This window comes from Uloborus diversus, chromosome 1, assembly GCF_026930045.1.
Source record: "Uloborus diversus isolate 005 chromosome 1, Udiv.v.3.1, whole genome shotgun sequence".
NCBI lineage: Eukaryota > Metazoa > Arthropoda > Arachnida > Araneae > Uloboridae > Uloborus > Uloborus diversus.
The window spans coordinates 249,190,080-249,262,168 of record NC_072731.1 but is presented as its reverse complement, the minus strand read 5'-3'; the positions used below and the strand labels follow the sequence as shown (position 1 = coordinate 249,262,168).

Below are 72,089 nucleotides of genomic sequence, written 5' to 3'. Positions count from 1 at the left end.
GGACATAGTAACTATCCATTTGTTACACAAATGTATTGTTTTTATGTTATGTGTTTTTTTTTTTTAATTTTATTTTATGCTTTAAAATTTTTGTAAAATATTTAATGATATTGATCCATGTGTATAAAATTTTGAAAATAAATGCTTTTATTAAATATAAGTCCATATGAATCAGTTCCACACATTTTTCCTTCAGGAAGTTGATTCATCAAGAGCTTGGGATTTAACATATTTTGTTAAGATTTTTTTATTTGTTAATTATTGTTATTATTATTGTTTGAATTCTATATTGTCTTACAATCATTCTGAAAAAATATATATCTTATTAATTGTGAACTATATTCTTACCCTTTTAAAGTATTTTTGTTTAGTTTTAATACAGTAAAAGTAAAAGCTTTAAAGTATTTAATTAGCTGAAATTTGTTCTTAAGGTTAGATATGATGAATTTTATTTTCTGTAAAAAAAATAATAATTTCAAATTGAAAAATTTTTTCTTAGGAAATTATACGTGGACAGTGCAAAATTATTCGGTTACCTCAAGAAGCAACGAATTGGGGAAAAGATATTGTATGTATGTTTGCAATGAGTGTCCCTATTCCATAGTTGATAAATCTAAAATGGAAAGACATATGAGAAAGCACACTGGAGAACGTCCCTTTGTTTGTCAAGCATGTGGAAAAGCTTTCTTTCGTAAAGAAAGATTAAAGTATCATACAATTACTGCTCATTCAGAAATTGTCTAAAAATGTTTTGGTTTTTGTTTTCAACATAGTATAAAATGGATTATGTTGGATGGTTGAAAACTGCTGGGTAATTTCTGAACCTGTTTGATAAATAGTCTAAAATCATAAACGTTATGCAGTAAAATCCTGTTACAGCAAACTTCAAGGAACTGAAAATTCAGTTTATTGTAACGGGAATTTTGTTGGATTAGAAATCAAATGAAGACTGAAAATTTATTTTGTTTTATTGGATATTTCTTTATATTTGTATTCATTTTAATGAAATTCCATTGCATGTCTGTCGCGTATTATAGTGCTAGTAATTAAGAATTTGTTTTAAAATGTCCTTTCCAGTATTCAAGAATGTTATAATGCAAAGATGAGTTTTTGTAATGTAAAAAAATGTATACAAAAGGAAAATGATCTTGAAATGTTTAATTCTAAAATGAACCAGAAATTTTTATGTTTATGTTATGTTATTTATATTGAATAGTAATCAATCTTATTAAATATTCTGATCTAACAATTTTGACCATAGCATATGAATGTGCTATCTTGCAGTGCTTACTTATATATATATATATATATATATATATATATATATATATATATATAATAAAGTGAAAAATATTGAAAAGACCACACCAAAAACCCATAGATGCGCAACGCAGCAAAACTAAAAAGCCAAGTAAATATAAAAAATGCAAGCCAAATTCCAAATATTAAACAAATTATATAAAAATAATGATGATAAAGAGGAAAATTGCAAATAGCTATTAAATAGGAAAAGATAAAGTATGAATCCAGAGCTCATCAGCCGTGGAGGAATCATTAAATATGGTCAAAAGACCAACTAAAAGCAGGGGGTTTCGCCTCGACTAATTAGGAAAACAAGTTCCGATAATTAGCCATATATATATATAAATGAGCTTTCTGCAGGGGTGATTTACTTTGGTGAAAACTTTGAGTGATTGTACTTTGAAGAAAGTCAGGCTGGAGCATTTTATGTGATTATGAAGCCAGTATATTTAACATATCCATAATCTTTTGTGGGTCATACTTAACTACTCATATTTTTAATTTTTCTTTCACCTAAAACAAAATTTCAATTAGTGTAGCTATAGCACAATTTTAGTTTCTGTTTATATTATGTTGTTTGGAGAAATATAGATTAGCTAGTGGGATTATCTTTTTAAATAAATTCTAGAAAAGGGACAAAACTGATTTATATGGAGTGCACCGTAGCAGTTGAGTTCAAAATACTGACAGGAACTTTCTTTATGTGAGGATATTCTTAAGGTCACAAACAATCAGGTAATTTGATGTATGATAAACATACTGTTAACCCAAATACTTCAGATGCTTGAAACAAATTTTAATATTTTATCTACTTTTCAAATTTTCTGGACTTTTACACTGGAGTCAGTTACTCTTGGAATGTAAGTGAGAAAGCTCTTATTGCTTGAGGGTAAATATAATTATTAAAATATCTTCATGCATGTAATTCTGTTTTTTAACATTTGTATAAGAAATTCTTGGATGTTTTTATTTGTATCTGCTAGCTGCCTGAAGAATTTCGCACTAGACCATTGTATGTTTATGATGCTTTTCTTTTGTTTTCTTTCATGAATACTGGCAGTAAATGCACATATTTCTTCACATTTTAAACTCTTACAACTTCGACTTAATTTCCAAGGCAGAAGCAGTTTTATTATGATACTGTCCATCTGTTACATAAATAAATTTTTCTTTTACTATATTTCTTTGAAATTTTTTTAAGTATCTTCATCAATGCGTATAACAGTTTAAAAATAATTGCTTTTATGTAATATTGCTTATTAATTTAAAAGGAGTTTATATTAGTTTGAGTTGTCCTCATTCTTTTTTATTTTTTAATTATTGATATTATTGTTTAGTTTCTATATTGTGAAAATTTGCTTAAAGAAATATGTATGAATTTGGAAATATATTTGATTGATATTATTGTTTGATTTTAGTGAAGTAAAAGCTATAAACTACATTTACTTACATGAAATTCACCGCCAGCTCAGTCATTTCCAGCCGAGGACTGCAGTTTCGCGCTTATTAGCGCTCATCAGCCAGGCATAGGAAAGTGACTGAGCTGGAGATGGAAAACCTCAAAGGAAGCCAAGAGTGCCAAACAAACTGGTAGCTAATATAGAATTAGCACAGACCAGACGAGTGACCGAAGCTCGTGACCTTGAGGTTTTCCATCCCCAGCTCAGTCACTTTCCTATGCCGGGCTGATGAGTGCTAATAAGTACGAAACTGCAGTCCTCGGCTGGAAATGACTGAGCTGGCGGTGAATTTCATGTATTTCTGTTTTAGCCCTGGCTATTGGGCCGGTAATTTACTGAATATACATTTACTTATCTTAATTTCTTGTTTATGTTATTTTCTAAACACTAGATGTGCTCAAAATTGAAAAAAATACCTTTTTGCTTGAAAAATAAATTTGCAAATTTGTGCCTATTTACATTCTTTTCTTTTATTAGACATGATGAATCAAAATGTATTTTATTTTCTTTGAATCACTTCAAATAAAAATTTTCCTTCCTAGGAAGCAATGTGTGGACTTCTACTGCAGAATGTTATTCAGTTTGTTCAAGAAGCAATGATTTGGGGCAAAGATCTCGTGTATATGTTTGCAATGAATGTCCCTATACCATAATTAACAAAGCCATAATGGAAAGACATGTGAGAAAGCACACCGGAGAACGTCCATTTGTTTGTCAAACATGCGGCAAAGCTTTTTCTCGTAAAGAGAGATTAAAGTATCATGCATTTAAAGCTCATTCAGAAAGTCCATAAAAAGAAATCTTGATTTCTCTTTTAATATTGTATAAAATGGTTTATGTTGGATGTTGAATATCTGCTATGTAATTTCTGAATCTGCTAAAGTCATGAATATTATAGCATGTTTCAGTGCTAGTGTATGAAGTTTTTGTTTCAAAGTGTTCTTTTCCATGCTCAAGTTAATTGTTAATAATGCATTTTTTTTAAAACGTAATACAAATTTTTGAGGTATGTAAAAAGGTGTCATATAATTGGAAAATGGATTTAAAAATTCTGTACTAAAATGAAGCTGAAGTTTTGTTATTCATTTTAAATAGTGATTGATCCAGGGTATTTGATCCGAAAGTTTTGTGTTGTCGTTTCTGAAAATTTTTGGGCTGGCAAGAATTTTAGAACTGAAAAATTATTAAAAAAAAAAAAACTTTGAAAATGTCTCTGCCCCCCCCCCCCCCCCCCCCGATTTTAATGATTTTGTACTTCATATTTGGGAAGGGGGGAGCTTCCTGATAGTTTCTGAAAATTTCACACTGTCTGCAGAAAGTTTTACTTGAGGCCACAATCACCTTTGGATTGATCTTATTATGAACTCTAATTCTGTAATTTTTACTATAATGTATCTCTTGCATATCTGATTAAAAAGAATTATAATTATGGTTTGTGCAGACTATGCATTGGCTATGTGCAGGAATGATTGTACTTCACAAACAAACGGGATTTCAAGTATTTTTTGCAACTTGCAATCCAAAAGTTTCAGTATGATATTTTAGGGTTCAGGCTTTTGCCGATCCTAGTTGTTTTTTTTTTCTATTACCGTAAGCAACATTTCAGTAGGAAAGCAATAGCGTAACTTAATTTTCTGTTTACCATTTGTTGTTAATAGATGTGTAGATAAGCTAACTAGCGGAATTTTCTTTCTTATTACGTACTTGAAAATAGGGGTAAACTGATTTATATGTAGTAGCTGAAATCCAGTACTGTAGCAGTTAAAATTAAATTAATGACAGAAACTTTCTGCTTGTGAGGGTATTCTAAATATCACAAATGTGATTCATGTCAGTAAATAAGCAAGATTAGTTTGTGCCAAAAAACAGATCTTTCAAAAGCTGCCAAGAAAAGTAGTGCGATATTGTTTTTTGCTGTTAAATATTTATTGTATCCGGAAAATGCTATTAATCCAGTTAGACGCTTCAAGCAAAATTCATCTATTCATGTTATATGGATTTTTACACTGGAGTCACAATGCCTTTGGAAGGTATTGTGAACTTGGAAGGTGAACTCATGATGCCTTTTTTAAAATGTTTTTGTCTTTCATGAACGTTGGCAGTAATGCACATAAATCTGGTTTATTTTCTGAGGCAGGAATAGTTTTGTCATGGCCCTCCGAAGAGATGACGACACCCAGTTAGTTATAACATCAGTGCATCATACGGGTGAATGTGTCATACTTGCATTTTTTCACATTAATGAAGAGAACAGTCAGAGAGCTATGTATAATACAGATTAAAACACAAGCAATGAATCTGTTTCTAATATTTGTGAAATATTAAAACCCCAAATCTTTTCAAAAAATGGAAATGTTAAATATCTAAATATTTATCTATTAAAATGTTACCCCACAAGATAAAAAACGAACAATTGAAACTGAATTAGTTACACATATTGATCAAACTAAGAACATGAATGAATAATTTACTGATATAAATAGAAAATGTATTTATTGCAGTAAATTACATCAAAATTAGTTTCGATCTGGAGTCATCCAATGCTTCATTTCCAAGAGTTTTTTTGGTTTTACTTGTATCAACTGAATACCAGCTTTCATATATGTTAAAAACAAACATGTTATTTTTTTGCATCAAATATTTGTAAGTTAGGGGAAAGCCCTCAACAACATTCAAAATCGTTCAGAATTGCATTTTTGGAGCTTTTATTTCGAAAAATTACTGACCCTATTCGAAATATGGCCTTACAATTGCATTTTAAGAAAAGAAAATATTCTGGCAAAAGTCCCCATACTGCCTTTTTTTAATATCACAAGCAATGGGTTTTTTAAACGACACTTACAAAAAAAATTTTTAGACCATAATTTTGAAAAAATTTCCAGGGAAATGCTCCAGATCCTCCTTTTCATAGAATTTTCAAAATTTGTCTGAAGTTGCGTTTTTGAAACTTAAATTTCAAAAACTTGCAGGGGGGGAAAGGACTTGGTTTCAATCTATTTGTTTAAAAAAAAATCGATCAAAAAATCTCCAAGCCCTTACCCTAACTTCAATAAACATGGCCTATAATCGCATTTTTAAGGCTTCAATCTCTAGAAATCTCCATTGAGACCTGTCTATCTTTTTTCGTTATGGCATCTGCAAGGAAAGTCTTAAGTTTCGTTTTTAAAACTAAAAGATTCAAAATTTTGACCAGACCTCCCCACCCCCCCTTTCCTATCAGATAAAAAAAAAATAGTTTTTGTTTTTTTGTTCTTTGAATTTGCCCCCCTAAAACTTTTTCTTGTTGCACGCAGGGACAGAATGCCAAGAAATTTGGTGAGAACTAGACAAAGGAGAAGTGCCTTTTGCTTGATTCTAAGCAGTTATATTCTCAGAAATTGCATCTGCTTCAATGATACAAAGGAAACGAGTGTTTTGGAGACTGAGGGAAAGGAATATTTTTGTGCTCTAGGAAAAAAATAGAGAATCATTGCAATGATTCTCTATTTTGTGTGTCTATGACTGTGCATCTATGATACATGAAATGAGGGGCGTCCTCTCGTTTTGTGGCGCCCGAGGCGATTGCCCCACTTGCACCCCCCTCCCCCCTTTTGGACAGCCCTGAGTTTTGTTATGATGCTGTCCATTTGTTACACAAATGAATTTTTTCTTTTGTTATATTTCTTCGAAAATGTTTTTAATTGTATTTTTAAGATATTAAATTTTATTCATCCATGTGTATAAAAGTTTGAAAGTAAATACTTTTATATAATCTTGCTTTTTCATAAAAAAGGTGCCTATTGTAATCATTTTAAGTAATTTTTCCTTCATGTAGTTTATTCATTAGAAGCTATTAATTTGTGAGTTGTCATTTTTCTTTAGGTTTTTTATTTGTTAATTATTGATATTATTGTTTAGATTCTTTATTGTGCAAATTTGTTTAAAGAAATATGTCCGAATTTCGAAATTCCTGTTGGTTGATATCATTGTTTGATTTTAATGCAGTAAGAGAAGTACATTTACAAACTTTAAATTCTTTCATATACTATTTTTGAAACATCAGGTGTGATAAGAATTGAAATAATTCCTTTAGGCTAGTAAGAGTGGAAGTGCAAAAGTGACTACATATATATATATATATATATATATATATATATTTCTTTTATTAAACATGATGTACCAAAATGTATTTTATTTTCTTTGAATCATTTCAAATAAAAACTTTCATCCCTAGGAAATAACATGTGGACTTCTACAGCAGGAAATTATTCAGTTTGTTTAAGAAGCAACGAATTGGGAAAAACGTTTCGTGTATATGTTTGCAATGAATGTTCATATACCATTATTTACAAAGCTATAATGGAAAGACATATGAGAAAGCACACCGGAGAACGTCCATTCGTTTGTCAAACATGTGGAAAAGCTTTCCCTCGTAAAGAAAGATTAAAGTTTCATGTATTCAATACTCACTCAAAATTGTTATAAAATGTCTTGGTTTTCCTTTAACATTGTATAAAATGGATTATGTTGAATATATGGAATCTGCTGGAAAATTCCTAAACTTACTAAAAAGATCTGCTCTAAACGTCAAATCATTTACAGTGCTAGTAGTTAAAAATTTTCTTTTAAAGTTTTCTTTCCCGTGTTCAAGAAGATTGTCAATATACAAAAAATATTTTTGAACTGAAATTAAATTCTTGAGTATTGTAAAAAAAAAAAAAAAAATGTATGATTTAAAAACTAACTTCAAAAATTCTATTCTAAAATGATCCAGAAATTTCCATTGTTATATATTTTAAATAATGTTTTATGTTTTTACTAATTCTAACTTAAAATTTTGACTATAATGTATGATTTTCAACTAAGCTCTTATGCTAAACTTACTAAGAAGAATTCTATGAAATGAATTTTTGAGCAGTGTAAAAAAGTACTTATATAAGTGGTAGACTTTAAAGTTCTGTGTTAAATTGAACCTGAAACTTTCTGTTACTTATTTTAAAAAGAGTCATCTTATTACAGTAGAAGACCATTATAATGCCGACCTATATAACGCAATTCTCTATAAACCGCACTAATTTTCAGAAGAAAACAATAGGTTTTGGAGCTTAAAAAAATCCCTCTGTTTTGCTTTGCAAAAATAAAGATTGTTAGGCAAATTAAATTTTGAAAGTTTTTCATCTTTCCATCTTATTTCAAAGCTTTTAAATTGAAAATGAGTACTCATAGTAAACAGAAAATACCAGATGGCTCTTGAAAATGCAGCTGTTATACAAACAATGAAGCTAGCAGAAGTGTAAGATTTTGATTGTGAAACATATTTATTTGTGAATAACTAATTGTAATATTGGTGCTTTAATACTCATAGCAGATAAAACTCATTCTGAAGTGCTAATATATAGATATATTCTGAATATTAGTTTCAAAATTTGAAATGATCTATGTAACGCAAAAACCTGTATAACGCAAAAGCTCTGCTCCCAAGGTGTGCGTTATAACGGTCTTCTACTGTATTAACTCCAATTTTGAAATTTTGTGTCATACATACTTCTCTTTCTGCTCTTATTAAAAAGAATTTTACAATTTATTATTGGCTATGTGCTGAAGTGGTTGTACTCCGCAGAAAATTTGGGATTCAAGCATTTTTTTGCAATTTGCGATCCAAAATCATTTTATAACAATTTTCCATCTGGAAATTTTTTCATTAAAAGCCATTTGTTTGATTTTTCATCCCTCTTAGAGATTTTATTTTTATATCTCTTAATATTTTATCATTATTTAGCTTGTATATTGTGCAAATTTGTTTAAAAAACAAGTATGATCTTTGAATTTTGAAATATATTTTTAGCTTTTTTGAAGTACAGAGAAGCACCGTTTATATGTTTTTGAAGGGACTGTATGAAAAAAGCACACAAATGGAAAAACGTATAATAGGTAAAAATTAATGTGTATTCGAGTCCGCAGGGACCAATTTAAAAAACGTATAATTGATAAAAACGTATAAAAGAGAAACATATAAACGATGCTTCACTGTATTTCTGTTTGATTTCGACACAGTAAAAGTAAAAACGTCGAAGTACATTTCCTATCCGAAAATTCTTTTTGTTTATGTTAATTTCCAAACATTAGATATGATGTATCATAATGTATTTTATTATCTTGAGATTACTTCAAATAAAAACTTTCTTCCTAGGAAATAACATGTGGACATCTACTGCAGAATGTTATTCAGTTAGTTCAAGAAGTAATGACTTGGGGCATGGATTTCGTGCATATGTTTGCAATGAATGTTCACATACCACAGTCAGTAAATCCAAACTGGAAAGACATATGAGGAAGCACACCGGAGAACGTCCATTCATTTGTCAAACATGTGGAAAAGCTTTCTCCCGTAAAGATAATTTAAAGTATCACATAATTCAATCTCATTCAGAAATTTTATAAAAATGTTAATATTGTATAAATGATTTATGTTGGATACTCAGTATCTGCTGAATACTTTCTGAAAGCAAAAGATCTGCTGAAATCATAAAGATTTCTTACAGTGTTACAGTTTGACCATGGATTGTATGGAATTGGCAAACGTCCAGTCAAGAATAGTCTATCTGAATGAGGCAGAAAAGTTAAACTTTGATGCGCGTGTTCAGCTCATTTAAATGTGACTCTGCTTAATTTAGAGGCTAACATGCATCTGCAAAATCGGACATCCCTGAAATCTAATGGATGCGTCCATTTCCTCCTCTAAACCGGATGTTTGCCTTTCCATACAATCCGTGGTTAGACAGTAGTTATGTAACAATTTTTTAAAAATGTACTTTACAGTATTCAATATTGTTAGCACAGAAAAAAACTTTAGAAATAAAGTATGAATGTTTGAACAAAATGAAAAAAAGTGCCTGAATGATTGGGAATTGAACTTGAAATATTTTATTCTAAAATAAACTGAAAATTGCCTATGTTTTTCAGTTCAAATACAGTGAAGCATCGTTGATAAGTTTTTGAAGGACCCAATGAAAAAAACATTTAAATGAAAAAAATGTATGATAGGTATACTTTAATGTGTATTAGACTCTGCAGGGACCAAAAAAAAAAAAAAACATATGATTGATAAAACCGTATTAAAAAGAAACATATAAACAGTGCTTCGCTGTAGTAATTAATCTTATTACTGACCCTACTTTAAAATTTTGACTGTTCTACATAATTCTCTTGCAGCACTTGTTAAAATGAATTGTGTAATTGTTTTTTATGTGGGTTTAAGTATTTTTTGCAATTTGCATTCCAAAAGTTTCAGGATATTCATGTTGCTGACTTTTCTATTCATATTTGAAACTTTTCATTGACCTAACACAAAATTTCAAAAAGTAAAGCATTAGAAAAACAAATTTAGTTTCTTTTTACCATTTGTTGTCTGAAAAAATACAGATAAACCAGATGAAAGCTTAACGGATTTTCTTTATCATCACGCTCCAGGAAAATGAGGAAGTTTTTATATAGAGTCTGATGTAGCAGTTGAGTTCCAAATACTGACCAAAACTTGCTTCCTGTTAGCAGATTCTGAATGTCACAAACGATCAACAACATGACTGACACTGCCATGTCAGTCAGTTCAGTGCAAACGAACAGGTCTTCCTAATGACTGCAAATCTTTCAAAATCTGTGAAGGAAAGTAATTCAGGGTGCCGACAGATCAGGGAGATGAGGGAAAAGTCAGTGAACTTGATTAATCAGGGAAATATCAGGGAATTTCGAAAAAATAACAAAAAATCAGGGAAAATTGATTTTATGAAGATTGCTTTACAAAATTAAGTATCCTAATTCCCTATGCATTTTGCGCCAATTATCTGTTCAAAAAAAGTAAAATTAATGATGTGTGATTATACACTCCCGCATAATTGTAAATCTTTTTTCGTCACGTCAAAGTATTGAATCTTACTTATTAACCGCAGGATGAACTTCCTAAGATTGCTTCTGTGTCTGTTAGGTTGTTTATTTTACCTAACTTGAAATTTCCTTTCACGCTTTCAATGCGACGTAAAATAAACAACCATACAGGCAAAGAGGAAGCCTTCATTAATGCCTTAGCTCCTTTGCCTTTATTCCATTGATTAACGTACTGTAATCACGATTTCAAGAAGAAATCTTTGGTTTTTGAATTAATACTGATAAAAGCTTAAAAGTTTTTACTTCATGTTTTTAATTTAATTGCTAAATTTGATTTTTAAATCAAAAAAACTTTGTTTTTTACCGTTGTACTATTTTCTGTCGGCGTAGATTATAAAGCTTTTCTTTTCTTCAGACTTAAATGATTCTTTTATTTTATAACCAAGTTGTATTCTTCTTTTATATATTTTGAAATTGATTGATGTCTTTTTTTTCCTTGCATTTCAAAGTTGTTTCTTACAAAAGCAATATAAGATTTTTTTTTGTTACATACTTAAATCATTTGAAATAGAGTTAACTTGTGTACTTAATTAAATATCTTTATTTTTTAATGTTAAAATGCTGTATTCATTCATTAAAACCTATGTTCTTGATTAGAGAAAAGCTCCCCATGAATAAATGTCAAAAGATTTCATCTGTTTTGCATAAATATGTCAATTAGTTATATAAGAATAACTACATTACTTCTATTCTTTAACTATTACTTGTTATTCTTGCAACAATTATTGTACTGTTTGAAAATTTAGTTCAAAATAATTTCAATTACTTTTTAGTTTTACAATAAATACATATGTTTTTAAGAGTGATTTTAATAGTTTCTTAAAATTCTGGTGCTAAGTGGTTTCTGGAAGTAAAGTACTTTTTTAAAATTTTCTATAATCTTTGCATGTAGAAAATTTTAATATACTGTTTTGTAGTTTTTTTTTTCCAAAAAAATTGACTTGATATGTTTTTTTTTATCATTTTGTTAAAAAAGTAGCATTTTTTAAAAATATATCTTTAGTTCATCAACTTTACACAACTTAAAACGTTTAAAATACTGCATTTTATACAAACATACAATAGATTTCAAGTAGAGCAAAGAAAGGAAACCATTATCATTGTTAACGTAAATCAGGGAAATTTGGTGAACTAAATCAGGGAAAAGTCAGGGAACTTTTTTTTTACAGTTCCTGTCGCCACCCTGTAATTGAAAGTGTTTGCTGCGAATAATTTATTAAATTTGAGTAAAAAAATAATATTTATCCAAATAATTTAAATGATACGAGCACAATTCGTTAAGATTTTACTACTCAAAATTTCTGGATTTCGAAACTAGTCACTTCTGGAAGTGGGTGAAAAATCTCTCTTTGTTTAACTCGTTCGGGACGGTAGTTCGCAGAAGATAGCGCTCCCTCAGGACGGCAGCTGTTACACGCGGACTGTGCGCACAGGCCGGGGCAATTTCTCCCGCTAAGCCTAATACGCAATTTCGGAAAGTACACATACATAATAATGGATAAAATGTATACTTCAAGCAGAAAAGAAGCCATTTTTAATATATGATAAAATATATCAAAATTTCAATCATAACTAAAAATTGGATGAAAATAATTGATATTTAACAATAAAAATGCAAAATATATTGTTTTTTACAATAACTAAAAGTACCAAAATTAAACAATATATTTTCTACAAAACAGGAAAAATATTTGCGCTTAATATTATGAAATACTTGAAGAGTATTGTAACAATTAATATTTTAAACCGCATGAAAAATTTCAAAGCACTGATTAATGCGCATTTTATACTTATAGATTGTGTTACGTTTTTTATTGTGCTTCGAGCGAACAACGTTTTTTATTTTGCTTCGAGCGAACAACGCATCTCCTTCTAAGTTCTTTGCCTTCTTTTTCAGTGTATCATTTTTGAAAGTAACAATTGTATGAAGAACTCCAATAAAAATAATTTATAGTTGTTTCATTGTTGGCCAACAGATTCATTGATGGATCAGTCATAAATTTAGATATTTCCTCCTCGGAAAGATAACGTGTTCACCATGGCTACCAAATGAACACAAAAGTAAAACCCCTTGCTAGAATATCTCCCCTCCAATGCCATTATAAATGGAACCGAAACTAGAAAGAGCTACTTCAAAATGAGTATACGTTTCCCTTCTCACTTGCGAGCACATGTTTATATTTTCTTTCACGAAATCCAATAAATCACAGACACTTGACAGACCCCAATCTGACGTCAGACAGAGAAATACTAATGCAGGGGAGCAATCATTTGAACGGAACATGGATAAGTAATGCCATGTCATGCAATAGTAAATTTTTCGTTCCAAATCCAAAATTCACAATACCGTCATTAGGCCAGCTGCATACTACTTACTGTAACGCACGGATGCATTTTTCGTCTCAGAAGAACCACCTAGGGCTGACGCAAAGACATGTTGTTTGTCCCAAATGGGTTAAAGGTGTATGGTCATTCAAATAATAGTATGTTGGCACTTCCGTTATGCAACATTGGAACCAAATTCTAAATGCTTTTACTTGTGTCTGCTTGCTGCCTGAAGAGTTCTCACTCTGCCTTTGTATCTTCACTCATTGTTTTTCTTTCATGAATTTTTGCAGTAATACATGTATTTCTTCACATTTTAAGTCTCAAAACATTGGTAAATTTTTCAAAATAGGAGTAGTATCTTTATGATAATTGTCCACTTGTTACATAAATCAATTTTTCTATTGTTATATTTCTATAGAAATGCCTCTAAGTGTATTTGTAAGACGTCAAATTTTATTCATAAACGTGTACATCAGTTTGAAAATAAATGCTCTTATATAATCTTGCTTTGAATTTTAAAAAAGTCTTATTTGAATCAAAATGTTTTTCCCCTTCTGGAAGTTTATTCATTGAAAGCTATTGGTTTGTGAGTTGTAATCCTTCTTTATGGTTTTATTTTTAATTTGTTAATTATTGCTGTTATTGTGTTTAGATTCTATATTGCACGCTACAAATTCAGTTTTAAAAAATAAATTTTTGAATTTTAAGTTTTTGATTTTTACACTGTAAAAGTAAAAGCTATGAAGTACATTTACTAACCTGAAATTCTTGCATGCACTTTTTTTCCTAAACATTATATGTTATATATCATGGTGTATTTTATTTTCTCTGGATCATTTCAAATAAAAACTTTCATTCCTAGGAAATAACAGGAGGACTTCTACAGCAGAAATTTATTCAGTTAGTTCAAGAAGCAACGTATTGGGGCAAAACTGTCGTGTATATGTCTGTAACCAATGTTCATACACTGCAGTTGATAAATGTATGATGGAACGACATGTGAGAAAGCACACCGGAGAACGTCCATTCGTTTGTCAAGCATGTGGAAAAGCTTTCTCGCGTAAAGAGAGTTTAAAGTATCATACAACTCATTCTCATCGAGAAATTTTATAAAAATATCTTGGTTTTTGCCGTAACATTGTACAAAATGATGTTTTTTTTTTTTTTTTTGAATTTTGCACCGATGCGAATTTTGAATTTTGCACGAATTTTGCATATTGCTTCACATTTTAAAGTCTTGAAACATTGGCTCTTTTTCCAAGACATAAGCAGTTTTGTTATCATAACTTCATTTGTTACATAAATTGAATTTACTTTTGTTATATTTCTTTGAAAGTGCTTTCAATTTTTGGAGGTTTAAAATTTGCTGAATAACTTTCTAAAACAAAAAGTCTGCTGAACTCATCAAGTACTGTAGTTTGCTTTGCTCATAATGAACATTTTTGTGTAAAAATGTTCCTACCAGTACTCAAGAAGATTGTTAATACAAAAAATATTTTTGAAATAAAATTAACTCTTGAGTATTGTAAAAAAAGTATCTATATAACTCAAAAACTAAAGTGTAAAATGAGCCAGAAATTTCCTATGTTATTCATTTTATGTATTGATCGATGCTATTCCTGATTTTTATTTAAAACTTTGACTTTAAGGTATGATTCTCTTGCAGTGCTTACTAAATGGAATTGTGTACTATGTGTAAGAGGGATTGTACTTTGGACAAAACCTACATTTAAGCAGTGGCAGATTTACCATATGGCAAATGTCAGTTGCGAAGGGTCCCATAGCGGTTACAAAAAAATGCATGTGATAAAATTTATTACTTTGTTCTGTGATAGACAAAGGGCGTCCTGTAGTGCATTGTGATTGGCCTCCAAACCTGTTAACCCGCTATTGGATTAAGTATTTTAGGCAATTTGGTATTCAAAAGTTTCAGGATATCTATCTTTCTCGGTACTGGCTTTGCCTTTCGTATTTGAATTTTTTTGTACACCTAGAACAAAATTTAATGATTATTGTCATAGTGCAATTTAGTTTGTTATTCCTTTTTTTTTCAAGGGAAATATAGATAAGCTAGCTAAAGCAATTTCCTTTTATATTAAGATATAGGAAATGTGGAAAAACTGTTTTGTATTGCAGAGGGCGTGCATGCTGAGGATTTCAAATTATTACCCAGTAAATTAGCTAAATTAAAAAATTATTAGCTAAATGGCAAAAGTCTTAGCCAAAGACTAACTTTTAACTGATTTTAATGTATTTTTTGTCTTTGGAAATATTTAATCAGAGAACAGAGTATGATTTTATAGAATATTAAATGCAAGCGCTGACTTATATACTTTAAAGAAGCAGTGATTTTCTTTTATATTAAGATGTAAGAAGCCACTTAAGATAAATTAGACACTTATCAGTATTTTTTTCATTCTTTGGAATTTTTGACGATCTTTTAAGGATCAGGGAGGGTTTTTTTCTTTGGAAATTTCGAAGAATATTCTGTTTGCCAATAAATTTGCCACAGGACAATTTTTTACCCCAAAATTACAATCTTATCGCATTTGGCACAGCGGCAAATGCATAGTGTGGTCCATGTACTGAGTACACTGTAGCAGTTGAGTTCAAAATACTGACAGGAACTTGCGTTCTGTGAAGAAAAGAAGTAAGTGACTGACAGTGCTACATTAGTCGGTGCCAATGAACAGCTGTTTCAAGTAACTGCAAATCTTTCAAAAGATTCGAGGAAAAGTAATTAGAACCTGTATGCTGCCGATAAATTTTTAATTAGTTGTAATAATACTATTAATCCAAATAACTTAGATACTTCAAACAAAATTCATCAATACTTTACTATTCAAATTTTCTGGATTTTTAAACTGGAGTCACTACTGTTGGATGTGGGTGAGAAAGCGGTATTATTGTTTATAGGTATATCATTATTTAAATAATTTCATGTATACATTTCTGTTAGTGAACATTGAAATAAAATTCTAAATATTGTTACTTGTATCTGCTAGCTGCCTGAAGAACTGAATTATACACTCTGCCTTTGTATCTTTACTCTTTTTTTTTCATGAATTTTTGCAGTAATACATGTATTTCTTTATGTTTTAAATCTTCAAATATATGTTTATTTTTCAAGACAGAAGCAGTAGCTTTATGAAAACTGTCCACTTGTCACATAAATTAATTTTTCTATTGTTAACATTTTTTTAGAAATGCTTCTAAGTGTATTTGTGTACACTTAGTCATCTAATTTTATTCATAAACATGTATATCAGTTTGAAAATAAATGCTTATGTATAATTTTACTTTGAATTTAAAAAAAGTCTTTGAATCATTTCAAAATATTTTTCCTTCTGGAAATTTATTCATTGAAAGCTATTGGTTTGTGAGTTGTAATCCTTCTTTATGTTTTTAATTTGTTAATTAGTTATTATTCGGATTCTATATTATATGAATTCAGTTTTAAAAAAATAGGGGTTTGAATTTTAAAGTATATATTTTGCTTTTTTTAAGTGATTTTGTTTGCTTTTAATACAGTAAAGGCAAAAACTATGAAGTACATTTACTTACCTGAAATTCTTGCATGTACTTTTTTTCTAAACATTAGATGTGATGTATCATTATGTATTTTATTTTCTCTGAATTATTTCAAATAAAAACTTTCATTCCTAGGAAATAAGAGGACTTCTACAGCAGAAATTTATTCAGTTAGTTCAAGCAGCAATGCATTAGGGCAAAGATTTCGTGTATATGTTTGCAACAGATGTTCATACACTACATTTAATAAAGGTATGATGGAAAGACATACGAGAAAGCACACTGGAGAACGTCCCTTTCTTTGTCAAGCATGTGGAAAAGCTTTCTCTCGTAAAGATGGTTTAAAATATCACACAATTCAAGCTCATTCAGAAATTTTATAAAAATGTCTTAGTTTTTCCCTATAATGTACAAAATGATTTTTTTCGTGAATTTTTGTACTAATGCAAATATTTCCTCACATTTTAAAGCCTGGAAACATTGACTCTTTTTCCAAGGCAAAAGCAGTTTTGTTATCATAACTTCATTTGTCATGCAAACCAAATTTACTTTTGTTATATTTCTTTGAAAGTGCCTTTTAGTGTTGGAGGTTTGAAATTTGCTGAATAATTTGTCGAAAGGAAAGATCTGCTAAACTTGTAAAATATTATGGATTACATTGCTAGTAATAAAAAATTTTGTTTTAAAATGATCCATACTACCAATACTCAAGACGATTGTAAATACAAAAGATATTTTTGAAACAAAATTGATTCTTGAATATTTTTTAAAAAAGTACCTGCATTACTCGAAAACAAACTTTGAAATTTCTGTTCTAGAATGAACCAGAAATTTCCTACGTTACTCATTTTAAGTAGTGAGTTATGTATGCTATTCCTAATACTTATTTAAAATTTTGACTTTAAGGTATGATTATCTTGCAGTGCTTACTAAACGGAATTTTGTGCTTATTTGCTATGTGCAATTTGCTCTATCCAGCAGCTTTGGGACATCCATCTTTCACAGGGCTGGCTTCACCATTTGTATTTAAAATTTTTCCTTCTTCTAGAACAAAATTTCAATGATTGAAGTAATAGTACAACTTATGTTTGTTATTACTTTTTTTTTGTTGCTGAGAAATATTGATAAGCTAGCTAGAGCGATTTTCTTCTATATTAAGATATAGGAGCTCCCAAGAAAAGTAATTAGAAATTGTATGTTGCCAATGAATTTTTAGTTTGTATTAGCAATACTATTTATCCAAATAACATCATTCGTCAGTATTTTACTGTTCAAATTTTCTGAACTTTTGAACTGGAGCCTCAATTACTGTTGAATGTGGGTGAAAAAGCTGTATTATTGTTTGTAGGTGTATCATCATTTAAATAATTTCATGCATGCATTTCTGTCAAATACATTGAAATAAAGTTTTAAATACTTTTACTTTTATCTACTAACTGCGTGAAGAATTTTTTTGCATTACCTTTTTCTGCAATATGTTTTTTTTCTTTCAGAAATTTTTGCAGTAATGCACATAATTCTTCACATTTTCAAATCTTGAAGCATTCCAAGATGGATATTGTTTTTTTATGATAACGGGACATTTGTTATACTAATCAATTTTTCTTTCTTATTTCTGTAAGAATGCTTTTTACTGTATTTGTGAGACTGATTTTTATTTATTCATATGTATTAAGATTTGAAAATAAATGCTTTTATGTAATTTCTATTTTTATTAGAAAGGAGTCCATTCGAATTGTTTCAAAACATTTTCCCTCCAAGACGTTGATTCATTAAAAGCCATTAGTGTGTCATTTGTCATCATTTTTTAAACTTTATTATTTCTATTGTTTAGTATTATTATTGTTTGGATTTTATATTCTATAAAATCATTCTTAAAAATATTTATGTCTCTGAACTTCAATATATATATATATATATATATATATATATAGTATTTTTGTTTAATTTAAACCCAGTAAAGATAAAAGCTATGAAGTATATTTAATAAACTGAAAATCTTGCCTATGCTCTTTTGATGATTTTCATTTTCTGTGTATTTTTCTTTAAAGTTCTAGTGAAAACTTTCTTTCCTATGAAATAACGTATGAACTGTGCAAAATTTTTCAATAACCTCAAGAAGCAATGAGTTGGGGAAAAGATTTCGTGTATATCTTTGCAATGAATGTCCATATACTGGAAAATAATAAATGTTGTGTAATGGCACGACATAAGAGAAAACACACTGTAGAGAGCCTCCATAATAAGCTTGCATCATTCTCGGTGTCCCATGTCTCGATAATTCCAACAACATCCAACTTCTCATCTATAATTACGCTTTTCAATTCTTCATCTTGTTCCTAATATTGTGAGCATTGATATAGTAAACCTTAAGTACGCACAAATTGCTTTTTTTTTTTGACAGCCTGAGATGTAAATGAACTGATTAAGTTACTACTCTTATTAGACACCCCATTTCCATTTTTAATAATACCCAAATAATTACCATCCTTTTGATACCTGATTTTTAAATCGACTCTGAAGCCACAAAAAGCAAACCACTAACCATTTTGACCCCTATTGAGCTGAGATGCATACAATCGCTAGCAATCCAATTGCATTTACACCAACTCTATGCATAATGAATCCGATACTGCGCTTTTCTCACCAACAGCAAGGTTTGTACGCCTCCTGAAAATCTTGAAAAACTCCTGAAATTTAATTTTTTCTTCTAAGGGTCCTTAAAACTCCTGAATTTTTGTTTTAACCTCCTGATTTTCCCCCTTTCCTCCTGCAAATAATTTTGACTGGTATAAGTGCTTCATCAATCTCAAAATAAAACTTTAACAATCGCTAATTTTAATTTCATGTCGTGTCCGTTTAGTTGGCCATATTGAATCGCTGGCAGTCAATCAAAATTCTTGTATTATACAGAGCACCCAGTGCTTTTCGCAAAGAAATGCAGTTTGTTCTAACCGACTGAGCAGTTACTTTGTCTGAACATACCCATTATCTTTATTGATGTAACTGCCACTAGAGAATGAAACCAAGAGCATGTGCTAGGTTTCATGTTAACAGCTATTAAGCGTATTTTCTTTAGTGCTATTTTGTAGTATATTAAGTATTGATAATATGCCGTGCGGTAAATGCGTGTTTAATGGAGGAAGTTTAATAGTGGTGTTAAAATTAAGTGTCTGGAAATTGACATTTAGGAACTGAATAAATCTTCAGATGAATACTCAGAAAAGGTCAGTGACCTTTCCTGTATCTGTAAAAGTAATGCTTTAAGGCACAAAGCTAATGAAAAATTTGATGCACGAAAAAAGGTTGAAATAGACCTTGATATATTAAGTGCCAAAATAAAACTCTGTAAGAAGAGTTAATACTGAATTTATTGGGACTTTGTTAATATTTTGTGTATTCCTGTTATTTTCAAATGTTTGACTCCAATTTTTAATTCTTATTTTATTATTATTTTTTTGATTGAATAGTGTGTGAAAAAAAAATTACTCATCAATCAAAAACATAATACATTAAAAAAAAAATTTATTTTTAAATTTTGACAGCAAAGTAGATTAGATGTTACTGAAACTAATTTTCTTATAAAAACTGCTCGTGTTATTACTCCTGAAAATTTTGCTTTTGACTCCTGAAAACTCCTGAAATTAATTTTGTCTGGAAGAGTATGAACCTTGCAACAGGGACTTTGATTCCTTCGAAAACTCCTCATTATCACCTTGGCCTACATCATTTTGTCGGCACTTTACTAAACTAACGAATGAAAATTTGCACTCTTCAGAAGAGCCAAAACAATGTTTTTCCACCTATCACGTTTAGTTCTTTCACTGTTTTAATTATTATCATTGCCAGATTTAGGGGAGCGCAGGTGGAGCTACTGCCTCGGGGGGGGGGGGGGGCGGCCTCCACAGCAAAGGAGCCCCCGCAATAACATTTTTACAAAATATCCTAACTCTCAAAGGTCAACAAATTTTACGTTTTTTTTCCACCTATAAATTAAACCCCTATAATTAACTATTAAAGTGCTGATCGAAAATATCGGATATATACATATATGTCGAAATATTTGGATATATATCAAAGTATCGGATATTTTCGAAAATATGATGATTTTTTCGAACCCTGATTAGGGGTTCCACTCCTTCGTTGCCCCGGGGCCTCCACACTTCCAAATCCGGCCCTGATTATTATAGATAACTTTAAGTGTAAAACTGGTTTGAAGTAGTTATAACCAGAAGGTAATCCTTTTTGAGTCGACGGCAAACCATCAAATTTGAAAAACTCGATTCGTGATTTTTCGCATTCTTTAGTTTAGCATGATGCCGATGATTTGTTCCCACCCACGAAGTAACCATATCCTTTGTGTTTATTGAGCACTCCCTTCTTTTCATCAATCTCATTTGCATTCGTCATCGCAGCCCCTGGTAAGCAATACCTAGTCACCTTACATTTTACTTTTCCCAATTGTCCTTCCTACCTCACGTACCAGAAATTCTTTTACATGATTTCTGTTTTAATTTAAAAATAGTCCATTTCAAAACATTTTCTCTCCAGGACATTTATTTATTAGAAGCAATGATTTTGTCATTTCTCATCCTTCTTTAAGATTTAATTGTTTGGATTCTATTGTATGAATTCATTTTTTTAAAAAAATATCTTTGAATTTGGAAACATATTTTAACCCTTTTGAAAGTATTTTCGTTTGATTTTAATGCAGCAAATGTAAAAACTACGAAGTTTATTTAATAAGCTCAAATTTTTGCATATGCTGTTTTCTAAATGTGAGATATGATATATTTTATTTTCTTTTAACTACTTCATATAAAACCTTTCCTTCCTAGGACGTAATGTGTGGACTTCTACTGCAGAAAATTATTCAGTTAGTTCAAGAAGAAATGAATTGGGGCAAAGATTTCGTGTGTATGTTTGCAATGAATGTTCATATACCATTATTCACAAAGGTATGATGAACAGACATATGAGAAAGCACACTGGAGAACGTCCCTTTATTTGTCAAGCATGTGGGAAAACTTTCTCTCGTAAAGATAGTTTAAAGTATCACGCAGTTCATGCTCATTCAGAAATTTTATGAAAATATTTTCTTTTTTACTATAATATTGTATCAAAATGATTTTGTTTTTGTGTGAATGTTCTCACTAATGCACGTATCTCTTTTCATTTTCAAGTCTCTAAACATTGGTTTGTTTTTCAAGGCAGAAATAGATTTATGATAACTTCATTTGTTATGCAAATCAAATTTTCTTTTGTTATGTTTCTTTAAAAATACTTTTAAGTGCTTTTAAATGTTGGATGTTTGAAATCTGCTAAATAATTTCTTTGGAAAAAAAAAATCTGCTCAGGCAAAAATGTTATGGTATATTACAGTGCTATTAATCAACGAGTTTGTTTTAAAGTGTTCCGTCCAGTACTTAAGATTGTTAATACAAAAAATATTTTTGAAATGAAATGAACCTTTGAGAAATGTAAAAAAGTGACTGTAAAATTGGAAAGTGGACTTTGAAATTTCTGTTTTAAAATAAATATGGAATTTTCTGTTATTAATTTTAAGTTGTGCTTGATTTTATTATTGACTCTAATTTTGAAATTTTGACATTAATACCTAATTCTCTTGCAGCGTTTACTTAAAAGAATTTTGTGATTATTTCCTATGTGGAGGAGTGACTACTCAGGAGAAAATCCGAATTTAAGTATTTTGTTCAATTTGTGCTTCAAAAGATTGAGGATATTTATGATCTTTTTTAAATGTCTGACTTCACTTCTGGGTTCCTATTAGTAATTTTTCTTTTACAATCGGCAAAATTTTGACTAGTGAAGCAATGATACAATGTTTGCAGGCCCAGATTTGCACACCTGTGGTGCTACAAGAGGGATTTTCCTTTGTATTATTCTCTACGGGGGGGGGGGGGGGATTTTTATTTTTTGAGCAATCACGATTGCTTATTGTTCTCACTTGACTGTTTTAATGTGCTATCATTTTATTTTCCCACCAGCACCCTCCGCACCATCACCGTCGACCGGCTCCTCACGATGCTGCTCCTCTAGCGAAAACCGTCTCCAGGTTGCATCCATATGTTACACACACGTGCATACATACACAACTACACACACGCACACACAAATACATACACCTACACATACATACAGGCACCTACACATACACACACACCTACACCCAACTATCCACACACTCATCACACTCATGCATGCACACAGACACAAACACATATGCCTACACACACATACACATTCCCCACCACACACAAACACTCATACACACAACTACCCACACACTCATACCTGCACACAGACACAAACACACATGCCTACACACACATACACATACCCCCTACGCACAAAAAACACATACCCCCCACACATAAACACACATGCCTACATACACACACACTCGTGATTGCGAAAAACGTAATTTGAATTCAAGATGTCAAAGTTCATATAAATTTTTTTTTAAATTTATTTACTTAGATTTATTTATTGATTTATTTTTAATTTAAATTATTTATTTTATTTTATACTGTTTATATTTTATTTCATTTATTTATTTAGTTTGTGTGTGTTTGCATGCCATTAAAAGTCCGAACTTTTCTAATACAATAATAATATTAGTAATTAATAATTAAAAATAAATAAAGAAAAAATATTTTTAAAAAATAAATAAAATAAAAAAGAGAGTTGAATATAAAAAATAAAAGAAGGTTGAGAAAATTATTTGGGGGAGAGGGGGAATTTTCGTCATTGAACTTGGGGAAGATGTAGGTGAACTGATAAAGTTACTACTCTTATTAGACACCCTATTTCCATTTTTAATAATGCCCAAATAATTGCCATCCTTTTGATACCTGATCCTTAAATCAACTCTGAAGCTCCAAAAAGCAAACCACTAACCATTTTGACCCCTATTGAGCTCAGATGCAGACAAGCGCTAGCAATCCAATTGCATTTACACAAACTCCAAGCATAATGAATCCAGCACTAAGCTTTTCTCACCAACAGGGACTTTGATTCCTTCGAAAAATCCTCATTATCACCTTGACCTATATCATTTTGTCGGCACCATTCTAAAGTAACGAATGTGAAAATTGGCACTCTTCAGTAGCGCCAAAACAATGTTTTTCCACCTGACACGTTTAGTTATTTTCACTGTTTTTAATTATCATAGATAACTTTAATTGTAAAACTATGGTTTGAATTAGTTATAACCAGAAGGTAAACCTTTTTGAGTCAACAGCAAACCATCAAATTTGAAAAACTCGATTCATGATTTTTCGCATTCATTAGTTTAGTTATGGTGCTGATGATTTGTTCCCACCCACAAAGTAACCATATCCTGTGTGTGTGTGCTTAATGAGTACTCCCTTCTTTTCATCAGTCTTATTTGTATCAGTCACTGCAGCCCCTGGTAAGCAAGACCTAGCCACCTTACATTTTACTTTTCCCAATTGTCCTGCCAACCTCATGTACCAGAAATTCTTTTATATGATTTCCATTTTAATTTAAAAATAGTCCATTTCAATCCTTTCAAAACATTATCTCTCCAGGACATTTTTTTATTAGAAGCAATTATTTTGTCATTTCTCATTCTTCTTTAAGATTTAATTGTTTGGATTCTATATTGTATTAATTTTTTTTTTTTTTTAATTTCTTAGAATTTGGAAACATATTTTAACCTTTTTAAAAGTATTTTTGTTTGATTTTAATGCAGCAAAGGTAAAAGCTACGAAGTATATTTAATAAGTAATCTGAAATTTTTGCATATGCTGTTTTCTAAATATGCAATATAATATATTTTATTTTCTTTTAACTACTTCATATAAAACCTTTCCTTCCTAGGACGTAATGTGTGGACTTCTACTGCAGAAAATTATTCAGTTAGTGCAAGACACAATGAATTGGGGCAAAGATTTCGTGTGTATGTTTGCAATGAATGTTCGTATACCATTATTCACAAAGGTATGATGAACAGACATATGAGAAAGCACACTGGAGAACGTCCCTTTATTTGTCAAGCATGTGGGAAAACTTTCTCTCGTAAAGATAGTTTAAAGTATCACGCAGTTCATGCTCATTCAGAAATTTTATGAAAATATTTTCTTTTTTACTATAATATTGTATCAAAATGATTTTTTTTTTTTGTGAATGTTTTCACTAATGCACGTATCTCTTTTCATTTTCAAGTCTCAAAACATTGGTTTGTTTTTTAAGGCAGAAATAGATTTATGATAACTTCATTTGTTATGCAAATCAAATTTTCTTTTGTTATGTTTCTTTAAAAATACTTTTAAGTGCTTTTAAATGTTGGATGTTTGAAATCTGCTAAATAATTTCTTTGGAAAAAAAAAATCTGCTCAGTCAAAAATGTTATGGTATATTACAGTACTAGTAATCAACGAGTTTGTTTTAAAGTGTTCCGTCCAGTACTTAAGATTGTTAATACAAAACATATTTTTGAAATGAAATGAACTTTTGAGAAATGTAAAAAAGTGACTGTAAAATTGGAAAGTGGACTTTGAAATTTCTGTTTTAAAATAAATCTGGAATTTTCTGTTATTAATTTTAAGATGTGCTTGATTTTATTATTGACTCTAATTTTGAAATTTTGACATTAATACCTAATTCTCTTGCAGCGTTTACTTAAAAGAATTTTGTGATTATTTCCTATGTGGAGGAGTGACTACTCAGGAGAAAATCCGAATTTAAGTATTTTGTTCAATTTGTGCTTCAAAAGATTGAGGATATTTATGATCTTTTTTAAATGTCTGACTTCACTTCTGGGTTCCTATTAGTAATTTTTCTTTTACAATCGGCAAAATTTTGACTAGTGAAGCAATGATACAATGTTTGCAGGCCCAGATTTGCACACCTGTGGTGCTACAAGAGGGATTTTCCTTTGTATTATTCTCTACGGGGGGGGGGGGGGGATTTTTATTTTTTGAGCAATCACGATTGCTTATTGTTCTCACTTGACTGTTTTAATGTGCTATCATTTTATTTTCCCACCAGCACCCTCCGCACCATCACCGTCGACCGGCTCCTCACGATGCTGCTCCTCTAGCGAAAACCGTCTCCAGGTTGCATCCATATGTTACACACACGTGCATACATACACAACTACACACACGCACACACAAATACATACACCTACACATACATACAGGCACCTACACATACACACACACCTACACCCAACTATCCACACACTCATCACACTCATGCATGCACACAGACACAAACACATATGCCTACACACACATACACATTCCCCACCACACACAAACACTCATACACACAACTACCCACACACTCATACCTGCACACAGACACACACACATACCTACACACACATACCCCCTATGCACAAAAACACATACCCCCACACACACATAAACACACATGCCTACATACACACACACACTCGTGATTGCGAAAAACGTAATTTGAATTCAAGATGTCAAAGTTCATATAAATTTTTTTTTTAATTTATTTACTTAGATTTATTTATTGATTTATTTTTAATTTAAATTATTTATTTTATTTTATACTGTTTATATTTTATTTCATTTATTTATTTAGTTTGTGTGTGTTTGCATGTCATTAAAAGTCCAAACTTTTCTAATAAAATAATAATATTAGTAAGTAATAATTAAAAATAAATAAAGAAAAAATATTTTTAAAAAATAAATAAAATAAAAAAGAGAGTTGAATATAAAAAATAAAAGAGGGTTGAGAAAATTATTTGGGGGAGAGGGGGAATTTTCATCATTGAACTTGGGGAAGATGTAGATGAACTGATAAAGCTACTACTCTTATTAGACACCCTATTTCCATTTTTAATAATACCCAAATAAATGCCATCTTTTTGATGCCTGATCCTTAAATCGACTCTAAAGCCCCAAAAAGCAAACCACTAACCATTTTCACCCCTGTAGAGCTCAGATGCAGACAATCGCTAGCAATCCAATTGCATTTACACAAACTCCATGCATAATGAATCCAATAATGCGCTTTTCTCACCAACAGGGACTTTGATTCCTTCGAAAACTCCTCATTATCACCTTGACCTATATCATTTTGTCGACACCATTCTAAGCTAACGAATGTGAAAATTGGCACTCTTTAGGAGAGTCAAAACAATGTTTTCCCACCTGACATGTTTAGTTATTTTCACTTTTTAATTATTATAGATAACTTTAATTGTAAAACTATGGTTTGAAGTAGTTATAAACAGAAGGTAAACCTTTTTGAGTCGACGGCAAACCATAAAATTTGAAACACTTGATTCATGATTTTTCGCATTCATTAGTTTAGCATGGTGCCAATAATTTGTTCCCACCCACAAAGTAACCATATCCTCTCTCTCTCTTCAATGAGCACTCTCTTCTTTTCATCAATCTTATTCGCATCCATCACCGCAGCCTCTGGTAAGCAATGCCTAGTGAGTAGCCACCTTACATTTTACTTTCCCAATTGTCCTGCCTACCTCACGTACCAGAAATTCTTTTTTATGATTTCTATTTTAATTTAAAAATAGTCCATTTCAATCCGTTCAAAATATTTTCTCTACATTTATTTATTAAAAGCTATTATTTTGTCATTTCTCATCCCACTTTAAGATTTAATTGTTTGGATTCTATATTGTATGAATTCATTTTTTAAATTTATCTTTGAATTTGGAAACATATTTTAACCCTTTTTAAAGTATTTTTGTTTGATTTTAATGCAGCAAAGGTAAAAGCTATGAAGTATATTTAATAAGCTGAAATTTTTGCATATGCTGTTTTCTAAATGTGAGATATGATATATTTTATTTTCTTTTAACTACTTTATATAAAACCATTCCTTCCTAGGACATAATGTGTGGACTTCTACTGCAGAAAATTATTCAGTTAGATCAAGAAACAATGAATTGGGGCAAAGATTTCGTGTATATATTTGCAATGAATGTCCCTATTCCATAGTTGATAAATCTAAAATGGAAAGACATTTGAGAAAGCACACTGGAGAACGTCCCTTTATTTGTCAAGAATGTGGGAAAACTTTCTCTCGTAAAGATAATTTAAAGTATCATGCAGTTCATGCTCATTCTGAAATTTCGTAAAAAAAATATCTTGGTTTTTACTTTAATATTGTATCAAATGATTTGTTTTTTAAATTTTTTTTTTGTGAATATTTTCACTAATGCTCGTATCTGTTTACATTTTAAACTCTTAAAACGTTGGTTTATTTTTCAAGGCAGAAATAGATTTGTTGTGATAACTTCATTTGTTATGTGAATCAAATATTCTCTTTTGTTATATTTCTTTAAAAGTACTTTTAAATGTTGGATGTTTGAAATCTGCTGAATAATTTCTTAAAACAAAAGACTCAAAGGTCAAATATGTTACGATGTATTGCAGTGCTAGTAATCAACGAGTTTGTTTTAAAGTGTTCCGTCCAGTACTTAAAATTGTTAATACAAAAAATATTTTTTAAATGAAATGAACTTTTGAGTAATGTAAAAAAGTGACTAAAATTGGAAAATAGACTTTGAAATTTTTGTTTTCTAATGAATCTGGAATTTTCTGTTATTAATTTAAGTTGTGCTTGATTTTATTATTGATTATAATTTTGACATCAATGCATAATTCTCTTGCAGCGTTTACTCAAAAGAATTTTGTGATCAATTTTTCTTTTATTATAAATCTTTATAAACTGTCATTTTTATTCAATAAATTGTATTCATCCATGTGCACAAAAGTTTGAAAATAAATTACTTTGCTTAATTTTGCTTTTTAATTTAAATGAATTCCATTTGAATCATTTCATGAAATTCTTCATTCAGGAAATTGATTCATCTAAGCAGTTAGTTTGTGATTTGTCATTTTTCTTTATGATTTTATTTTTTATTTGTTAATTATTATTGTTTAGATTTCATTTTGCACAAAAATTTTGATTTATATTTTCCATGTATGCAATTGTTGGGGCAGGGCTGCCAGTAGCTTTTTTTGCAAAACCAAGATTAAGCTTATAAAGTTCTTTAGATTTAGGTAAGAAAATCAATGTAGTTAGTACAGCAGAACTCAACTGTTGTAACTGGATTAAATATTGAAAAATAAATTTGACTTTCCTTGCTTTGTTGTGAAATTGCTTAAAATGTTTATTTCCTATGTGTTTTTAATTTTTGTAGAAAGATCTTAAACTTTCCGAGTATGAATTACAGTAAAACCTCGTTAAGTCGTCACTCAAGGGACCAAAAATGTTTGACCACTTATGTGAAGTGACTACTTATGTGGAGGGGAAATTAAGGAAGAAAAATAAAAGCATTACAAATATTCATGAATAGCAGTAGAATTCTGTGAGAAAAACAATAGCTTATGTAAGAAATGTCTATAAATTAGTAGAAATTTTAAAAAGGGGGGGGGGGAGATATACTAATGATAGTTACTTTGTTTTGTTTTCTCTTATTTATACATTACTTAACAACAACAACTTATTTTAATGTAGTCACGGTACATTAACACAATCCTTCAATTTTGACTGATGAAGTTGCTTCCGGAAAAGAACTATCTCTTCTAACGTACATCAAGCTTTAAATTTTGTGTTTTTTGTTCCTTGTGAACTGATGTTAAATACTAACTTTCTCCAGGTATTAGATTTTGTCTGTCATGCTGGTAGGAGTTCGATTAGTATTCTCGGCACTTGGCAGAGTCACAGCAAGAAGTATGCTTTGAATGACCAGAACCAAGGATCGAGAGTTCAAGGAAAATGAATATCAAACAGTCTTTCAACTAAGTCCGACACTATTTTCTAAGATCTAATAAGTAAAAGGAATTTTAGAGAACAACTTTTGAGTGACTAGTTAAGCGGGTAAAATTAAATTTCATGACCAGTGAAGTAGGGTCATTTTACATTACTGTGAATGAGACCTTGTCGGGACCAAAGAAAAACGAACACTTAAACAGAGTGACCGCTTAACCAGTCGACTACTTATTGAGGTTTCACTGTATATATTTTTTATTGTGTAAATAATTTTAAGATTTAAATTTTCTTTTTGAACTTTGGAATTTTTTAATGCAAGATTTTTATTTTTCCTTTAAATAGGTTATGATATGGTAATGGTGAAAAATTCGTCTCACAACATAAAGCTGAATGCATTCCATGCCTGTAGCTTCTGTGATTATCGTTCACTCTACAAAAATGACATTAAAAGACACTTGAGAAAACACACTGGAGAACGCCCCTTTATTTGTGATGTGTGTGGGAGAGGATTTACTCAGAAACATTCTTTACAATCTCATATGATTTTGCATTTAAGAACTTGAATTCACATGTTCATGCATTTTGAAATACATACACTATATAAAATGATAGTACAAAATTCAACTTTCTTCTTTTTTTTTTGTGTGTGTAGAAAATTTTTAATTTCTGAAGTGATTTTTATATTTCTCTCTCTCCCTTTTTCTCAGATTAAACATTTACCTCCACCTAATGAATCTGATTGTGAAGTTCATGTCAAAATAAATTTAGAAAACTCAAAATTTACATTATAGTTTCCATTAATTTGTAGTTTTTCAGCCAAATGTTATTATCTCTTATTTTTAATTTTTGTATTTTTAAGTAAGACTTTGAGCTCTGATCAAGGTCCGAGATTCCAATTGCTTTTAATTTGAAAGTTTTATTGTTATTAAAATTGCTTCTACTTGGAGATAAAAACCATTTCAAAATATCATTTTTAAGAGTAAAATTTTGAGCTATATGAAAGATTTTGACTTTTTTCTTCTTTAGGAATTAGAATCATACTATTAAAAGCAGTTTCATTTTAGGACGTTATTTGATAATGATTTAAGTAAGTTTTTATTTAAATTTTTGTATCTGCAGTGAATATCCAAGCGAAAGATATGGGTAGCACACTATGTGTACTATGATTTAGAATTGCAATAATTATCAGTTAGTTTGGAAAAAGAAACTGTTGAACTAAGACTACTTTAAAATAAAAAGTAATCTGCCTGAATATCACATTTGACATTGGTTTTATGTTGATTCCTAAATGAGCTAGTCCAAATCCATGACCATCAAAACTACTGAAAAGAAGCAAAGTCATGATTTATTGCAGGAAGCAAGGAAGAATTGAAATGTTGGTATTGTGTATTGTAGCAGTTATGCAAATACAAAAGTGGGGACCAGCAACAGGCTCTGCGCATAGCTAAGCCGGTCTTAGTTTATAAGTCCCCAATAAAGATCAATGGCCACCTTAAAGGTATCCACCCCCTTGTTCATTCCCACCTCTACTGGTAAGCTGTTCGAAGTGCCTATGACCCTACTAAAGCGGTAATTTTCCGGGCTATCCTGATATTTGGATAGCTTAAAACAATGACCCCTCGTCCTGCTTTTCCGTTAAAAAAAATAACTCAGTAGCATCTTACGTATGGATAAATTTTACCTAACTGAATCATGTCCTCTCTGACTCTCCTTTGCTCCAGGCTATACATACTTTTAAGTCTGTTATCATAATGAATTGAATAGGGTTTCTAAAACTTAGGAAGCAAGGATCCTAGTTTATTTTTATTAAGATACTGAATGAAAGATGAAAATATATGCTTTTATAAATTAGTTTCAAACTTAATTTAAGGTTGAATAATATTTTTGTCGTAAAAGCTTTTTCGGGAAACAGTTCACTTAATTTTAATGTTTATTTCCCCAATAACAAATTCTTATATTTTCCTTCAGGATCAAACATTTGGATATCTGATGGGCTTTCAAGTTTATGGAATTATGCACCTGGAAAAGCATTTAAGTCATATTCATGTAAAAACTGTTCATATTGTACTCATGATAGATCAAAAATGTCTAGACATGTAAGAACTCATACCGGGGAACGGCCTTTTATTTGTGAAACGTGTGGGAAAGGATTTACTCAGAAACATTCCCTGAAATCTCATATGGTTTCACATTTAAGAATTTGACTCTCATCTTTTGAAATTGTGACGCTTATGTTGTAAAAAAGAGCTCTGGATTCAACTTTAGGGGCCGTCTGCAAATGGTGTCATACTTTGAGGGGGTAGGGTAGTTTCTCAAAAATTGTGATGAGGGAGAGGTTACAAAGAGTGTGACATCATACATTTTTAAAAATAAACAACTGCTTATGAAAAGCAGCATGACGTGATAGGGGGAGGGGGGTAAGGTGGAGTTGGACTCAAGGGGAAAAAAGTGTGACATCATTTATGGACCAGTCCCTCTTTCTGAATTTTTGTTTTGAAATTTTTTTTGCATTTTCGAAATAAAAAGAAAAAAATCGAAATTATCATCATCAATGCACTGCTCATAACCTTTTATCTTCCTCAACAATTTGCAAATGGACGTAGCAGTTATTGGAGGCACAATCTGTAATTTTAGCATATTTTTTAGATGAATGTATGATTTGTTGCTAAACTTGACGAAATTGTAAATTATCTATTCATATGTTTTAAGATTTTTCCAATCTTATTTTGAATTCTGTTATGTATTTATACCTTTATGCATCAGCTTTAAGGTGTGATCGGTTGTTACATTTGTTTAAGCATTTTTACTATACTTGGCTTGATTGTCATGGAATAACCTGAGGCCTGCTTTTGCTTATATCTCAGCAACTAGACCACTGGGGCCTACCCCGGGGTTGGGATTTCACTAAATATTTTTTTTTCATTCTATTTGAAATTATAATATTTATTTTATCTGTGATCGTCAGATCTATTTGAAAATTCTATGAATTCCAAATCTCCTATTAATAACAATATTGTTATAAAAATGATTGATTTAAGGTTTGAATTAATGTTTAACTAAAATGTTTTTATTTATTTACTTTTTACAAACGTAGTATTCATCGTAAATTACTCAAACTCAAATGAAATAATTTTGAACGATTTACTAATGTTTTTGTGCTATAAAAAATGGGGGGAAAAGTAAAATGAATTTTAAAAAAAAATCTGGCTGCTTTGGTTTTTATAAAATAAATACTGTACCTGTTCATTTGTTTTAGAAAACCTGTTCTATCTTCTACTATGCTTTAAAAAAAACTTTCTTGAAATAGTTTCAAATATTTTACACTACTTTCTGAGGAATTTTATTTTTTTAGGCGCTATTACTTAGTTTCATGTTCTTTATCATTACCAGATGTGCACACTGATGGGGGTCAAAGGTTGCAAAAATGCAGACTTCAACATGTAAATTTTCTGGAAGGGATGTTCTTAGTTGTTGTTCCTCCCCCCCCCCCCTATTTTTTGGCGAGTTCTCATTCTTGGGAAATTGTTGTAGTGTTGGGGGGGGGGGAGCACACCTCTGGCATTAGACCCTCTTTTTTTAAGATGAGTAAACTTTTTTTCCCCTTTATATGATTCTGCTTATGTCTGTTTGTGTGTGATAATCATTACTGATTTACTGAGGAAAAACAAATGTGTAAAACTTGTTAAAGGTAGATACTTGAATTATTCTGTTTTGTTCTGATAACAAATAAAATTTTTTTTATTATTAATGATACATATTTTTCTATTGGCTATTGTTGGTGCACCTTTAAATATATCATCTGTTTTTCAGTGAATAATTTTTCTTTTATATTGTGAAGCAAAACTCCTATTTAATTTTCATTCTTTTTTAACAAATAAATGGAAGGTATGAATTGTGTATTCTTTTAAACATTTCAAATTTTGTTTAAGTTTCCAGATATTCTTGTAGTAAAAATTGTTTTGTAGAATAACTTACTTAGTTTGAGTATGTATTTTTGAATAATAAATTGTTTTCCTTCAGGATCAAACAGTTGGTTGCCTGATGGGTTTTCAACGACAAGAACAAAAGCTTTTCGGTCTTATTCTTGTAACTGCTGTTCATATTGTACTCCTGATAAAACAAAAATGTCTAGACACATGAGAAAACATACTGGAGAACGTCCATTTCCATGTGAAATTTGTGGTAAAAGATTCGCTCAAAAAGAAAACTTAAAATACCATACATTTCATACACACATGAAAAAGCATTTGTGAAGGATCTTCAAAAAATGTATGTTTCTTATGCTTTAAAATATTCATTTGTCCTGACTCTTGAAATTGTGTGAAGGAAAGCATATGCAAGGATAAAAAACATAGTCCTTTCAATACTTTTGTTGAAAATCAAACATTGTTGATGTTACTTACAAATTTTGAGCTAAAATTATGTTTTTGCTTATATATCTGACTTATAATGCACTATGTTTCTCACTTACAATGTACTATGTTTTTGCCCTTAAGAATAACTCCCATCTTATTTTGAATGAAATGAAAAGTAAAGAAAAAATTTATTTCAGCAATTTTCTTCTAAATATGGTTGAAGAGGGGAGGGGACTGGATTTTGGCATGTTTTTTCACTCTCTTTACCCTCAGCATAGCTTGGAATATGTAGGAAATAGTTCAATGCTGACAAGTGGCTTAACAAACTATTGTAATTAAAATGTTTAATTGTTTCAGACTTTTATTTTAACAAACTGATGACTACCAGTGCCATTTCTAACTTTTAGATCCCAAAAGCTAGTTAATATAATCACGTTTTTTGGTCTCCTTATCTCAGGAAAGATATTTCTGTATTTAAAGGGTTCAAAGAAGGGTCACTAGACTAGTAAGGGAACTTTCAGATTTAGACTATGATAAGACTTAATAGGCTTAATATGTATAGCCTGGAGCAAAGGAGAGTCAGAGGGGACATGATTCAGTTGTTTAAATTTATCGAAATGAAAGATGTTAATGGCTTAAATTTTTGCACAGAAAGTTGGGCAAGATGTTATTGTTTTAAGCTATTCAGATCTCAGGCTAACCTGGAAATCAGGAAAAATTACTTCTTTAGTAGGGTCGTGGGCACCTGGTACTGAAAAAAAGCGGTAACGAGCAAGGGGGTGTATATACCTTTAAGAGGGTCATCGATCTTCATTGGGACTTATAAACTGACTAAGACAAGCCTAACTGGGTCCAGAGCCTGTTGCTGGTCGTCACATTTGTATTATACTATTCATAAGTATTAATTACTTAAAGTTTAAAATCAGGAGCCAGCTATTCCTATTTATGCTTTATTCAAAAAATGGCCTTGAACTTGCATAAAACAAAAAGCAGCCAATCGGAAATAACTTGGCAGCAGCTTTCTCGCCCAAGCTCATCTATGATAGATTATCACCTTGTTATCTGTTGTTACATAAATCGGTATGAAGACTGAAATAAATGATCCCTTTGAATTTAATTTGCTAATGATGAATATATTTATTGCATGAATAATATTTTTTTCTCTAGTTCTCAAACTATATTGTTTGCAATCAGTAATGTAGTCCTTGGGGGGACGGTTTACAGATCAGGGGCTTGCAGACTCGAAGGCTTATTGGAATTGAAAAGGCATTGAGTTTGAAAAGTGACCTCAGGGTTCGTACACTCCTTCAAAACTCTTCCAATACTCCTTCATTTAGGAAATTTTTTTGAAGGGCCTTCAAACTCCTTCATTTTGGTTTTAACTCCTTCAAAACTCCTTAATTTTTAGTTCAAGACTACATAATCTTCCTCTTTGACATTAACTTAAAATACTTCAATTGGCAACTAACTTCGTCACAAATGCGATTTTAATGTAGTTATTTCATGCATTTATTTTTTTCGATTTACAAATTGATCGTAGTTAATTCATAAAAGTTGAAGGTGAAAATTTATTAGAAGACTAAGTGAAGTAAAACATGGTTTAAATGGTGTTTGGCTATTTTTTCAAGTTTTATGATTACTCATTTTCCCTCCACCACTCTCAGCAGCAAAAGTCAGGTTGTCTAATTATTATTTAAATATTTAAAAATACATAAGTATATGTACTATATTAAGTGATTGTTAAAAAACAATTGTTTAGTTAATCGCAGTTATGATATTGTAAAAAAAGTCATCCACAAGTGATGTCATGCCTTGAGGAGGAGACGGGCTCATGAAATTGTGACAAGGGGAAAAGAGAGGGTGACAAAAAGTGACACCACACAGTTATTGTAACAAAATGTTTGTAAAAAATATGACATGTGATAAGAGGAGGAGTTAGGTGAAGGACATAGTGATAAAGGAGGCAGAGGGTCAAATATGATGAAAAAAAATGTGACATCATTTAATGACAATCTATTAGTACTCCTTCAAAATCTCATTTTACTCCTTCAAAACTCCTCCAAAACTCCTTCATTTTATTTCTGAAATTGAGTAAGAACCCTGGACCTGATGCTTGAGTTCAAACCAAAAAGTGAGGGTATACCATTCCTTTGAGTCTCTTCAAATACTCCACTGTCTGAAATGTATTTCTAAACGTCACTACAAGTTTTATGTTGCTTGTGAAATGCCATTTCCAAAATGTGGAAAGAATAAGAGAAGTAACCACAGAAAATACTGTGATCACTGCTCCACAGTGCAGGGATAATCTTACTCTCAACATTCAAAATTTAAAGTTGGGGATGGTCAGGTATTGACAAAATAAGGTGAATGGTAGAAAAATTTAATAAATAAACCACACTTTCTGCTATTTTTCTTCTTCCTGAATTGCAAAAAAAATTCAAAATGTGTCATTGTACTCTAGATAAGTTTAGCATTGAAAAGAATTTGAAGTAAAAGAAAAAATAATTTAAAAATCTGGCATGACCTGCATAAAAGTGTTTTGCCTTTGATTCATTTCTTAAACTTTCCATATTATTTTAGTGTGACATTTTTTTATGAGTGATACGAAAACTTTATTATTGGTTGCTTATAAAAGTCTTTGGAGCTCATGTAGTAATATAAAATCCAATTTCTTTTAATGTTACTTCTTTTTCTTCTACAGCACTTTCATTTTGAAATTCTTTAATGTGTCTGCATCTGCATGCTGATCATGAACTGAAAATTTTGTTTTTAAAGTGAAAATTTAGCTCATCTTCACTTTCAAAATTTTATGCAATTTGTCATTTTAGTTCTAATTATAGATTTGCTAGTTAAAAAATTCGTAAATGTTGCTTGTTTAAGTAAACTGCTGTAAGAATGAAAACTAACTTTACCCTTTTGTCCAACTCTTTTTTTTTCGCCTGACACTAAAATTTTGTTTTCAGACTTTATGTTTTTAATCATTTGTTGAATTTTTAATTTTGGAGTTTCAATGAATTACACATTTTAAATGATAATAATTTACCCTTCCTCCATCATAGTTTAGTGCTGTTGCTTTGTGAACTCTCAAAAAATTTCTGAAACTCCTTCTAAACTAATCAATTTTGATTTTTAAGAATGAATATGTACTCTTTGTTATATAAATTTGAAGTTCACTACTTTTTTATGACAATACTTTCTAATAGTTTTTACTGAGTTTATTAACATTTTATTGTGCTCTATTTAATTGTCACTCGTAAAAGTTGATCACACTATTTTCTTGTTTTTGTCTTCAAACTTTCACTTTTGACAGTCTTTTTAAAGATGTTTAAAAAAATTATGTCCATTGTCTAAAAAAAGTAATTTTTACTGTCTTTTTAAATGCATCATAAAATTTTTAATGAAAATAAAATTTGAAAATAAGCAAAAAATAATGTCTTCTCTTTCCTTTGTGTTCTCTTTTTTATGTACATCCTATAAAGTTAATTTGAAAGAATTCTAATCTAGAATTTTATGATATTAATACTCATATATCATGAATTTGCTATTATCATTGCTATAAAGTTTTAGATATAATGCTTGTAAAGCTATGAAAACAGTCCTTGAAATATTATTGCTTGTTCATTACTAGTATCCTTCATTTTTTATGAATAATACCAATTTATTTTTGTTTATCTGTTCATATTTGTTTTTCTTAATTTTGGCTTGGGTTAATTTATAAAAAGTTTAAAAATGAACATGATTTGCATCCCTAGCCTCCATGGGCATATTCAAAGGGGGGGGGGGGCAGCTGCCTCTATATTTAAACAGGTGGAAAACTTGTTACAATGTTTCATCCTCCCAATGTCCCAATTCACTGTTCATTTTCCAGTCACTTGCTGAGTGTCATCTTGAATTTTTACAAACCTTTAACCTTCTACTTTTATTATTTTTCTTCGTAATTCAACCATTTTAGATAGGATATTTTCATTGACACTTGTAAAATTGAAGAGTCTTGAATACCCGACACTTTAAAGGACTCAAATGTCTTCCGACAGTTTTGAAAACAGTTAGTTTTGCAAATAGTTCAAAAAAAGGAAATAAGTTCAAAAAAAAAAAAGACAAATGAAAAAGAATTAATGAATAGTTTTTGGATCACACACAGAAGTGTACTATTTTTATGTTTGAAAATGACTTTTTTTTTGCAATCACTATCTTTGTAAAGAGTTTCTTTTCTTAATTTTTGTTAATATGTTGACTACCAACTACAAAATAAGCCTTAGCATGTGAACTTGGCCCGCAGGATTTGCGGTTTTCTTACAGATTCAAGTGCATGTGTAGTACACAGTCACAAATTTGGATATTTGTTTCTTTCTGGTACTATTTAATCAAAGCGGACTTGCAGGTTGTTTTGTTTGGTTTTAGATTTTGTATTGCATTTGCATAATAAATTGTAATTTTTTAATATTTTAGTTTATTATTTTCATTATTAATTATCTCTTCAATAAGTACTTTAAAATGTGTACTTAATAAGCTTTGTAAAACTACAATGCAATTAAATTAGGCTAACTTCTGAGACTCAAAAAATATAAACAACGTTAACTGTCAATATTTAAATGAACCTTCTGTATGATTCAATCCACATTGTTGGGGAAGGAGAGGGGGGAATGTTTGATATCTTCATGTGAAACAAATTCCCACAGAAAGATTAAAAGAGTATTTGGGCAGCCTTTACGCTATATCAGTGGATCAGAATTTTTCATTATAACTCTAGTTTTATTTTATTTTTAAAAATGTTTTGGATGTGTTTTAATTCTTGCTGAAAATGTTTTCGCAATTTTTGACTACTGTATTAATTAATGTTTTCTCTTCTAGGTCCTTGCTTATATCGCAATGAATTATTAAAAACACCCTCCGATAGAGGAGCAGTGAAAACTCATAAATGCTATATGTGCTCATATGCTTCAAATCATACTGGAACTTTTAAAAGGCATTTACTTACTCACAGTGCCAATCGTCCTTTTGTTTGTAATGTTTGCCATAAAGGATATACTCAAAAAAATTCATTAATATCTCATCAGTTATCTCATATTATGGGAAAGCTTAATGAATGAGACGAACTATTGCTAATGTGTAAATATTTATTACAATTTATTTCTTTTTTGGTTCCTTTCAGTTTTGTGTTGCATTACATTTGCCATTAAACAGTCAATGCATTGATATTATTTGCTATAAAGTCTTAGAACTGATGTTGTATTGAAAGCCTTTAATAAAATAGGTCACTTAAATATGTTTTGCATTATATATAAATTTTTGATGTAACATTGCTTTACCTTTTGCTACTATTTAATAATAGAAAAAAGTAGCTCTGAAATTAAAAATTGCTGCTATTACAATGGATTTGTAAGTAGATGGAATGGATTGCCTAACTGAACTTTGGTTTTATGTACATTTGAGGAGCTACTGAGGTTTTATACACATTTGAGGAGCTACTGATTTTTAGTACAGATTCAGAAACCGAGTTTTGAACCTTAATGCCTTTCTAAAACTATTCACCCCATAGCAAATAACAGCTGCTTCTGGTAAACTATTCCAAATGTTTACAACCTTGTTGAATTAAATTTTTTTTCCTGATTTCAAGATTAGCTTGGGATTTGAAAAGCTTTTCACTTTTCAAATCCCAAGCTAATCTTGTTTGCAGGCAGTATCTTGTATACAGGTCCGTCATGCAAGTTTTAGATATCTGATTTTTTTTTTCTAATGATGTTTCAATGTGTCTCATACCAAAAGTATTGCTTACTTAATCAAGAAGATGCTACCGATACCCTCTAATGCTTAGAATTCTGAATGTACATAACAAGTAAGATTTTTTTTCATGAAAAAAATCACTGTCTTCATATTTATTCTAATAAGTTCAATTTGAATAATTGTATGCTTACTTGGGAGCTTGTTGAAAGCTGCTGTATTTAAAAAAGTATTCATAAATTTAATGAATTCTCTAAAAATGTTTTTCAATACAAAGCAGTATTTTTATATGTACAAGTGTTTAAAAAAAATGTTGTAGTGATATAATACAAATACAAAACCCACAACCAGAAACAAGCTCTGGGCTCAGCTGGGAAGGTCCTAGTCAATTTACCATTTTCCAATGAAGACCAAGAGCACTCCTAAAAGTATTCACTCCATTGCAAGTAACAGCTGCTTCTGATAAACTATTCCAAATGCTTACAACCCTGTCAAAGTAGTAATTTTTCCTGATTTCAGGATTAGCTAGGGGTTTGAAAAGCTTAAAGGAAACTTATACAAATACAAATACAAATGTGAAGACCAGCAACAGGCTCTGGGCCCAGCTAGGCTGGTCCTAGTCAATTAATTAGTCCCCAATGAAGATCAATGGCCCTCTTAAAGCTATCCACTCCCTTGCTCATTACCGCCTCTTCCGGTAAGCTATTCCAAGTGCCCACGACCCTGCTAAAGTAGTAGTTTTTCCTGATTTCCAAGTTAGCCTGAGGTTTAAATAGCTTAAAACAATGACCCCTCGTCCTGCTTTTCCAGCAAAAATTTAATCCATTTACATCTTTCATTTTGATAAATTTAAATAACTGAATCATGTCCCCTCTGACTCTCCTTTGCTCCAGGCTATACATGTTAAGCCTATTAAGTCTGGTATCATAATCTAAATCTGAGAGTCCCCATCTGAGGAACTTAAAAGTATTTACTGGATAACTTTGTTTGTGCAACTTAGTGCCCTTTACTTCCCAGGTACATATCAACGCCTCAGAGCAACAGTAGGATATCTTAGTGTTACTTCTGGGATTAGATGTCTTACTGTTGTTCTGAGGCGATGATATGTATAAATATAAATTTACATTTTTAAATTATGAATTAACTATTTGCTCCTGATAAGTTTGTGGTAATGCAAGCAGGTCTGTGTAAAATGTATGCACGCGGGCAAGCTTTTTCCCCAACTGATACGTCTCGGAAGTCTTCAAATGGTTTTTCTTATAGTATTGATAAATTATATAAAATGTTACTTGAATTCTAATTCATGTTTTCTTTTTTAGATTCCTGCTCATATCCTGTTAAATTGCATAAAACCTCCTCTGATAGAGGGACATTGAAACTTCATGAATGCAACTTGTGTTTGTATTCTTCAAATCATACTGGAACTTTCAAAAGGCATTTACTTACTCATAGCAACAATCGCCCTTTTGTTTGTAATATTTGCCAAAAAGGGTACGCTCGAAAACATACGTTGATGTATCATCAACTCACACACTTTGGTGTAACTACTCTTCCTGAATAAGACAATTTCTTTTCTCAGAATAAATGTTTGTTGTTTCTTTATTCTTTCTTGTTTTCTTGTGCAAGACATTTGCATAGTATTTAAAAGAATCATTAAAAACGGATCTCTTAAAAAATAGGGTTTCATAAATTTGCTCAATCCATTGTTGGAGCTTTGACATTTGTTCGTACATATGCGCACTTTAATCTAGGAATTGTACACTTGGGCTTCTATTTTTTATGTATTTAAGAAAAAGTAATCACTATGTATTGTAAATTAAAGTAATATTCTTTCTAAACTTTTGTTTTATATTTTAAAAATTATAGTTTCTACATGCTGTGAGTGTGTTGTAAAAAGCTCAACCGCAACATTATTTTTTAATGCATTTTTTAGATTATTGATACTTTACACTAAAATACCTAACGGTAACTTCTGTGAAATACATAGAGAACCAAAGTTTACAATTTGATTAAAATGCAAATATATATATATATATATATATATACATGCAAATATCATACGCACAACAATGTATTGAGCAAAATATGTTCTGCTTGAAACTTATGATTCAATTTTCCGTACCTTTTTTTTTGTGCAACTTTGAATGTACACTATGTATGTTATGCCCTAACTTTTAGAAAATAGTGCAGTCAACTTTTCAAATTAACAACTGAATCTTATCAATGATAATCTTCATTATTGGAAACAACTTTGCTATGCTTTTAAGCTTGCTAGTAATGAAGTTTCTTTTTGCATTATAAAATTTGCAATAGCCATTTTAATAAATTTTGCTCTTTTAATATTGACCTTCATTAAATTGTTTCTTATTTCTTAAGATTCAAACTCGCTATTATCTAAACTACCTTCTTAATGTATAACTCCCAGTACAGTCTATAATCTATTAAACTACCATCTAGTTTGCATGAATGTTTTTTTTTTAATTACGCCCGCCATCGTCCTTTCAGACATGAGGCATCTTTCAGTCCAGTACAGAAGTACAGGACAGTAAGAACAGTGGCAAAGGTTGTAGCAGATTTGGCGTTACCCAAGGTGCACCAACGAGGCGACCTGCTATACTAGACCCTATTTACATGAATGTTACCAAACGTCTCACAGGAAAAACTCTAGCCATTAGTTGGGAGTAAATTATTGAAGGACATTGATGAATAATAATACTATTATGTAACCCAGAGTTTTATTTTTTTTTTTTTTTTCTTGTGACTGTGGTTAAAAAATTTACAAAGTTACAGCGAAATAATAATGAAAATAAATGCTGCATGCATGTTGTCAGAACAATTTTATCTCTTTGAGAAATTTAATACAAATAAATACAAATACAAATACAAATGTGACGACCAGCAACAGGCTCTGGGCCCAGCTAGGCTGGTCCTAGTCAATTAATTAGTCCCCAATGAAGATCAATGGCCCTCTTAAAGCTATCCACTCCCTTGCTCATTACCGCCTCTTCCGGTAAGCTATTCCAAGTGCCCACGACCCTGCTAAAGTAGTAGTTTTTCCTGATTTCCAAGTTAGCCTGAGATTTAAATAGCTTAAAACAATGACCCCTTGTCCTGCTTTCCCCGCAAAAATTTAATCCATTTACATCTTTCATTTTGATAAATTTAAATAACTGAATCATGTCCCCTCTGACTCTCCTTTGCTCCAGGCTATACATGTTAAGCCTATTAAGTCTGGTATCATAATCTAAATCTGAGAGTCCCCTTACTAATTTAGTTACCCTTCTTTGAACCCTTTCCAATACAAAAATATCTTTCTTCAGATAAGGCGACCAAAACTGAACAGCATACTCCAAATGAGGTCTTACTAAACTCCTATATAAAGGCAGAAGAACTTTCTTAGATTTGTTTGAAATAGATCTAGTGATGAACATTGATGTTAATGTAAAATACAGTACAGGTTTGCTCCCTAAATAATGTTAAACATCTTTAATTATCATCAATATACTTATCAAAAATTCTGAAGCAATAAGTTCAAGTTAAATGCATTATCATGTTGCTATTTTTTTGCGTTTTGTACATTTATTTATATTCTGCAGGATCTGGCCTTTGGGTAACTGGTGAAATAGCCATGTCGAATCGTGCGCCTGGAGGCAAAGGTTTTCGTATGTATTCATGCAATGCTTGCTCTTACTGCTGTCATAACAAGACAAAAATGTCTAGACATTTAAGAAAGCATACTGGTGAACGTCCATTTGTCTGTGAAACCTGTGGAAAAAGATTCTCGCAGAAAGAAACATTAAAGTATCATTCATACACTGCTCATAACATCCTTACTTGAAGAAAACAGTAATAAGTCATTTTTTTGTGCATGCTACTTATTTTTCAGTATTATATGTTTTAGCACAAGTTGTATTTAAAAACATTTTAGCTTGTCAATGGGGCTTAAGTCGGCGCAAATGCATAGGGGCCTAGAGTTCCAGAGGTCACTGAATTATTTACCAGTGAAATAGATTTGATAAATTTTATCAAAGAAAAAAGTGTTTGATTGTTTTAGTTATATCATAAATATATTGTAGTCTTTGCTTCATATGATTGAGATTTATGTTATCAATCACTTGTTATTATAAAAACTAGCTGACTTGTGCAAAGCTTTTGCATTTCATAATGGTAATTTAAAATTTCAATTTTTAATGGCAGTTTTTCAAAAAACAGTCACATTGACTGTTTTTGGAAAAAGTCATGAATTGTTTGTTTATTGAAAGAAAAAATAAAATGCGTCTTTTGCATTTCTATAAAGCAGTAAGAACAAAAAAACCCCCAAAAGATATAATATTCTGATGCTGCTATTTATCGTGCTAAAATACTCGTTTTTTAAATCTGATTTTAATACAACAATACAAATTTGATCAAGATATAAGGAAGATCCACGTAGCGACAGAAAAACAGGCTACAGAAATAATATATAAGATCACTTCGCTCTAGTTTTCTCTATTATTTTTTATGTTAAAATTATTGCTTTATGTAATGCTATTACTTTTCCATTCAAGAATTATATTTCTGCTGGAACTATCAGAAACTGCTTCGCTTATTCAAAAATTTTCAAAACAAAACTGGTGTGAAAATTAAAGAAAATCCCTCAGCTATAACATCTGAAGTGATTAAGTTATGGATGGGAATTGAGCAAAATACCTCTGTGGCTTCCACCTTAACATAATCATAAGTTTTCCAGATTGTTACAAAAACAGACAGTTAATGGAACTTATGAGTCAGTTGAAGAATAGATTCTTGATGTTGAGTCATGTCCTACCAAATGCCAAAATAAGAAATGTAATAAAAGTTAAAACATGTAGTACAACTCCACTCTGATGGTTTAAAAAAAACATTGAGTGTTAGCAACTTATTAATGAGTTTTTGAAAAATTGTGAACAGTTAACAGTTGAGGAGTTTTAAAGATAACATATATTTTTTTTATTTTAGTGTACCTTACAGCTCAGTACATGTGTGTAGCTTCAATTATTTAATTTCATGATTCATTTATTGTTATTAATCGGCTATTGTTAATAAAACCATTGTTCCCTAAAGTGATGACATGAAGTGGAGATTACTATAGTTAGACAATTGTATAGCTGTGAAAGATTTTTATGTCGCAAATATTAAATTTTGGATTAGGGCCAGTAGTACAAGTACATAGGAGCTCAGATGACTTAAGCCCCACTTGTCAGTGACATCATTTACTGCAATTGGGAGTAAGAAAAATGTTATTCAAATAAGAAAGTTATGTATAACTAATTTTTGCTGTTTTATGCTTTTCATGTTTTGTTACTACTGTAAGATTTTCCAAACTTTTATTATTATTGTGAGATATTAATCATGTTTGATTTACTGTATGGTTAATTAACGCAAGTTTAAACATTCAAATGTATACATTATTCTTTGTATAGTGACAAATTCTCTATTTTGAGTTTTTTTTTTGGGGGGGGGGGGCTTCCCAAGTCACAAGAGATGACCAACGATACAATTATTACCATAGCACTTCCAGATACTAAACAATATTATTCCAGTGTTCTACCTGAATAATTTTACTTAAAAAGGTAATTTAACAAAAAATTTTGCATTTATTAGCTCTTAAATAGTAGGAAAAAAAATTCGTGATTGATATACATTTTTTTTTTCCTTGGTATGGGGATTAGTCGTTTTAATAGTTAAATTGACTAGAACCGACCAGCGTAGCTGGGCCCAGAGCGTGTAGCTGGGTAACTCATGTTAGTGGTATATTGTGCATGTGGTATAGTTTGAATGCAAAACGGCCTAATATATCTGCAAAGGGGCTCCTTTGGGATTTAATTTTTGGAATTACCTCTTTTTATGAGAGAATTCCAAGATTTTTGAGCTATCAAATCCCATTATTCCAGTCAGTAAAACTTTTATTAATTTGCCATAGTTTGCATCACAAATTTTGAATGGGAGGGAGAAGGTAAAGCAGTGGTAGATACAAGGGAAATGTCATGGGGGTCATGACCCCCCACCCCCTTAACTGATGAAAAAAGTATCCATCGACACTGTTTTTAAACATTTTATGAATGAAATGTAAGCAATTTCAGTACTCTTTCAATTCATTAATTATTTTTGAAAGGAAATATTTGAAACACTACTACTTTTTTCATTGCTTATGAAAATAATTTATAAAGTGTGCCCTATTAAGTGCCTAATTCCTGGCCGATTTGGTGCTTTTCATTGACACTCAAGCAAGGGGGGGGGGTCATTCTTCAGCATGATCCCCCCCTAAAATTGTAGTCTGTATCCACCCTTGGATAAAGGGTATGTAATCAACACATATGTTGAAAAACAAAAAAAAAATGTGCCTGCATATGGAAATACATTTTTTTCTTAATGCCAGGGAGTCGACAATTACCCCCTTCTGACTCCCTAAATAAAAAGCCTGACATTTTGTAAATGAATATTCAAATTTCAAACATTAAGAATATGCATACATACTTTGAATAAGGCCGCTTGAAGTTGTATTATGGTATATAATACTCTTTTCTAAGTAAGTTTTTTTGTTTTCAAGAAAAGAGCTGAGACTTTTTTCCCCCCATAGTTGCAAGAATATTAATAATGGGAAAAGAAACCTTCTTCAATTTTGGAATGACTAAGGTAGCAATCGTTTTCTTAGCCCATTTTTGATTATGCACCTGTTCTGTCACTTCTATTCCTGCTTTTGATTATTAATTGCAACTAGTACAATATAACATAGTTGCCAACTCTCCCGATTCGCTTGGGAGACCCCAGAATTTTGAAGCCTTGTCTCAAACTCACTAATAAAGTAAATACCTCCCAAATTTTCACCAAAACAACTAAATTCAGCAAAATAGGGATTTTTCAGTGATTTGAATTTGAAGAAAATCCGTACGGTAAAATAATTGCAATCGACAAAACAAAACCCTTTCTCTAACACGTATGTAAAGTGTATATGAAAAAATATATTCCCAAAAAAATGTGGTAAAAGTTACAGGTTTTTCTATGGACTTCCTTAATTTTACCTACTGCAAGGAATATTATTACTAAAAAGAGAAAAAAAACTTATCCTTCTTTTAAAACTTTTTGTTTAAACCAAATAGTTATAATTTGTGTGTTTTTTTAATTTTCAAAAAGTATAAATAGTAATCTGAATTTCAGGTCCTATACTATATTCAGTAAATTCAGTTTAAAAAATCCTTACTTTAATTTTAAAAATCACTTTTACACTCAAACGTTTATCCCCAAATTTATTCTTACGAAATCTCCCTAATTTTACACAAAAGTTTCCCCAATTTTCCTCTTTCAATGTTGGCAGCTATCATATAGTTCAATGTTTTATTTTTTTGGCAGCATTTGTTTGGCAATTAAAAAAGTTTTCTTTTGGCTACAATTTAAAAAAAAAAAAATAGTTCTTTTAAAATTTTACTTTTTTGACTTTATGCTGGACAAGCTGAGAATTTCATTTTTTTAAAAGTTATTATGCACATGCATAGAATATTTATAGAATTATATACTTGTACATAGAATGGTCATTGTACTTCAAACAAAATGTTTGAGTGAAAATATGTGTAAAGTAATATGTAAATAAAAAAATATTTCCTGTCCTAAAGCGTATGGTTTTTATTTATTTTCAATCAATGAAACATGTCTCTTGCATATATATCAATTTTGAAATTTGGTTTGAAATTGCTCAAATGAAGTAAGTTGCTCCGTCATCCATGGCAAATGAGTTTTTGGTAAATAAGTTAGTTTTATGTCCATAGAATTTATTTTGATTCTGTAACTTAACAGCGAGCAATTTAGGGTTCAACACACATCACTCCCCGATGCCCCTTGTTCCTATCACTTGATGACTAACCAGATGGGAGTCTCTCGTTAAAGACGCACACATATACATATATCCTTTTGTGTTGCTTTTTTTTTTTTTTTTCTGTTCACTTACTTTTCTTAGGCTGCTGTGGACCTCCCATTTTTCATACTGATGAAGAGCCATATTTGACTTTTGTCTTTTTTTATCATTTTTATTTTACTTTTAATTACATTATGTCATTTAGGTTTTCATATAAAGGCCATTCCACAGAAAGTCAAATATTTTATTCTGCATGTGGCAGTTTATATATTGCATTTAAAATAATAGCTTAAAAGGGTCATGAACACAATTTTGTTGCTTAAGAAATCACCTATGTGTTTGTGATTTCTCAAGCAAAATATAGTGTACACTACATTTTAAAATTATTACTTTTTAGTGAAATATATAAGCTGTTACGTTCGGGACATAATGGAGCTTTTAATCAAGTTCTTAAAATGTTTGGTTTCGTTTCAAAAAAGGATTTTTCAAAATTGATTTTCTCCAATAACGTACCTTTAAAAGTTTGTGACTCTCTTTGGTACATTATAATTATTTTAAGCATCTTAAGTAATAGGGATTTTTGTTTCAATAAGGGTTTACTTTCTTGATTTCTGTTATGCATTGGCTATATATACTATGCTGTATCTTTACCTATTTTGTATTCTTTAGGATCGACTGGTTGGAAATCGGAAGCTGCATATAGTTCAACAGTTTTAAACAGCTCTTCCGGAACAAAAGGTTTTTGTGTATATACATGTAACTGCTGCTCTTATTGTGTTGACACCAAATCAAAAATGGAAAGACATTTGAGAAAGCATACTGGAGAGCGTCCATTTTCTTGCGAAATTTGTGGCAGACGATTCTCCCAGAAAAACAATTTAAAAACTCATTTTCTCAATACTCATAAGAATCAAGTAGTGTAAATTTTTGTTTTTTAGTTGTATTGTGATTGTTTCAAGTTGCTCATTTTCATGATGGCCGAATGTGTAAAATGTAAAAAAAATTCTTTATTGTTAGCCATATAGTGCATTCTTTTAATGAATATGAATGAAATGTGTGTGAAAAAATAATGTAAGATATATTGAACTTTTTCAATCAGAATTTTTTAAATTTCACTTGACTTTACATTGAAACAATCAAACTTTTTACATTTTGCTATGCTTATCAAGTTTGTGAACTATGAACATTTACAAAAACTAACGAATGACAAGTGACAGACTGATCCTATTCAATTCAAATACAGGTGAAAAATCTGTGACATATATGTTGTATCTCACGCCTGTGTTTAAAAAAAAAAAAAAGGGTCAAAATCTAATTTTTTTTTGTAATTTTTAAGTGAAATAATTTCGTTTCCTAAAAATCTTTTTATCATAATTTTAAACGTAACATTATTTCTAATATGATTTTTTACTTATTAGTATTCATTGTAATTTGTCTATAAGATTCATCACATACAATGACTCCCAAAAGTGTTTGTACACCTACAACTTTCAATGAAATAGGCCATTATCTGTTGGTAAGAGTTAATATTTCGGTATAGGTATTTTATTATAAGATCTATGATCTATTTTTAACAAAACTACATGAAAACTTTTAATAAAACATTAAAACACAATTTTTAAAAAATCAAAAACCAAAAATTGCCGGAAATTTTATTTTACAAAAGTCTTTGTACACTTTGAAAAAATGCCAAAAAATTAGTAAATAATCTAACTTTTTACAAAGTTATTATTTAGTAGAATATCATGCAGTATCAACAACAGCTTTTAAACATCTGGGAATAGATTTCATTGTTTTTTCTTTCTTTTTTTGTGCAATTTCTGAGTAAGTGTTCAGCTGCACTTCAAGTCTTACTGTTTCTAGTTCGCTTTTCATTTCAATGGTGTATTTTCGTAATCTAGCCACCAGATATCTCCAAATATGTTCCATTAAGTTTAAATCTGGTGATTGAAGAGATATTTCTAAGCTTAAAAACAATTTTTGAGGCACCAAACGCAAAGGTGCGCTTCTTATATCTTGATAAAAAACAAAGTTGTTTCCGATTACCAAATTTCGGGCTAAGAGTTTAAAATTGTTTTTTAAAATATTTAAATGAACAGCATGATTTATTATTTAATCTAAAAATTCCAAATCTCCAAGTTCTGATGCTGTAATGCACCCTCACACAAGAACACCTTCATTGTCCTGATTAACTGATTCAACTAAGTTCTTAAGATTAAATTCCTCATTTTCTCTTCTTTTTACAATGATACAACATTTTATCTCAAAATGTTGAATTTATTTTCAGCTATAAGTAAGACGTTGTTCCAAAACATTTTGAGCTTATTCATCATTGATATTACGACAGAAAGCGTAAGCTTACTATTTTGCGCACGAAAAGTAAAATTTCTGCGGGAAGAGGTCCCATTTAATCCAGCTAATCAGAGAACTTGGCGAACAAATTTATGTTAAAATTAAATGTAAAATGTTTCATTCAATTCTGCAGAAACTTTTTCAGCACTCAAATGTGTATTTTTTGTAATTTTTTTAACTGTAAACCTCCGATCACGCATTGTCAACTTTGTCAGTTGACAATTTCTTACCTTGTTTTCGATCCGATTCTTGTCTGTAAAGCATTTTATCAAGCACTTCACTATAAAATGGTATAAATTACCTAATTTATAGACATTTCAAACCAATTTATGGCTACTGTAAGGGGGAAAAAAATCAAATTTCGAATCTTGTTTGTTGTTTTCTACGCATTTCTGCCCTTTTAAAATAAGCAGAATATTAGGGACTAAATAGGCACAAAAAAATAACAGCAAATAACTTTACAGTGTCATTACAATGCAAAAATAATAAAAAAAACCACATATGATAATTTTAGTCATGTATTTATTCAAAAATATTTCCGTGTGCGATGACTTTTGTGGCATATTTTTTCTCTTTCTCTTCGTTTTTTGACAAATTTCAAAAATAAAATCTGGCAATATTTTGGAAAAAAACTACTGGGTTTTATTCAGAATGGCATAGGAATGGTGTGAAAAAAAATTGGACTTTATATTCGAATTCAGTTTTGCGTTATTTTGGTTTTACTACAAAATTTCAAGGTGTACGATCACTTTTGGGAGCCACTGTATATTGATTATTTACTCAGGGGTGCCCACCTGTGGGGGGTCATGGTGCAGACTGCTATTGAAATTTTCAGGGTAGAATGTTTTAAGGGGTATTTTTCTCATTTTTTTGGGGGGTCTCTATGATTTGGGGGGGGATACACGCTTGCCCTTTTGGGGGGGGGGACCCTGATTTACTTACCCTACATTTCATACACTTTTCACTCCAGAGCCCCCGTAACTACACTATTTGTGGCTTTTAACTGCACAGCTAATATATTGTGCACAGATTAAATATGGACCTGCAAAACTTCTCATATCTTGCATTTGCATCAGATCTGCGACAGTACAGAGAAACAACCCCTCGGAATTTGGGTTAAAAAGTACACATTAACCTTACTCGTAATTTTCTAAGCTACTGACTAATTAAAATACTTTATAGTTGGAGCAAACATTCCTTGGCAGCACTGTAAAGTCTACACAGGTCCTATTAACAGGGTTCGTACGGGTCATGGAAATCCTGGAAAGTCATGGGAAAAAAATAAGCAAATTTCAGACCTGGAAAAGTCATGGAAAATTGAAATTTTCACTGAAGGTTATGGAAATTTATTTCAAGTCATGGAAAAATGTCCTGGACAAAGAGAAAGTAACAGTAACTAAAAGAGCATTAGAAATCTTGAGTGATTTAGCAATATAACACACAAAAGCTATTAAAAGTGGAGAATTGAACGATCCCAAAATCAAATCTGAATTTTGAAATCTCATTACATCCACTTCTGTCGCACTTGCCTTTTTTTGTGAGGTGATTTTACTGCTTGAGCATCACTCATTTTGAATTTACTATTATTTTCAACATTTCTTATGTTCCCCAAAGCAGAATACTACTAAATTTGCGACGTACGTCGCAGAAGAGATGCCTGAGCTGCAGAACAATTCTGTTCAGTCATGAGAGTAAAACTCAGACAAATTTTCTGCAGAAACTGCAGATTTTCTGCAAATATCTCCCATAACTCAAAATAACATTTTGACCAAAATTTGCAGGTTTCTTTAAATTAGAAAAAAAAATCTAAATTTCTCAGAAATTATGATAATTTGGCGGAAAGCTTGCGAAAACTGTTGAATTCGATAAGTCATATGCAATGCAAGAACTGTAGATATACTTTGAACTAAAAGAAATCTGTAGAATTTGTGCAAAGTTCTATGTTGAGTTGGAAGATATGTCGAAATTCAGCAGTTTCTGCAGATATTTCATACTCTTTCATACTCTGAATTGTTTTATTATTTGCTACCCTAACTTAACTCATTTTATTTATTATTTTAATAATTTATTTATTAATTAACATTATTTCAATTTCTCCTTTAAGCCATGTAAAATTAACCAAAAAAATGTGGTTTGACACCTAGGTTTGGATGTTTATAAAATTTTGTATCTTTGCTCTTTCAATGCATTTTAGAAAGCATATAAAAATTTTTTTTGGAGAATCTCAATCAGTTTAGGTTCCACAGAAAATCCTTAGCAACAATGAAGTTTAAAAAACCTCCTGTATGAAACTATTTTGATTTAGGGCTCCCAATTTGTGGAAAAGGTCACGCTGGTTGCTTGTGTATACAATGCTTGAAGTACTTGCAGAACAATTTTGGTGAAATGATTTTGCGTTGCAGAACATGGTTAAGTGTTTTGCTTTGGGGCTTATGTTTTATATTCTGTAGCAGCGAACTTGCACATTCCAGGTTTTGCCATGCCTACTCAAAAAACGCAATTCAATTGCATCAAAGCTCGTTTCCATCACTCTTGAAAACTTTATTGTTAAATTTATCAGAGTTTATCTTAATTTGTTAAAGATTTTAGAGAATAAAGATCTTTAGTCAGGCAATAGAAGACAAAAAAAAAAAAGGAATTCTAATACTCTTAACATTAGTGCCCATACACATAGCCTGCTAAACTAATCCATGCAGTCCACTGCTACGTTCAATGTCAGGAATCAAACATTATGTTCTGGAATTTCTGGACCTATTAATTTATATGCATTTGAAAATATGCAAATAAATAAACATAGCAAGTAAATTTGAATCAGAAGATTTATTCACTACTGAATGGTTTTTTACATTAATATCTGGTTTTGAAACAAAGAACTAAATTATGTGGCTTTACTTTACAGAACCAAAATACTGTCAAGTTATATGGATGATTAAATGCACTGCTGACATTAAAAGGCAACTTTTGAAGCAAATTTATTGAAACTTAGTGATGACTCATTCAACCTTTGTCTCATTCATTATCATTCTGCCTGGTTATAACAAACATACTAGACATTTAAGCATCATCATATTCGATTCTCTGCATTTTTACTTTACTTATATTTATATGATGAAGACAAATACGAATAGTTTAGTTTTTTAAGTGTACACTGATATTTTTTCCGCTATTGAGTAAGTGCTTCAATGAGGCAGTGGCATTCATATAGAGTTTTGCTAATGCTCATTTCCAGAAATTGGCAAGTTTTATATTAAATAATGCTATTCTCTTCGTATAACAAGGTCATGAAAATTTTTATTGAAGTCATGAAAAAGTCTTGGAAAAGTCATGGAATTTTTTTATCGAGATAGAGTATGAACCCTGTATTAACAACATTACAATGCTACCAGTTTAGATTTTCCCCAGCTATTATGAATCCAGTCACTAAAACCTCTTAAAGTTTTCCGTATCCAGTTTTCCAAATATTTGCACCTATATTCCTTAAACGTCAATTAACTTTTACTTCCAAGTGAATAACGTTGAATATTTAAAGTGCTATAAAAAATAAAAAACTTCTTAAAATTAATTTTCATCTTTTCATATGTATGGTACAGTGTATTTATAAGAGTTTTTTCACTCGATTAAATTGTACTCTGAAAGTGAAGTTTTGGAGTTGTACTCCTTTTCGTTTTTCTCCAGTCTCAAAATAAATAGTTGTTGCGATTTAAAACTTTTTTTTAACTTAAAATTATGAAAACTCCTAATTTTTACTGAATTAATTTTTTGTCTAATAATTGGTCTACTGTATTAAAATCTGACCTTATCTATCTATGTAGGAATATAGCATGTCCTTCTTACTCCTTGAGAACTGTAGCAAGTTGAGTTTTGAATCAAATATTAAAATATTTGAAATTTTACGAGGATCATTTACACCCCAAACTCATTTTTGTACGACTTTGATTAGCAGAAATATTTATTAAAACACCAAACATCAGTGATATTTCCTCTGTTTAGAGTGATGCAGTAGCTGGCAGCCTGCCAATAATGTTTGATTTTAGTGAAAGTAGAATAGCAAAGGCTTGTTTTTTGATGAGTTAATTTTTTCTTTTTTTTTTGAAATATAATTAATGTCTCTAAAACATAAATTAAAATTCTTTTTAAGTTAAGCTGGCTCAGGCGTTAAATGAAACACACTGTACAAGTTCTTTTTGAAAGACACTGTATGGACATAAGTAAAAAGTGAACAACAAATATTATGTTGATGTCAGTCTTTGTAAAACCATTATATAGGTTAATATCTAGTTCAGTTCCTGTACAAGTAGAATTTTGATTGCAATAAAATTTTCCTTTCTTGATGAAATTGCTGCATATATTGAACTGTACTCTCGTGCATCTTATATACTTTAGGATCTGCCTGGGACTAAAGGTTTTCGTGTATGTAGTAGCTGCTCTTATTGTATTGACAGCAAATCAAAAATGGAAAGACATTTGGGAAAAAATACTGAAGAAAGTTTGTTCCTATGCCAAGTTTGTGGCAAACAATACTCTCAGAAAGCACATTGAAAAACCCATTTTATCAGTACTCATGTAAAGAATCAAGTGGTGTAAATATTTATAATTTTTTTTCTGTGATTTTTTAAGTTTTCATTTTTATAATGGCAGCATTTGTAAAATGTCTATATGTTTTTACTTTCTATTATGTATTCAGCAATAAGTATGAATTAAACTTTTATTCAAAAATGCTGTAAGAAGTTTAGAAAGTTTCGTCTCATTTTTTAGATTGCACCATATTATTTATTTATTTACTATCATTATTTTTTTAAAACTAATTTAACTTCTCTAATGGTGGTACTATTGTTCTATAATTTTTTGTAATTCAAATTCATACCACCTTCGTTTCAAGTGTTCCTGTAATTGGTCTGCTCATGCACACACACACAGTCATCTCTAACAAGGATTAGAAGTACACAAACTACTTACAAACATTTCTATAAATTTATGGGATCAATGATGGATATTTTTATGTACTGTATTTCCTGTGTACTATCCGCGGCAGAGTGCAATTCACAGGCCCTAAAATCGACTCGAAGAAACAAAAATCTTCATACAATCTGTGGCTGGGCAGACTATATGATGTCAAAAAACAAAATTGTTTTGATTTAATATTCAATTTTAGCAATCAAATAAAAAATATGAAGTAGTTTTTAAGGTATAATCAAAATTAACCTAAAAAATAATTTTTTCTGAAAATCGTGATTGTAGTACATTATTTACTTAAAGACGATGAGTCAAGACAAAAGAGCAAAAAGCTTCATTGTGTTCGGATTGAGAAAAAAAAAGCACAGATAATCCAGGGCAGCGTATAATCTGCACCTCATTAATGTTTCACTTTTTAAATAGAAAATATGCAGGGAAATACAGTACATTTAAAAAGTAATTTTTTGTTGATTTCAAAATAATTTGTTAAATTACCTCTCTCCATACTTAAAAGGAAAATAATGCTTGAATGCTCAAACTCTGCTTTGATCTTCATGCTATGCATTAGTAAAGCATTCTTTAGAAATGCGCATACAGTGAAGCACCGTTTATACGTTTTTGAAGGTACTGTATGAAAAAATCGTATAAAGGAAAAAACATATAATAGATGTACATTAATGTGTATTTGACTCTGCAGGGATCAATTTAAAAAACGTATAAAAGTGAAACATATAAACGGTGCTCCACTGTATTTAGAAATCTTAGTTGACACAATTGTAGAATTCTTCATCAATATATACTTGTTAAAAATGCATAGAAACCTGAAAATTTTGTAACATTTTTTCCGTTTCCTCTCATGACATTCTATGTAAGTAATTTTTTAAACATGCGTATCAATATGTGCTGAGTTATGTTTTAATTTTTGTGTTTCTTTACAGTTGGTGCAGATTTCTTTTCAAGTGAAACAGAGAAAAGACCACAAACAAGAAAAAGAATCCATTCGTGTACTTATTGTCATTACACATCGTACTACAAAACTCACATGGAGAAACATGTTCGAACGCACACTGGAGAGCGGCCATTTGTTTGTGAAACTTGTGGGAAAGGTTTCACACAGAAGCACAGTTTGCAATCACATAGGTTTCTTCATTCAAGCAATCAGGAATATGTTTGCCCTACGTGTCATGCAGTGTTTCAAAAATTTCCAGCATATAATAATCATTTATTAAAACATGCAGATCAGTGAAAACTTTAGATACTTCCTGTGTTATTGTGAATGTATAATGCAACCTAGGGTAGATACAGATTGCCATTTTAAGGTGGATCATGCTGAAGAATATGGGTTTGGGGTACCAAAAATTTCTGAAACTCTGCTTGGGTGTCGATAAAAAGCTCCAAATCAGATAGGAATAAGACATCTAATAGGGTACAAACTTTACTAATGAAAATCATAAGCAATGAAAGGAAGTTTAAATATTTAATTCCTAAAAAATTGTTGATGGGTTGAAAAGATTACTGTAATAGTATGCATTTAATTTATTAAGTATTTTAAAACAATGTAAATGGTAATATTATTCGCAGTTGGTTAGAGGGAGTAGGTCATGACCCCTGTTTCCCTTCCCTTAGTATCCACCCAGAATGCAATCTCGTTTATCCGGACTAACTGGGACCAAAGACAATTTGGAAAATTAAAAATCAAAATCATGTGTGATAAGCAAAACAAATCCTCAAATGAGCACTCTTATATTTGTTATGATTTTTTAAAAAATTTTGTAACAAAATTGCATAGACCTGTCCACAAGACAATTAAAAAATGTTTGAAAAAAAAATGCAACCTTTCTTAACAAAGAATTGATTCACAGTTTTCTTTAAAACACATGTGGCAAGCTGGCACTCCAAGTGGACTATAATTTTTGTTAGATTACCATAATTAATTGTACAATATAAGAAGGCGAATTTGAATGTTTCGCATGCTTATAAGGTTCTTTTTTTCACAAGTTTTAATCATTTTTTTATGCGGAATTAAAAGTTTTAAAACAATTCCACAAATGTGATCCTGATTATCTGAATGTCTGGATGAGGGCATGATAAATGAGCTTCTACTGTAATTGGTTTTAGAAAATAATGTTTACTTATGTGTGTTGGAGAGAGAGAGAGATTGAACAATTTAATGCTGAACTTTTTTTTTCCAACCAAGGTAGTAAAAAAATGTTGAAATTTCATATTTTTAATTCCCCCCCCCCCTCAGTAGGTAGAAAAGTAATGTGATATAAATACTAGCTTTAAACTATATTCAGGTAAAATAAAAGAATATTGTGATGAATGATGGAAGCTTTTCTTCACACATAACGTTAAACATTTTCAGGGCTGATTACTAGAGGCATATGTTAATTTGAATGATTTTGGGGCATTGCTAGTGTCCAATCCGTAAATGTGCTTTATGTTATTGTTGTTTTTGATTGTTCATGAAAAACTACCTTCTTGTTACAAAATTTCTACATAAATCTACAATTTTTTGTTCAAAGTGTTGTTAGTTTTTTGGCTCTGCTAAAAATACAGACATAGTATTTGGAATAATTCATGAAATGTGTTTTAGTTAAACAGCTTGTCTCTTGCCTTCTACTTATCTAATTTTAATCTGTAACATTACAAAATGTAAAAACCCCTTTTGTGTTGAGTTAGGAAAAAAATATGTGCGTAATACAGTGAAACCTCCGAATAGCGGACAGTCAAGGGACCAGAAGTTTTGTCCGTTATTGGGAGGTGTCCGCTATAAAGAGGAACTACTTAATTTACCTTTTTCAAAATGGGCTGTTGTTCCCTTTGTAGAACACAATCGAAACAATTGCGAAAGGTTTACTACATTTTACGTCAAGTGTAATTAATCTGTTTTTTTCTTAATAAAGGTATACTGACAGCACACACTTGTCTTAAAAAGCATTTAATCAATTAAAGTAATCAGTTAAAACAGTTTGACATCTCTTTTTTGCATTACCAACGGCGGCGATTCGGCGAAGCAACCCATCTCCCCCACACACTTTTTATGGTTAATTTATTTATTTTATCTCAAGTATCACTATTGCATGATTGACAGTTGGCAATATGACCTTGAATATGGGCAAATCTTTTTCATATCTAAAAATTAAACAGCCCAACGAAACCACGGCGCCATGAAGCCGACTACTACCGGCGCCGGTCTGCTCAATTGCATCTCCCGAGAGCCGAGAGCCCCACTTAGAAAAAGCGCCCAGTTTCTTCTTTTTTATCTTAACTTTTGAATAGTTATTGTGTACAAAATTCATTAAAATCTTAAGAAAAACGTACGTTAATTGTTAGGCTGACATCAGTTTTCACTTATCTGCTTCAATACTCTCAAAACTAGCCGTTACAAAATTATGACTTTTTTTACTTTTTCATTTTTTGCTCCCCGCAAAAAGTACCATGTCTTTTAGTTCTTTTTTTTTCTGCCTCCAACTTTTAAGCCCCATTCACTGCCTCTGCCCCTTACCACCCTTTTAATTCCAAGAAACAGTGATAAGGAAATGACGGGGGTGGGGTGGAATATCAGTTGTGGAGGATGAAAAGCTTTGTAAGGCAAGCAGTTACTAAGATATTCTGTGAAAAAAAAAAAAAAACGAAAGCGCTACGATCGCAAGAAAAATTTTTTGTGAAATAACTGTCTGTTATTCGGAGTGTCCGTTATTCAGAGTGAATTACATGGAATGGCCTATATTGAGGGACTGGGACTTGCAAAAATGTCCGTTAATTAGAGGTGTCCGTTATTCGGGAGTGTCCGTTAAGGGAGGTTTCACTGTATTATTTATTTTTTCCACTGTATCAAAAGTGTAAATTCTTTCCAGAGTTAGCTATAGCAACCATAGTGATCTTTGAAAAATCCACTATTATTTTATAAAATGAATGTGATTCGTTTAATATAATATGGTTAAAAGTGTGAACAGACTTTAGTTCATTAATATATACATTTCACTGCAATGATATGCAGGATTGTCTATAATCTATTGTATGTACCGTCAACTGGTATAACTTCGGCCTTTGAAAGTAACATTTGCCCAACAAATGAAAAGAGATTGTCTATATTTTATTTGAAGTAGGAGAATGATTATCACTTATTCGTTTTGAGAGCTTAATGATTTGTGGCACTGGCTTGAGTTACTCATTACTAATGGTACTGGCTGACTTTTTGTTTGTTGAACTAATGTTACCTGCAAAGGCCAATGTTACCCTATTTGACGATACCTATTTTACAACAAAACTTTTTTTTCAATTTAGGTATACTTAAGTACTTGAGTTTCGCGAATAGCTCTTCAATAGATAAACAAGTTGTTCAAAGTCAGGGTTGCCACACCACAGGGAAACCTGAACAAAAAGGGAAAATGCAGGGAATTCAAAAATCAACAACAACAAGGAGAAAAAACAAGGAAAATCCTGGGAATTTTGAAAATTTCTTTGAAAACCTGGAAAGAACAGGGAATTTATTTTCAAATTGAAGTTGCAAAAATCAGTGTCCACACATATAAACTACCAAAAAATATTATACATAATAATAAAATTCATGAATAAAAAATTCTAATTTTAAAGGATTTTCTTGTTTAGTTAAATATTAAGATGTCTATCATATAAGCAAATATTATTTCTTTTTCATTTTACATGCATCTTTTTCAAATATCAATGTTTGCTCGTTTGTAAGACTGCATACCCATACTGAGAAAACACAGGGAATTTTTTACCAAAACTGAGTGGCAACCCTGAAAGTTCAAACTTTATTTTATCTTCAGACAACTTTTTTATGACAGGAGAAAAAGCATTAAAAAAATCATTAAATATTTTATTTTTCATCAATTTCCTAAAATTATTAGCAAGTTTAAAGTTTCTACTACTGTCTTATGTTTCTTGTTTTCTTTAGGCTCCAAGTTTTGGACAGTTGCAGAAAAATATGCTACTACAAACCGCACCCCTGGAGCAAAAGGTTTTCGAATGTACACGTGCAGCTATTGTTCTTACTGTATTAATGACAAAACAAAGATGACCATTCATTTGAGAAAGCATACTGGAGAGCGTCCGTATGCTTGTCAAACTTGTGGGAAAAGATTCTCTCAGAAAGGACACTTGAAAACTCATTTTGTAACTGCTCATTTAAAAAATCAGATGCAATAGGTGATTTTTTTAAAACTTTTTGCCTTAATAATGCTTTGTTATCTTTAAGGAGTATGATTTGAGAATTATTGCTTCAGAGAAAATTTTATTGTATAAAATCTTATTCAAAGTTTAACTTCTAACAAAATTGGGAAAGTTTTGTTTAAAAAAAAATGTATTTAAGTTGTGTTTTTTTTTTTTTTTTTTTCAAAAATTTTGTGAAAGTAATTTTTGAAAAAATATAGTTCTTTAAAAAATTTCATGATCTAAAAATTACTTGTGTTCGACTTTTTAACTTTTGACGTTATGGTAGTAGTTTTGGAGAGGCGGGGGTCACCGAATTAACCATCATTAGCACAAACCAAGCGCACTCATTAGCATTAGAAAAACAAGCAAGGTGTCAATTGCCTTTTATTTGAGGCAGTGAGAAGCAAAGGGATATCAGTGGCAAAATTAAAAATTTGGAGTGGAGATAACCAGTACAAATGGTAGGTGAACCTCTCCTCTGTCTTGGGGTGAGAGTTAGTACTAGTATCCCTGGTAGGTGCTGTTATGCAGCATCATTTAGAAAACAATTTCAATGAAAACCTACCTAGGACCTTATCTTTAAACGTGTTTTGCTCAAAACTTGAAAATGTCCACTTGCATTGACTTTGCTTCTCACTGCATCATTTGTCTTCTTTCACATTATTGAAATGAAATTTGGCAAGCAATCACATTGGTATCAAAATGAACTGTAACTTCAAAATTCTAATTAGAATTCCTTGGTTTTGACAACAACAAAAATTAAACCTGTGCTCAAATTAGCCTAAATGCAAAATTTGATCCCATTCTGACAGAACAGAAGATATTAATGCATTATTATTGTTACATTGCTAGTTTATAGTTCATAGTTCATGAAACAGTGAAAATAGTTTTTTTTCGCTATTTTGAAGAGATAAAATATATGTCACTTGTTATATTACATAAATTTCAATAACTTCTTTTGAATTACTCTGTTTTTGGTAGAATTTAATACATACCCGCACAGCATCTAAACTGGCAGCAAACATAGCATTTTGAAACGTAGCAGAGAAAAGAAGAATCATGAATATGAATGTTTATAGCTCTAATTTTGAATATCTTTTTAAGCTACTCCAGATTAATTTTTAATCAACAATTTAATAAATCTTCTTTTTATTATTATTTTTTTTAAGTTTCATATTTATTGCTTATTTTATATTTATTAGATGTAAGTATAGGAAAAACTTTTCCTACTACAAAATCATTTTTTTTTTCAATTTGATTGTAAACCAGTAGCCCAATTAAATCACACAATAATTGGTACCAATACTAAAATTTTCCTGATCGCAAAGTAAAAAATAAATTAATTAAATTTAGTTACTGCATGAAATTTTTATAACTGTTGCACATGTTAATAAGAAGACAACCTCTTAGCAAGACTATTATTAATTAGTAGCATTTGATACTCCACATTATTCCTAATAGATTGAAATATTTCATGTTTTTCCAGTGTAAAATAAGGAGTGCCCCCCCCCCCCCCATTGCTCTGCCATATATTTCTATAGAATACTCCTTTTCTATAACCCGTTTTTGTGACTGATTGTCCTTTTATTTATTTATTTTATTTTATTTATTTATTTATTTATTTTTTTTTTGCACTGCTTAGATTTTTTGTACATGTGCAAGTATAAAGGGAATTATAATTCCATGCCTACCCTACCGCTAAGACTAAAAATTTGTGTGTGAGCAAATGTATACAGTGTTTGTGAAGAGAATCCTAATGTAAAATTTATTGACCAATTTTATTGTTCAAGTCATGTAATAGTAGTATTTATTTAATCAATAGTATGTTTATTACTCTATATGAGGCTAGTTTATTTTTACATTCTCAACAGTTTATTTTGGTATGCAAAAACCTAAACCGTAGTTTGAACTGTCATTGCATTGCATTATTTTCAGTACCAGAGGAGAAATCTGCAGAATTTCGTTCAATCTGCTAACTCAAAAAAGTTATTGTGGTGTTTGTTTTCTTTTTGAACTTGTATTATTTAAATTAACTCTGAATGTCTGAGTTTAAATTCTGATTTTTCTATTTAAAATTCAGTATTACCTATAGTTGGGTCACACCTAACCAGTGCCAAGCATTCTGAAGAATATGCAAATCCAAATCACAGAATGTTTTCCATCCAAGGCCGTATTTGAAAGCATAGGCGGATTTACGGGGGTGCCAGGGGGTGCGCCGCACCCCCAAATTTTTTGGTTGGGTTTTTGAAAAAAAATTAGTGTATTTCACTCAGAAACACAGTTGGGGGAAAAAAATCATAGCTGCTATACTAGCAAATTTACTTGAATCCAGTGTATACACGTCGCTAGTGCAAGAAAAAACATAACTGTGCTCATATTAAGAATTGAAGTAATTTTAACCCATTTGGAAAAAAAAATCTAATAAATAATTTCATGCAAATGAAAAAACTTCTCAAACAATTTATTGTTCAGTGTTGTGTTATTATATAGAATAATTGCATGTTCTGTAATTGAGTATTTATTCGTATATCAATACCAATTCTTTCATTTTGAAACAACAATGGCTAACAAACAAAACTAAGTTCGAACAAAAAACAGGGCTATTTCAAGAAACTTTATCAATAAAATCTACACCGAAATTAACCGAAAACCAACTTTTTTAAGGTAAATTTTCAAAAAAAATTTGAGAGAGGACTCCCGGACATTTTGCTGCAGTGGTGCATCCAGGGGGAGGGGGCACAAGACTGGTGACCCTCCCCACAAAATGCTGAGTAGATGTTTTTAAAAAAAATATTCTTTATTATTGAAGAGAAGAAAAGATCTCATTTTGGGAAAATGCAGTTATTTTACGAAAAAGAAAAAGAATGTTGGGAAAAAATCTTAATTTCTTTAAAAAAGAAATATTGACATTTAAATTTTTCAACAGCTTCAGATTATTGGCGGCGAATTGTGTGCCTTCTCGCACAATCCTCTTTCTTTCATATCCCCCCTCCCCCTTTTTTTTTTCATTTTTTCTATTTCGTTTTCATTTTTTCTATTAGTCCTCAAAATTTTTCTTCTCCAAAGCCCTTTCTCCAGTCAAAGTTATTACAGAGTAGTACCTCAAATTTCGTTTCTTTTGGGCTTCAATTTCAAAAAATTTCCAAAGATGATCTTCTAAACACCTAAATACATCGGAAATCGTTTAAAATTGCGTTTTTGAAACTTCAGTTTTGAAAAACTGCAGTGTCCCTAACGTTACCAAATATGGTCATGTGTTTAAGACTTTAATTTTGGAAAATATTCGAACAAGGGCCTCCGACCCCCTTTCTCTAATATCATCAAAGAGTTAATGTTTTGGTTTTGAAAACTACTATTTCGAAATATTTAAGTGAGAGAATCCTTTTTTTAATACCATGGAGTATTGCAGAAGAACTTCATTTTTAGAAATGGAGTATTGCAGAAGAGCTTCAATTTCGAAAATTTTCCAGGGGAGAGCTCCAGAACACCTGTCCGGTAACAGCATCAAAAATTGTCCTCCGTAGTATTTTTGGAACTTCAATTATGAAAAGTTAAAGAGGTAGCGTAGGGGAGGGGAGGGGGTACGTATTTCTCTTTTCAAAAAATCGATTGGAGACAGTCCATGAGTCTCATTCCTAACCCAAACTATAAATATGGACTATAATGACATTTATAAGACTAAAATTTCTAAAAATAGCCTTGGAGTCACACGTACCTTTCTTGCCCCTAAAATATCACCAAGAACTGTAAAACTGCGTTTTCAAAACTACTATTTCAAATTTTTTCTGAGGCGTGAATCCCATTCCAAACCAGTAGCTGGATTCACCCATTGCTTCTAATATTGACTTTCGTTTAAGACTTTTTCAGCAGTTTGAAATGTTAAGAATTGCCCATCCCCTAATCTTACTAAATATGTTTTACATCGCGTTTTCTAGACTTAAGGGTATGTCCCGCCCTATAATTATTTTCTGATTTCGCCACTACCTTATTATTCCGGGAATACCCCCCTCCCCAGACCCCTGTTATTGTTGCACCCCCAAATATTTCGGCCTAAATCCGCCTATGTTTGAAAGTGTGGAGGCCCCGGGGCAATGAAGGAGTGAAGGCCCCTTATCAGGGTTCAAAATGATCATCATATTTTTGAAAATATCCGATACTTTGATATATATCCAAACATTTTGATATATATGTATGTATCCCATATTTTTGACCCGTGAAAGGAAGGATATTTTGTACAAATTTTATTGTGAGGGGCCCTTTGTTGTGGAGGCTCCGGGGCAGTAGCCCCGCCTGCCCTCCCCTAAATCCAACCCCGATTCCATCCTAACCACAGCCAGGCTGCCAGGTTAGGTTTGTTCCAACCACGGTCTCTTTTTTTTAAACTATAGTGAGTCTGGAGCGAAACTTTTATCTTTTTTTCTAATACTATTTCTATGCTTGCAAGTATTGTAGCACTTAATTTTTTCCCTAAATGAAATTGTATCTGCATATTTTTTGTTGTAATATTCTTTACAGCTATATGTTAAATAAAATTTAAAAAAAAAAAAAAGAATTGCTTCAGCATTTTTCAATACAATTACAATCTCTTCTGCTCACTTGTACTATGTATATAATAATACGTGCATTCTTGAATGTGTAATCTCGACTTCTATGTTTGACTTCCTAATGCATTATTTGTATGCATGCATAAAATAATCTCATTTATATTTTGCATAAGTTTTTTCTTCCTGAAATTTCCATTACTTCTTGCACTGAATGTTTTGTTCCAAGGCACTCAATTATTTAATCATGCATATTTTTCAGTTTTCATTTAGCAACAATACATCTCTTTATTGGGGGGCGGGGGAAGGGACAGACCCGAGCCTGAAGGGGGACCAATATTTTTAAAATGAGGGGTAAACAAGATGGAATTGCCTGTAAAAGTCATTTCTGATGGGCCGAAAAATTTCTGTGCTCTATCTCTTTATAGAACTAAACAAAATATTTCAATAATATCGACTTAAGGTGTATACTGGCTAGGAATGACCGAGCTCTTTTTTTTTTATTTATTTTTCAAAGTTAGATTTCAAAAGTGTTTTCTGAGATGAACTGGGAGTAATCAAGGACCGATTTACTCACCTGGGTGCCCCGGGCACTGACAGATATGGTGCCCAAACCCCCCCCCCCCCCACACACAAAAAATATGAAAGCAAGTGTTGAACATTATTTTGATAGAAAGAAAACTTTAAAATATCGATTTCATATGAAAAAATTAATAATTAAGATGTTTTGCAAAGAAATCATTTAATATAAATCTAAAATAATTTTATGGGTTTCACGTTGGAAAATTTTTTACAGTCGCAGATGGAAAAACTATGATACAAATGGTAAAGGTAAATCATAATGTGCTTTCTGCGCATCAATGATTCTTTATATATTTTTTCCTTTGTTTTCTTGTAGTAAATTCATCTATAATGTCCTCATAATCAAGTTTTAGGTCAAACTTACTTCTATTGATAACAGAGCTAATAAAGATAATTTACCATCAGAAATGGGAGTACGCAAAGGACAATTAAAAGGACTCTTCAACAGCGAAAATGATCGTTCTCCACAACAATTGGCTAATATGCTTTCATTTAATAAAAAATGTCAAATGACAAAAGTTTTTTTGTTTCCTTTAATTAGAGGCCCTGAACACTGGTCCCTAAAAAAAATGATAGCAGAAATTTGGTGCCCCCTTTCCTTTGGTGCCCCGGGCCCCGAATGCCCTGCCGTAAATCAGTCCCTGGGAGTAGTAAGTTCTTTCTGTCCAACAATCAAAAAGAAAACAGCTAGAAAATGCTGTATTTGTCTACTGGTTTGGGATGTTCATTTACTGAATCGGTACACTTTTTTCCTACATCCCTTCTAAAAACTTAACACAGAACCAAAAATGTTCTCTCAATTTTATGAAATAGCAACATCTGTTATTTTTGTTTACTGTCATGTGTGCCAAATTCTGAAAATTTTTACCTGCAACAGTGAAATCTGTCTACAACGATACTGTTGGGACCCATAAAGGTATTGTTATAGACGGTTTGATTATTCATACTGACATTTTGCTGGGACCAAGAAAAATATCTTTATAAACAAATTTATTGTTATAGACACTATCATTATACACGGTTTTCACTGTATTAATGTTTGAAAATGAAATTACTCTAAAGTGTTCATTCACCATTTTTTCTTACCCCTTTATGTGTTTAAAAAACGTAACTTTAAATGTTTCAATAACATACTTGCCAACTCTACTGTTTTTAACAGGAGACTCCCGTTTTTTGCTTCCATCTCCCGATTTCTCGTTTTTTTACGATTTTCTCCCGTTTTTTCAGTCAATCATCAAAAAGGTTCACTTTCTTCTCAATAGATGACACCCCTTTCTAGTCTACCAATGTCAGGGAATAAGAATTTTTCCAATTAATAACTCCGTTAATAAAAATTAATTTTTTGGCAGCTTTCCACATTGCATGTTCAACGAAGCACATGCTCTGCCGAAAATTGCAGCAATTTCTATATTTTTGTATCTTGAAAATATTTCAATTATTTTGAAAGTTTGAAGTCATTTTACCATGTGCTACCCTATACCTACTAATTATACATATTATTTTTATTACATATTGATTTTTTTTGCTTCGGATTTTAGAAATTAAATTTTGGTATCTACATTTCTGGAAGAGACTGGGGAAGCTTTAAGCAAGTTCATTACTTATTCAGTAAATTACTGCCCATTAGCCAGGGCTAAGGCAGAAATACGTGAAATACACCGCCAGCTCAGTCATTTCCAGCCGAGGACTGCAGTTTCGTGCTTATTAGCACTCATCAGCCCGGCATAGGAAAGTGACTGAGCTGGAGATGGAAAACCTCTTAAGGAAGCCAAGAGTGCGAAACAAACTGGTAGCTGATATAGAATTAGCAGACCAGACGAGTGACCGAAGCAATGGTTCGGTTCAACTCGAAGATTGAACGCAAGGCAAGGTATATTCAGTAGATTACCGTCCATTAGCCAGGGCTAAAGCAGAAATACGTGAAATACACCGCCAGCTCAGTCATTTCCAGCCAAGGACTGCAGTTTCGTGCTTATGACTGAGCTGGCGGTGTATTTCACGTAAGTTCACTACTTATTATTAGGTTTTTCAGTTGCAGTATGTTTATCTTGCTGCTATCAATTAGCTTACATCTGCGAAAAATCCCCATTTCACTTTAAATTTAGTATTCATGTTATTTAAAAGCACAATTAATAATTATGTTGTGAAGATATGTCGCTGGTGAATCACCTCTAGTGGAATCTCCTTTTTTTTTTCTTTGGAGGTTGGCAAGAATGCAATAATATCAACATAGTGTCAAAAATGCAAAATCCACATACATACATAAATTGTTTAGCCATTCTGAATATTCAACTTTGACTCATCATTGCTTCTTGTTGGTTCATGAAGTTGCAATTGATTACAATAGTTTTGTGTTTTTTTTTTTTACAGCTATACTCTATTTCACAAATGAAATGCCGACAAAAATTCTTCATGCTGGGCACAATGTAAAAGCAAAAAAGAGACTGCGAAACCATGCATGCTGTTATTGTGCTTACTCTACATATTACAAATCTGACATGGAAAAACATTTACGCAAGCACACTGGTGAACGCCCATTTGTGTGTGATGTATGCGGAAAAGGCTTTACCCAGAAACACAGTTTGCTATCTCATAAATTTCTTCACTCGGGTGTTAAGGATTATGTTTGTCCTACATGTCATGAAAAGTGTCATAATATTGCAGATTTTAACAATCATTTACTCAAACACAAAACTTGATAGATATCAAATTTTCTTTTGTGTGTGTTTATTATTAATTATATATGTATATAAATCAGGGGTTCTCAAAGTGAGTGCCACAGCACTCTGGTGTGCAGCAAAAAGAAAGGAGGTGTGATGTGAAGTGTTCATGTCATCAATGTGCAGGGTGTCTATAAATAATGGACCCGATTTTAAAAAATCATATTTTCAAAAGTTCTCGACGGAATCAAAAAATTAATGCGTAAAATTAAGGAGAAAAGTACCAAGTTTTTTTTAACTTATAAATGTTTGATATGCGGGCCCTCTTGTCACATGGCCGCCAAGATCTCCAGACTTAACCCCATTCCATTTCTTTCTATGGGGTTACGTGAAAGACCGTGTCTTTGTACAGCCAATGCCAAAAACGCTCCCAGAATTGAAACAACGCATTTCTGCAGCATTACAAACCATTAACAGAGACATGTTAGAAAATGTGTGGAATGAACTAGATTATCGAATGCACATATGCCGTGTGACAAGAGGGTCGAACATTCATAAGGTAAAAAAAATTTGGTACTTTTCTCCTTAATTTTACGCATTAATTATCTTATTCCGTCGAGAACTTTTGAAAATACGATTTTTTAAAATCGGGTCCATCATTTATAGACACCCTGTATAATAATACAGTCATAAGTGGTAATTTTCTAAAATTCTGAAAATTTTTCCTTGTCTGTTCCAAAAATTTATTCATTTATTCTCCAAATGAAAAGGGGGTAAAGAAGTTTTAAAATGACCTCGGAATTTATTTTTTGCCCTCCCCTTTTTTTTTCTTTTTTTAAAGTCACTTTTCGTGTTAAGTTTTTTAGTTTTGTGTCTTTCCTCCCTATTTTCAGTAATCAGTTTAGGATTTTTTAAGTTTTTCTTTTATCTATTTCATTTACAGCACCAACATATTGCCATGTGCAATCTTTTTTCATCCATAACGGGGTTTGAAAAATTTTTGCCTCCATTGCAGTTAAGAATGATCTCTAAAATGCACCAAAATTTTTTTTATCTTATTACATTTGAAATCTTAAATTTTACCTCTAAATAGCAAATTTCAGAAAATTTCATAAAGATGAAGTGAGAAAATTCTAATTCTTCAAAGGGTGCCATGAATCTGGAAAGTTTGGGGACCCCTGGTATATCTTATAAGTATTGCAAAAAGGGTGGGGAATAAGTTTCAACAAATATTTCTTTTTTGCTTTTGAATCTTAATCTTAATTTGAGTATTTGTAAGTTGTTAACTTTATGAAAAGTTAACAAAATCTTTATGAAAATCAATGTTCTGAACTATTTTTGAATAGAATGTTTGAACTGTTGTAAGGAATTATGTTATGTACAGAAAATGAATGCTTTATAATAAAATTTTGAGTATAAGATGATCTTTGTCTTATCTTATGTGAGCACTTGTTGTTTTCAAAGCAAAAGTGTTTTTCTTAAATCGAAATTTGCTATGCTTAACAATGGATAAATCTTGTTTCAAGCATAAAATAAATTATACATTAAAATACTGAGACCAGATTGACTCTTTTTAAAACAAAGCAGCAGCATTTGATGTCTTTCTTTATTTTTTATTTTTATTGCAAGATGTGCCCCAAGCTCAACGTAAGCAGGAAAATCCCGTTAATTTCATTTCTGACCAAGATGAATCTTAATAGAAATTAGCGATTTTTAATCATATTTGTTCTTCTTTAAGAATTAGTTTAAAATTTTAGAGAAAATAATAAAATAAATTAAAGTATTTTACCAAAGTGCTTTCTTTTATTAAATCATCGCATAAAATTGGTTAATTTACTGAACTAATTAAAAATATATAAAATTACTGCTTTTTGTTATGTGTCAAAAGTTTCCATTTTGTCGATGAAGATAAACAAGCAATCTTTTTGAAATAGAATCGGGCAATTATTTATTTCATTTGCAGTGTCTGTAATAATTGTTTTCAAAAATGGTTTTGTTTATTTCAATTTTATATATTTTTGTTTTTCAGCCTTCCGTATTCGTCAAAATGAATCATCGGATCCTATTTCAAACAAATATGTACCTAAGCTTCACATTTGTAATTATTGTTCGTATGCAACAGGACATACTGGAACATTCAAAAGACATTTACTTACGCATACTGGAATTCGTCCATTTGTTTGTAATATTTGTCAGAGAGCATTTACTCAGAAGCACAGTATGTTGTCGCATAAAATCTCTCATTTAAAGTAAAAGTTTTTTTCATCAATAAAGTGTTTTGAGAAAAATTGAGTATCACAAAATTTCGTGTCCTTATTTTATTTAATTACTTTACAAAATACATTTCTTATGTAATTTCTAGTTTGAGAAATTACAAAATTTGTTTCTATTTTATCCTCAAATTTTTATCTGTTATGTATATAAAGTAATGAAAAATTATAAAGTGAACATGTTATACATGAAATACACCGCCAGCTCAGTCAGTTTGAAGCTGAAGACTGCAGTTTCGAGCTTAGCCCTAGCTATTTGGCGGTAACTTATTGAAATGAACATGTTAGTTTTATATTTTTTACTAATTTCTTGAAAATTGGTAATTTGTCTATATTGCCAATTTAATCACAGATAAGAACTTCGAGCTTAAAGCATTCTTTTCTTAAAAATTAAAAATAAATTATTAAAATCTCATATGAACATAGCGTTACTTTCTTACACGCATGTATGACGATTAAATACATAATACATTTTTAGTGGCTAAAAACTGATTTCCGTTGAAATCTGAAAATTGAAAACATTCGCTATTATAAAACTCCTTTAACTGCCTAAAGTAATCATTAGGTAATAGAAACTATCACCAGTCCAATCACCAATACTTGCCAAATGGTATAAAATATTCACTAGACAATATAGGGGTAGAATGAAGGATGTCTTAGAATTTTTCCCTCTGAGAAATATTCCCCGGCATCGTTCCATCCCCAAAAGCGAAAAGTTTGTATCATAGGGATAGTTTTATTTTGTTCCATTTTTTAATTATCTTTCTTTTGGATAGTATTATCAAGGACTTTAACGCTGCAATTCCAATATTTAACTTAGCCCAAATTTAAATCGTTGTTTCATTATAAAAGAAAAAAGATTTTGTTTTATTAAAATGTTTTTTATGCTATACCTTTTCCTATTGCTGTAATTTTCATATTTTACAAAATCTAGGTAAACTGATAGGAGATTTCAGCTCCATTTTTTACGATTAAATATACAGTATTTTTACTAGTGTAATAAAATGCATTTCTTTTTTTTTTTTTTGTAAAGGTTTCGTTTTTGCGATTATGTTAGTTAATTGTTGCTTTTGCATTAAATTAGGGTCAATATGTATTTTTTAAGTTCTATTATTATTGTTTAACCATCTCTAGACTAGATATCAACTACCCGGAAAATTCGTGAATCTACTATTCTGCGTTTCTCGCACTTTTCGCAAATACGATGCTCTGAATGGCTTTAACTAATGGCTATTCAATATAAAATTTCATTACAATGTGTCTTTAATTATTTCGTTAGTCTTCAGTTGGAATAAAGTAGGGAAATTTTCAATTTTCCAAATGTTTTGAAATTTTTTTCGGGGGGTGGCGGCAACCTTCGTTGCAATCCCCCTCCCTACTGAAGTAAATTATCTTCCGAATTTTTATCAGAGCAACAAAATTCCTCTAAAAAAATTTTTAGTGATTAGAATTTCAGAAAAAATCCTTACAGTATAACAAATGCGAAACTTTTTCATATACCTGTATGAAAATTGTGTATACTTGCGATCATTTTTGAAACATCTTCATTTCATTTTCCTTCTTTTTTAAACGTTCCCCCCCCCCCCCCAAAAAAAAAAAATGCGGTAAAAGTTCCTGATTTTTCGCTGAAATTCCTAATTAGATGCTGCAAAGAATGCTTATTTTCGCTTATAAGGGAAAAAAAACTTATGCCTCTAAATTTTTTTTTTTTTCAAACTAAAAAGATACAGATTTTTTATTATTTTTTTTACTTTAAAAAAGTGAAAATTGTAAGGGGCTGTCCACAAATGATGTCACATTTCCCCCCAACATTTTTGACCCTCCCTACCTCTTTTATCACAAAATGTCACACTTCATCATGTTCCTCCCCCTCTTTGTCACATGTCAAGCTACTTTTTATAAGCAAATTCTCAAAAAAAGTCATCAATTGTAACAATTTCAGGAACCCCGCTTCCCCCCAAAGCGTGGGACATCAGGGCAATCCCAAGAGATTACGGCGTCCGAGGCGAATATTATCTTTATTCCTTCATCTCATTCCACACAGATAATAATAAACGTATAATGGAAAATAACCCAAAAATTTCATATTAATTATTACATACAGTAGACCCTCATTTTACGCGGTTTAAAATTTGACACTTTTATTTTATTTTACGCGGATGATTTTCGGTTTTACGCGGATGCGGCAATGCAAACAGATAAAAAATTTCCCCTCTTTCAAAATCCAAATTCCCAAAGATAGCAGATTACGCGTAATCAACTGCATTTTGGCGTGCTAATAACCGAACTTGGGCC

General features: G+C 31.0%; 2 protein-coding genes across 2 annotated transcripts; both read left to right on the top strand.

Annotated features, from left to right (window-relative positions):
• The first annotated feature begins 13,997 nt into the window (after positions 1-13,997).
• Positions 13,998-16,924, top strand: LOC129219826 (oocyte zinc finger protein XlCOF6-like). The gene is made up of 2 exons (XM_054854134.1): positions 13,998-14,086; positions 16,768-16,924. The coding sequence occupies exons 1-2, from the start codon at positions 13,998-14,000 to the stop codon at positions 16,922-16,924; spliced, it is 246 nt and encodes an 81-aa protein (XP_054710109.1).
• Positions 16,925-21,385: 4,461 nt separating this feature from the next.
• LOC129219815 (zinc finger protein 33B-like) lies at positions 21,386-67,563 on the top strand. The gene is made up of 11 exons (XM_054854123.1): positions 21,386-21,499; positions 24,408-24,527; positions 30,708-30,810; positions 33,333-33,561; positions 34,835-34,860; positions 38,519-38,671; positions 40,708-40,856; positions 53,991-54,093; positions 55,499-55,741; positions 61,822-61,911; positions 67,235-67,563. Exons 1-11 carry the CDS (start codon positions 21,386-21,388, stop codon positions 67,561-67,563), a joined length of 1,659 nt encoding a protein of 552 aa, XP_054710098.1.
• Positions 67,564-72,089: the final 4,526 nt, after the last annotated feature.

What these genes read in the sequence shown, in the direction of transcription:
- LOC129219826 (XM_054854134.1), top strand. Translation starts at nt 13,998, where the DNA reads ATGGAACGACATGTGAGAAAGCACACCGGAGAACGTCCATTCGTTTGT. An exon ending in TCGCGTAAAGAGAGTTTAAA is followed by an intron (nt 14,087 to 16,767) that starts GTATCATACAAC and finishes TGTTTGCAACAG; the next exon opens with ATGTTCATACACTACATTTA.
- LOC129219815 (XM_054854123.1), top strand. Translation starts at nt 21,386, where the DNA reads ATGTGTGGACTTCTACTGCAGAAAATTATTCAGTTAGTTCAAGAAGAA. An exon ending in GATCAATGGCCACCTTAAAG is followed by an intron (nt 30,811 to 33,332) that starts GTATCCACCCCC and finishes GTTTTCCTTCAG; the next exon opens with GATCAAACAGTTGGTTGCCT. An exon ending in GGGAAAAAATACTGAAGAAA is followed by an intron (nt 54,094 to 55,498) that starts GTTTGTTCCTAT and finishes GTTTCTTTACAG; the next exon opens with TTGGTGCAGATTTCTTTTCA.